Raw genomic sequence first — 72,089 nt, forward strand, 5'->3', positions numbered from 1 at the left:
ACTCTGCTGGTTGCCTTTTGGCAGTGGCCAGCTACCTGGTTTCTCAGCATCTTCTCTTGGCATGTTACAAGCCAGCAAATTTCTTGAAGAAAAATTGAAATGTACCATAACATTGCCCTCATGATAGTAAGTTTTGCATTTCTCCAAAATGTTGGCCCATCAAGTACTAGCTTTCTTGGAAGCACTTAATTCCTTCAAACAGAATATTTTTTGGAATTTCATATAGGTATACTAGTTGTTCTTAATGGGGGTGATGGTCTGCCTCAAGCTACACCATCATAGCTGGAAGCAGAAAATGGCAAAGCTTTCACATTTAAATTAAGGAATACTTCATCTTTACTTTTTTACCAGTTTCATCCCCGCCAATAAAATTTATGTACCATGAAATTTTTGTTTTTTAGATTACTCAAGGAACAAACATTTGATGGGACATATCAGTGAGGATAAAAAGGGCAATAATATGAATCAAGTTTTGCACATAAAAATGTCTTAAGCAAATATATATTGGTATTTTAAGTTCTACGTTTACTAGTTTCTTATATATTCAATAAAATTGCACACATTTTACACTAGTACCAAGAGAATTCAAGAAACAAAAACTAAAGTCATAAAAAAATGAATGGATTTCCCTTGGGGTTTTAGGAGTCCTCTCATTACATATAATGTTGTAACACACTGGCAGATTAGCTGATGAACTGTCATACATGACAGAATGACTTCAATTAAATTGATAACAAGATGACATGTTCATGTAACTGGTATCCTACTCAGTCTTGCCATTTTTTCTCAGAGTAACATTGACTTTAAGGGCCATGTTCCTAGTTATTTGGTTAGAATTTATTTCCTTCTGTATTCAGAGACAAAGCAAATATTCATAAGAATTGTTTCTGGCAGGGCATGGTGGCTCACGCCTGTAATCCCAGCACTTTGGGAGGCTGAGGTGGGTGGATCACAAGGTTAGGAGTTCGAGACTAGCCTGACCATCATGGTGAAATGCCACCTCTACTAAAAATACAAAAATTAGCCTGGCATGGTGGCGTGCACCTGTAATCTCTGCTACTCAGGAGGCTGAGGCAGGAGAATTGCTTGAACCCGGGAGGTGGAGGTTGCAGTGAGTCAAGATCATGTGGCAACAGAGCGAGACTCTGCCTCAAAAAAAAAAAAAGAAAAAAAAAAAAAAGAATTGTTTCCCATTGTATGCTTGGGAAACCCATTTTTGAAGAGGATTTTCCTGTAACCATGACTCAATGTAAGTGCCATATTATTTGCTAACAGCTTCTACTCTCCAGACATAGACATGTAGACACCCTTACTGCCCTCTTCTTTTTGCCCTTTCCCTCTCCCTTTCTCTTCCTCTTTCCAAAATGGTTACTTCAGGTGAAAGAATGACCAAATGTATATATTTTTAAATTCCAGTTGCATGTTGTTTGTTGTCAGTCAAAATTTTTTCTGTTTTATTTCTAGTCACAAAACTTACCCCTTATTAAGTCTACCCTGTGCTGACAGTTTCTTTATCCTGAAGTCCATTAGCACCTTCTTGAATTCTTACCTGGCTCTAAGTAGCCTCTGCAGAGATGATGGCCCTGGGATCATTCTTTCCTCTGTGGTTTGTTTTCCCTACATGAGCCATCTTAGGTTAGGCTCCTTAGATGCAAAGCCCGAGGAAGGGATTTGGACATATGTGGCTGATGTAGGGAGTGCTTTTTAGACAAATAAACAAAAGCTACAAGGTTTGTAGGAAAAAAAAAACTGCAAGGCATGAAGCAGGATGGAGAAAGGCAAAAACAAAACAAAACAGAACAAAACAAAGCAATGAGAATGTAGTCTCAGGTAAAGTCTTACCTTGCTGTAATCCTCTGGGATCTCAGAAGCACAAATTCCACTGCAGATTTGCACCCCTTAAGGGAAAGAGGCCAGAATTTTGTGCTGTTATTACTTTATCATTGTCTATGGAGTACTCCAGGAAGGGTTGCGAAACTTCCCTTCAGCCACTGAGGGAAATTCTGTGGAGGGGTGAACGAGGGCCCTGACAGTCAACACTCACAGTGGCTGGCAGGGCACCCTAACAAGGTCCATTCTGTGAGCCAGTTGGCTTTTAAAAAATAAATTAAATTGTGTCACTCTTCTGTTTAAGCCTTTTCTATTTAGAACAAAAGAGAAGCTCCTTACAACTCTTCCTCCTCTCAATGCCCTGTTTGATCTGGCTCCCGTTTACCTCCCAAGCCCCATCCTGCACCACCCTGGTCTCCATTCATTATATAGGTAATAAATCTTCATGGAGGATATCCCAGGTGCCATACACTTTTTTAGGCACAGAGGATACAGCTGTGAACAAGGCAAAAATGCCTGCAGTCTGGCACCTTCTCCAGTCTTCTCTCTCACCTAATTCAAGCCATACTTGTGCATTTTTTCCCCCAGAAAACATGAGGAATGGGAAATTCACTCTCCCTCATGGGTGTCATGGCACTCATTCTCATTTTCATTTCAAATGTTACCTCTTCAGACAGGACTTCCCTTCTGACCCTACCCAAGCCAGCAACTCTGCTTTTTTTTTATGATTTTGTATTGTTTGATTACTTTCATGACACTAATCACAACGTACAATTTTTATTCAATTATGAGTTTCACTATTTGATGAATTGTCTCTATGCTGTCTCCATTTTCTTTAAGGATAATCTCTAGCTCCTGGGAAATTCCTGGATGCTTAGAAATTGTTAAGAAATGTTTGAAAAGTAAGAAACTAAGTAAAGGAATGTAGTCTCATGCACAGTCTGGAGAGTTTTAAATTTTTGATTAGCTTTAAGTCTTGGTTTGAGCGTAAACCAAGATACAGCCTGTATCTGTACTGTCTTTTTCTCTCCCAAACCATTGCACACAAAGTTGACCCTAAGTAATACTGATTTTGCTTCATTAAATTTACCTTCTTGAGTTGGGTAACCCACATTGCAGCAATTAGTAACAAAAGTCCACAAATACTTTTTGATGTACTGTGATGTGCATCCCAAGTATAGGGAGTTATGTTTGCATTACTATTGTCAAGATTAATCACCTGTTCTTTCTTAGTAAGTTGTGCTGCCTTGATTAATGCCATTAGGGACCCTAAAAAATTGAAAATCTTGGATTTCCATAGCAGGCTTCTAGGATCAGCTACCACTTCATAGGACCATTGGTGATATTTACTTACGGTTAAAGAAACAGGAGCAAATTAGAGCCTTTTATGTATGGTTTATTCACTACAATGGCTGTTTATCTAAATTAATAATGAAAAGTTTCCTAACCTGGGCATTGCAAGAGGTTACAAAAGACAATGCCTGAAATGAATCTCTAGTCCTATCCCAAGGATGAACAGACAACTGGTAGCCAAGAACCCTTTATACCCATGTATGAAGAATTGTGCAGTCATTGTGATGGACTGGGACAAAGTCAGCTGCTGATGTGTTAGAGCTTATGTGTTAGTGACTTGGATGTTGGGCACATAGATACTTTGATGAGCATGAACGGGATGAAATCTCATATGACAGGTAAAAATAGGGAAACGAGGAATGGTTTTGTTATCTCTCAGTGACTCCTCCTGTCTCTGAAGCAGCTTCTTTTGGAAGAAAGCATTTCCTCAATATATATGTGAACCTACCTTTGAGGATGAACTGCTACTGAAGGTATAACCTATACTCAATGTCCTGGGGGATTCTAGGGGAAGGAAACTGGGGTCAGGGGAAAATCAAGCAAAGGGAGAGGGGAGAAAACCCTGCTGGGTTTAATCTGAACAGTGTATCCATCACCCAAAATGATACAAATCAGCCATTACTGGATCATGCAAAAGACACTCTCCTACCTGCGATCCCTTCTTTGCTTTCTAAACCTCTTTTCAGCTCAGCCTAATGAATTGTCAGAACTGTCAGACAGCTCTAAGGAATGACAAATGTCTATGATTTGCCGCTGCTGCTGCTATTTTGCTGGAAACACCTGATGTATGTAGTCTTGCATTCCTCAGTTTCGAATTAGAGACTTGGAAAACAAAATCAACCTTGATAAATATAGCAATTTTTCCCCTGTTCTGTAAGCTGAGCTGAATGGATATTTTTAAATATAAAGAACTCTCTTTTGTTCCTATAATGTGTATGTGGCACAGGGTAAATCTCAAACAAAGGGCTAATATCCCAGTGGTGGATTGTGTGTGTGTATGGTGGGGAGGGTGTGGGTAATCGCCAATTCATGAATTAGAGTTCTGTTTACATTTCTATTGTCAAGATTAATCATCTGTTCCTTTTAAGTAAGTTGTGCTGCCTTGATTAATGCCGTTAGGGACCCTACAGAATTGAAAATCTGGGATTTCCATACCAGGCATCCACGATTAGCTACCACTTCTGAGGACCATGGGTGATATTTACTTAATGTTAAAAAAATAGGAGCAAATTTGAAAAATTATTTAATGTTTTAGAAATGAAAAAACAAATTCTTTCTAATAAATAAGTTCCTCTAGTGGCATGATAATTAATCTGGATACTGTATATTGGATGTTTTTAACACAAAGGTAACAGCTGAGGTTTTCGTTGGGTTATAGATATATATTTTCTAAATCATCAAATAACTAAAAATTTAGTGCAAATTTAAATATGTTGGAATAAGCAAGATATTTGAATTGTGGAGATTATTTTCTAGATCTGTCATTACATTTATATGCATATGTATATTTGTTCTGGTTACATATGTTTAAAACTAAAATTTTAAAAAACTTTATCTATCCTAATAGCTCAACATTTCTTTTTTCCATGCAATGATTTCACATTAGCTCTAACGGGTAGAAAGGTTTACAATGCTTTTACAGATCATAATATCCCCAAATAAACAGTTCTTTTAGCTTATCAGTCATACCGGGGCCCTCATCCAAACCTATCCCAGGTATAAAATGTTATAGTCTTATTTAATAAAGTGATTTCTATTTCTGCCTGTAATGACCACAATAAGAAGAGCTACATCAGTTTCTCAATCATATACTCCCATTTAGAGTCATCTCTTGTTGGTTATCTGCCAAAAGACATTTCACAGAGCCAAAAATTATTAACATTTAGGAGGCCTAGGAGTCATACTTTTGAAAAATTTTAAGTAGGAATTTCTACTTTCAATTTTATATGTTGTCATATACTGGATGGCTATCTGAAGAGGGGTCTAACAAGTCAATGAGATGACACATGTCCCCAGAGTACAAAGTAGAAACCTGATCACTATGTAGATAATTTGGGTCACGTTAGTTAGCCTGGATTACTGAATGGTCAATAGAAAACAGAAAGGTGGTACGCCCTAGGAAACAGAGCTCAGGCTTTGAATTCAGAAAGTTTGACATTCTCGTCCCTTCACTGTAAAAATTTGGGAAGGTCCTTCATTTATGAAATGAAAATTTTAAGTCTTTAATGTTGTTGCCAAGAATAAAAATTCTATGTATTGAACCTAGCACATACTAGGTCCTCAACAAATGGTTAGTATTTATACTTTTGCCATAGGTGCTGATAACAACCGTCCCTCCTAGGCAGGTGTTTTTATTTTCTAAAAAATATATTTTTGGATCTTTAAAAATTCAACTTCTCACTTTAATACCCTATTTCTCTAGAAGATATTCAGATTCACATGTTGGTGCTGATTCTCTAGTTGAAAACTTTTTCATTTGGATCCACAAAAAATCTTTCTAAGAGCTTTCTCTCCTTCACCAAAGGCTGTCTCAAATCTTAGTCATGAGGAAAGGAGAGGAATTGTATTTCTCTATATCTTTATGTAAAAGTAGGTAGAAAAGGAAGAAAAGATAAATACCCAGAGAAATTGAAAGGCTCTAGCAATAATACTTGATAACTGCATAAAATTTTATCATTTCAAGAATTATTTAGCTCATATAAAGCACTTCATATTTACAAAATGCTTGATAATGGCTAACCAGATAGTTTTTTCCAATAAGCCTTTGAAATATGCTAGTATTATGACCTGCATCTTACAAGAAAGGAGGCTGTGGTAAAAGGAGATTAAATGATCTATTCAGGGGAAAAATGCTTTTGAGCTTCCATTGAGGCATCTAAGAAATAGTGAGTTAGGTTCTTTCCCCCAGGGCCTAATGGTAGATTAAGAGCTAGTGTGGGTAACAGGAAGTGGTGGTGGTAGATTAAATTCTTTGATTCAACAGCAGGATTTTTTAAAAAATGGAATGACTACAATAAGTATCTGATTCTTCACCTCTTTTCCCCATGGGGATTCCAGACTGGGTCAGTTAATTGAAGAGGATCAGTGAGGTCAAGGTTACAGAAATTCTCCAAATGGTTACAGGTGCATTCTTATCTCAGATACACATCAGTCCATGACCTCGTTTATAAATGTAAGTGGGGCAGAGTTTGGATACACACCTACATCATCATGATGGAAAAAAACTCTCAAATATATTTCTTTCTGTGTATTATTTTCATAGATAAAAGGAAGCCTGATTCCCAAATTTGGGGTATCTTTAAGTGTCATTTTTAGGCTAATAGTGTCGTTAGATTTTCTATAAAATTTTTGGCTACTCATTGAAAATATAGAAAACCATAGGAAAATTAATCTTTTATTTCATATGCGTTTTTGCTGTAACCTCTTCCTAACCTCACTATGGAGTCCTTTCATCGCCTTAGTTTTATGATTAAAATAATGAGTAACTGAGCTGAAAGTGGGAGAAAAGTATCTATGGGACGAACGAAATCCAACTTCCAAAACATTAGCTTTGGTCTCTACTGTAGCAAGGACAAAATAACAACGCTCAAAATTTGGGCAATGAGTTTCTAAGTATTGAACAAGAAAGAACCAAAAAGGATTTGTTCTTCTAGGGTGCACGATATGAGGTGGGTCATGTTTTAAATGCTGGGCCAGGTCCAGGCCACTTCATAACACAACTGCATTCTATGGGAATGAGGAAGATAGAAGTGAACACAAACAGAATGACAGAGGGACTTAGGGAGCTGAGTGTCTCATGAGGGATGGGCAAATTGTATGGATAAAATAAGAACCAAACTGAACTTTCACCCAAGCCAGAGTGAAATCAAGCTCTTTTAAGAAAAAACAAAATCTGAGCATTGTATCATTTCTTTTCTCATCATGTTATATTTCATTTTTGCCCCTTTTGACATCTAGAAAATCTCAGAAATATGAGGGGATGAGGAAATGACAAGACCTCTTCTAGTATTATTTCCAGACTAGAAAAAATAAATCTCAGTACTACTAGGGATACCACCCAAGCCAAAATATGAATGTGTGTATAGATGGGTGTATATGCACGGTACATGCACACCCATGCATGTACGCATGCACGTGCACACACACGCGCACGCACATATTCATGTAAATTCTAGCAGCCACCATTTAGGTTAAATGTGCTGAATTACCCTACATGCCCAGTCACCCTATTCAAACTCTCATCTCCCCCTCTTCTGGGCTTCAGGGATTTCTACACACAAACTTTGGCAGATGAAATACTCTGGTGCCTTCCTTTCCTATCTGTGGCAGCAGAGCCCTTGGTTTCTGAGACCACCCTAAAGCCATCTGTGTCAGGTGCCTGGTGAATTGGTGTTTCCCTTACTTACAACTATAGGACAGTCAGTCATTACACATTGACCAACCACTGATTCTCCTGCCCTTGGTTATTCCACAGCACAACCTTGTCTGTGTAAGAAGGGTGAGTAAGCACCAATGTTTCAGAAGTGATGGGCTCTGCACAGACAGTTCCTCCTCCTTTTCCTAGTTGTTATGCCATGCTGAGAAACTCATGTTGCTTTCCTCTTTGGGATCAACACCTACCACCCAAGAACTACAGGCACCAGGTGCGGGGCTATGCAGGGCTATAGGGAGGCAGATTTGACTCACTCACACTCCTCCTCTTGTCCCATCTTTGAGGAAACACCATCACTAGTGCTTTCAAAGGCACAGTTCTAAGGCTCTGAGTTTTCATTCTACTTTGTAGCTTTCCCATGGTTCCTGCCACTCAGTTTACCTCTAACTTAAAACCAGAAGTTTGAGATAAAATAGAAAGGCAGTTTCAAGGGCATCAGTTACAATAAGTCCTCACTTAATATCGTGGATATATTCCTTGAAGTGGTGACTTTAAATGAAATGACATATAGGAAACCAGCATTCCCATGGGCTAATTGACATAAACAAGAGTTAAATACCTATGGCTTATTTCTGGTCACAAAAACATCACCGAACTTCTACATAAAGACCCCAAACACTTTTAAAATTCAACATTGAAGTAAATGTCAGCTATTCATACTTCAGGAAAGATGAAAAACAAGATAATTCTCCAATTTGTTCCAGTTCAGGTTGCGAGTGGCTGGAGCTCATCTGGGCAGGTTCAGGGTGCAAGGCGAGAACGAGGCCTGGCCAGGACATTATCCCATCACAGAGCACATGCACACACAACCATACTCACTCACGTTGGTGCCATGTACACATGCCAGATAACCTAACATGCACAGCTTTGGGATGTGGGAGGAAAGTGAAGTACTTGCAGAACCTCCATGCACACATGGGGAGACCGTGCAAACTCCACACAGACTGTGGCCTCAGCAGAAATGAAGTTTTTTTTCTCGTGCACATTATAGTGAAATGACATTGAAGAAAATGACGTTATTTGAGTACCTACTGGACTCTGAGGCCCTGCTCCTTCTCAGCTGTAAATATGAAAACAATACTAAGATGATAACTGCAAGTTCCACCCTGTGTGAGGACTTCACATATTGTTTCTTCGCAAGGACCATATGGAGATTAGGAGAATAAAGTAGAAAAAAAGAGTGTCTGAGGTCCCCCTATTGGCTAAGTGGGAAGGGACAGGGCAGGCAGACTCAGAGGACACCCCTCTGCCTTTCGGGTTTTTACTTGATGATTCACGAAGATGGGGAAGGAAGACCTTATGTAGTCTTTCAACATTATTTCTAAAATTGGTAAATAGCAGCATGCTGGTGAAGAGCTGATGTTCTGGAATTTAAATTCAAATAACCCTACCACTAGGAAGTTTTCTGGGTTTAGAAAAAATGTATGTGGATAGTTCGGTCTATTTTAAAACCAGCACAACAAGAGCTCTGATTTTCTTCTACATACTGCTTCTCTTTGGTCATCATTATAATCATTCAAGCAATGATCATTTTCACAAGGGGCTCCCACAGATTTGCTGGAAGCATGTGGTGGCTGAGGGTACTGGATTGCCCACCACCTGGATGCAGTGGCCTGTAATCACCTAGCACACCTGGGATTGGTTCATGTCAATTTGCAATAAGAAAAAAAAATCACAAATATTCTTGTCATTGTGCCAGAGTAAGTGGATGACCATAAGCAATATGAAAAGTTTGAGTGTCTTACCCAGATTCCCAAATTGGGTTAGAGATGGGGATGTGGTAACTTGAGAATAAACACTTTTTATCCTCCCAAGATCATTGATGATATTCTTTTATTGATTCATTCATCAAACACTTTGTTATATGTTAAATTATAACCCCCCAACTCAATTCATATGTTGAAATCCTAACCCCTAGTAGCTCAGACGGTTTAGAGACAGAGTCTCTAAAAAGATAATCTGGTGAAAATGAGGTCAGTAGGTGGGCCTTAATCTAGTACTGACTGGTGTCCCTGTAAGAAGAGAGGATAAGAACCCAGGGTGCAACTCTTCCCCAGAGGGAAGATGATGTGAAGACATCAGGAGAAGATGGCCATTGATAATCCCACGAGAAAGGGCTGGGACAGATCCTTTCCTCACAAGCTTCGGAAGGGACCAATCCTGTGAACGCCTTGATCTCTGACTTCTGGCCTCCAGGACGTTGAGACAGTATATTTCTGTTGTTTAAATCACCCAGTCTGTGCTACTTTGCTACAGCAGCCCTTAACGCAGGAATACAAGTTTAGTAAGATTGTATTGTGTACCAGGAATCTTGCATTAAATGACATTTAATCTTCCCAATGGCTTTATAAGCTTTTCATTATACAAATATGGGAACTGAAAGCTACCAGTTAAATAGCTTGCTCACATCACCAACTTGTGAGCATTCTGGCTGGGATGTAACTTTGGACTTGACTGACTTCAAAGCTTGTGTGGAGCTGTAAGTGACAGAAAATGCAATGCTTTATAACATGTATTGATATTCTTAGGGTTTGGGTTAGGTCTATAAATCACACGCATGTGTGCATGATTGTGTGTGTGTCTGTGTGGCACATGTGCCTGTGTGAGCATGTAGGCACACAAGCATGTCTGCACAGTTCTTCCTGAATCCACTGGGGTAGTAGTTTATAAGCACTGAAAATTCATAGACCCATTATATCTGTCAAACCGAGGACAATGTTAGAACTGATCAGAAGATACGAAGAAAGAAGGATGATTATCATTCAGTGGGATCTGCTTCCCCAGATGCATTTGGGCCAGTTATAAAACCCTAGAAAGTATGCCAGGAGCAGAGAGGAACTAGAATCACTTTCCAGTGATGACTGACTTCCATTATTCCATTAGCAGAGAGATAATAGCCAAGTCTTCCAGGACTGAACCGTAGGAAACCCTTTAAGTGGTGTGAAACTCACGCTATATCATCACTCGCTATTGTCATAGAAATAATCATGCAGATTCGGCAGTGGAGGAGCGACTCTGGTAGAACAGAGTTCATGCATGACATATGATGTATCTGTTCAAAGGGACAGATACATCTTTCTTACTGCCGCCACGCTACAGCTCTCATCCACCGTCCCTCCCGTCCAAATCACCTCAAATAAATGTGAGTACTGCAGTGCTCACAGTAATTCCTTCATTTTTAAACACATAATGGAAATGTATAACTAGTCCTCATAAAAATTTATATCTCAATCCGTCCCTTTAATTTATAACAGGCCCTCTAGGCGGTTATTATTCAAACATTAATAAAATGCCTATGGATCTCAAAAAGCAACTGTCTCCAAGTGCACTTCTCTTCATATTTGTACGTATATAAAACTAGATTAGCTTTAACGCCACTTCTGGTTCTAACAACAATTATGCCTTTAATAAGAGAGGGCCAAGTGATGTATTATCTTAATCATGTTAGAAATCCAGGCCCCTATCATGAAACCAAAGTTGAATTTTTCATGCCCTTTGCAACAATTGTTACTCTTAATGTCCTATGTGTTTGGATTCTGCAGTTTATGCAAATGCTCCCTTTCTATAAATTTTAGATTTATCTCAATTTGTCACTGTATGTACTCTAATACAAGGTGATTGGTTTTCCCCCCAAAAAATATGATTAAAACACACTTCAATTATTTATACTCGTCAAGGAAATAAAATAAAAGTAGATGGGGTTTTCCGATACTGCAGGGTTAATTACATTACTTTCAAAATGTTAATAAATTTAACACAAGTCCAAACCTCTCCTCCATTTTTAAAAATTTTTGTCTTCAAAAAGACCATTGAACTAACCAAAGAAAATTATAAGCATACAGCTATTATTTTCTTTACACAGCGGAAATTTTGGATTCAGAATGTTGTTCATTTGGAGGGCAGTTTTTCACTCTCCCGATTCGCCGTTCAGTTCTTGTTCTTATGTTTGCCCAGAAGCTTTACAAGCTTGTAGCATGTGTTTTCCTGAATTAAAGAATAAATAAATAAATAGCTGACCTGTTTTCTCCTCTAAACTTGAGTGTTGCCTTTCAAACGTTGCCCGATGCTTTCTAGCAAAGTGGTTTTGTACAAGGCAGGACTATCGCCACAGAGCAACATGACTACAGATGGAAGTCTTGTTCTACATCATATTTTTAGAACAAATATTTTCTAATATTAGCAGCAGGTCTTAGTCAAGGCTTAAAAATAACTGGCCTAGAGAGAGAACCTTTTATGCTGGAAGAAATCCAGGGCTTCTGTGTGATACGTGTTCATCAGAAAAGTTTCTTTTCTCCTAAGTTACATTTCTTCCTGTCCATCTCTCACCCCAGCCATTTAAAAATACCAGTGGGAGAAATAGATGAGAGGTTTCCAGTGGACCAAGAAAAATGTTTAACAAGGCCCTTGTCTTCAATATATTAGCCAATTTCTCACAGATTTTATCATGACTATTGATTTTTCACCTCTGTGATCCCCTTTCAATACATTTACGGCAACAAAGCTAAAATCACAGGTTGATTCCAGTTAAATGTTAGTCGTTATTGCTAATGAGATCCTGTACCTTTAAAAACCTAAGTCGGCTTCAGCCCCTTTCTTTCCTGCCACTCTAATGGTCTTTCCACTAATTGGTTCTGTGTAAATGAAACAAGCTGAAAAACACCGTGCCACCAATAAATATTAATAAGTTATTGTTTGTTTTCTTTACCTTGCTTATGAATTCATACAAAGACGGTGCTAAGACATTAACTCCAGTCTATTAATTGCCACCTGATAATTGCCACCTGATACTTTTCTCCTGGATAATTAGGTACCCATTAGTTCTAATCAAGTAGTTACTTAATTATTGCAGTAATTAGTCTAATGGACTAGCAAATTGAAGCTTTATCACTTTTGGATACTTAATGTTCCTGACAGAGTACTTCACAAGTGTCAGGGTTCCGGATTCAGCAACCTGTCATCCAGGAACCCCTTCCTCCCCTTCCACCCTCGCCCATTATCACTGCATCCACTTTCCTCTTATTGTTGTGGAGTTTTCCAAGAGGCAACCTAAACCTGAACTGCCTCCCTGCATGGTCCCTTCCCGGTGACACTTTAGAGAGATATGATGCTATGTCCTTCTATGCATAACCATGTATTGAGTGGCCCAACTTCTAGACTATGTGAATATCATTTACACAGTCTCTTTAGATGATCTCTGTGCAGACAAAATCTGTAGATGAAGGAAAGAGAAGACTTATTTAGGAATGCTAGGAAGCTGATTCATAATAGACTAATAATCCTCCCCAGTGAACAAAAAGATGATGTATAACAACTACAGAGATTTAAAAAAATACAATTTGTTTATACAGGAACTGAATAATAAATCATAAGTCCAGTGAAAATTCAGATGGTCAACTCAAACAGAGCCTGAAAAGTGATAAAATTACTTTCCAGTACAATTTTAGCACCTCCTTTGTCATGGAATTTTCTTGGACATTGAGTTGACTGATTACCTTCTTCTTGGTAAAATACACTCTGCACTGCTGAGACACTCTAGAACATTCCTTCAGGGAGTGTGCCTCCCCGTTTCCAAAGCTGATTATTTCTTGTCTTCTCCAGGGTCCTCTCCTAGACAGTCCTTGCATCTCCGTCTTGGGTGTCCTTTCTTCCCTGGCCAATACTTCCCAGTCTTCTTTGCTGGTCTCACTTTCTCTGCTAATTTCTACATTTTGGCGGATCCCTAGAGCTGGGCCCTGGCTTCCTTTATTTAACAAGTTAGTCCGTTTTCTTTCTCTCTCTTTCTCTTGCTGTCTCTCTCTCTCTCTGACAGATTCTTGCTCTGTCACCCAGGCCAGAGTGCAGTGGTACAATCTCAGCTCACTGCATCCTCCGCCTCCCGGGTTCAAGGAGTTCTCCTGCCTCAGCCTCCCAAGCAGTTCAGGTTACAGGCACATGCCCCCATGCCCAGCTAATTTTTGTATTTTTAGTAGAGACGGGATTTTGCTAAGTTTCCTAGTCTGGTCTCGAACTCTTGACCTCAGGTGATCCACCTGCCTCGGCCTCTCAAAGTGCTAGAATTACAAGTGTGAGCCACTGTCCCCAGCCAGTTATTTCTTTATGTTCATCTATATTCTTTCATACAGTGATCACATTTCTGTCTGTAGCTTACGATCCAGATCCCGTCAGTTTCTTGCTTAAAATCTTTCAAAGGTTTTCCAGCACCCTTAGAATACTCAGCAAACATAATGCTCCCGACCCATTTGGTCCCACCTGACTTGGTCCTGCTTCTGCTATGATTCTGTGGAATTATGTCCTTTGTCACTTGGGACATGCAAGTCATTTGACCTCTTTTCTAGTCTTTTCTCACACCCAGGTCATTTCTGCTTTAGGGCCTTGGCACTTGCTGTTTTTTATATTTATATTTTTTAGTTTTTAGTTTTTAGTTTTCCATTTGGAAAGCTTTTCCTGCTCTTCTCAAATCTGATTCTTTTAGTTTTTTTGGTCATACCTCAGGTGTCACCTCAAAGAGGCCATCCTTGAAAATCCTACCTAAATCACCTCCCTGAGACCTTCTCTATTTCAAAACTCTGCTTAAACCTTCTACACTTAGTACTACCTGCGTCATCCTCGCTGCTATTGAACTATATGAAAACAAGAAACTTGCCTGTCTCATTCACCACCGAATCTAACACCAGGTAGGCACCAAATACATTTTGTTGAATTCATCAGCGAATGAATGGATGCAACAGGAAAATTATTCTTTAATTCTCAAATGCTTGGATCAAAAACGTAAAATGCCTCAGAAGTCCTTCGTGCTGAGAATCTTGTTAGATTCTGGTGACAGTCAAAACTTTTACATTTTATTTAATTCCACCCAATCGAATCCTTTAATTACTCTGCGTCAAGTGCTGTGGAGGATACAGAGATGGATAAAAGTTATGCTATGGTTAAAGGCTGGGCACAGTGGCTCACACCTGTAATCTCAGCACTTTGGGAAGCCAAGGCAGGTAGATCACTGGAGGTCAGGAGTTCAAGGCCAGCCTGGCCAACATGGTGAAACCCTGTCTCTACTAAAAATACAAAAATTAATTGGGCATGGTGGCACGCCTATAATCGTAGTCAATCAGGAAGCTGAGGTGGGAAGATTGCTTGAACCTGGGAGGCAGAGGTTGTAGTGAGCTGAGATCTCACCACTGCCTGGGTGACAAGGTGAGACTTTGTCTCAAAAAAAAAAAAAAAAAAAAAAGTTATGCCATGGTTAAAGTGTGGAGTCACACAAAGCTGCGTTCTCATCTTAGCTTTCCTGGCTATGTGACCTGAGGCCTCAGTTTCTCCATCGACAAGGTGAAAATAATGACACCACCTATCTGAGAGAGCTCATGTGAGTATTCTTTCACATAATGAATCTAAAGGTCTTATTGGGTGGCATCCTAGTAAATGCTCCCTAAAGATAATTACTATCAATAGAAAATGTAACTCTTGTGTTCCAGGAGCTGACACTATTTTAACAAACTCTCCTTTCATGACTGAAGATGTCAACTTTCAGTGACTAGGGGTTCAGCAGAGTTGCTTCCCTGCATCTGCATCCGGATCAGTTTCTCTGTAGAGAGGCCTGAAACCTGCTTCTGTCGGTTACTAACTGCTTGGTCTCCACTGACATTGCCTTAAATCATTTCCAGACCTTCACACTCACCATCCTCATACAGACTTTTTGTTTTAATTACATGGAGATAGTCCCATTTAAATTACTTTTTTTCTGTGAACATTGCCTAATTTTTGACATCTCTTCATGTGAAAAAAATGGCATCATAAGGCAAAAGTTGCAGAAATGTGAAGGAGGCAGTGTATATTGGCTGTATCATATTTTTGTTGTTGTTGTTGTTGTTGCTGTTTGTTTTCCCTGCCCAGCTGCCTAATTGCTAGCCCAGTGAACATGGTGGTAGGAAGACAGAGTGATCCAACTGCAGGCTCTGGGAGAAGTGACAAGGCCTGGGACCGCCAATGTCAGGGGAGGCCCTGCTGCATTATCCAATGAAAAGTGCTGCTAACTATGTCACTGTGCTAAACCTGGACTTTATATCTTACATCGATTTGATTTGGGTTCTTTCAGTCCTCAAGTCAGATTTGTATCTGAATTGATCACTGAACCTTTGACAAGTGTCATCTGCCGTATATATTGCAATTCATGGCATTTAAGGGGCTGTTGACCTAGCAATTCGGTTCTGTTCTCATGTGGGAAACAAGATACCAATTTCATTTAAAAATACGGTACAAATGACAAATACTCATATTAACTGAAATACAAAACAGGACGCAAGAAAGTATTCTAAGATTTATTTAATGATGCTATCTATTTAGTTTTACCCCATCTTTATTCTTTCATTAAACAAGAATATGTTTCTGTAATGTCAAACGTATATTGGGAACTACTACTAGTCTTCCATTGCTGCTGTGGAATTGTTTCAATTTTTGATTGAAAGTGTAAGAGATTAGGAAAGAAATCTGGATATATCAGATTCTTTGGAAAATAACAGATAAGTAAACATGTAATACATTATGGCAATTATTTTAATGCAAAAATATATTCCTACTACTAATATATTTGCCAAGGTATGTTAAGCATTGTATAAAGTAATGACTACTCAATAGAATATCTATTTAATAGATTTATCTTCCTGAAGAAAATATGCAAAGATAATGTTAAAATGTAAACAATGCTATAGAATCAAACTCATGAAATAGCTGTTGTATTAATCTGTTCTCTTGTTGCCAATAAAGACATACCAGATACTGGGTATTCATAAAGGAAAGAGGTTTAATGGACTCACAGTTCCACATGGCTGGGGAAGCCTCACAATCATGGCGGAAGGCAAGGAGAAGCAAAGCCACATCTTACATGGTGGCAAGCAAGGGGGCTTGTACAGTGGAAATCCCCTTTATAAAACCATTAGTTCTTATGAGACTTACGATCATGAGAACAGCAGGGGAAAGACCCACCCCCATGATTCAATTACCTCCCACTGGATTCCTTCCATGGCACGTGGGAATTAGGGGAGCTACAACGTAAGATAAGATTTGTATGGGGACACAGTCAAACCATATCGGTTGTTAAACCCATGTTTTGCCAAGTCTTAGTTTTATTATCTGTGAAATGAAAAATACTAATACCTATCTGCCCTACCTACTTCACAAAGAAGCTGTGACAATCAGGTGGATTAATATATAGAAAATGATTTGGAAAATTAAAAACATGACAGGAAAGCAAGGAATTGTAAAGAACCTAGTATTTATTACCCTTTTCAAAAGCGAAATTATTTGAACTCATATGTCATCTTTCTTAAATTTCAAACAACTCAATATACTATATTTTTGTTGTATATAGATTTACAAAGTGAGGTTACCTGAGCCACAGGTCCTTCTAACCCAGTTCTTTGGGCATGGCACATTTATTGACATAAAGTGAGGGAATTCTAAGACTTCAGATCAATTAAGACCAAAAATAAAAATAAAAACAAAAAACAATCCCCAAACAAAAATAAACTCCAGTGAAAGTCCCTGGACACACTTAAGTTTTTTTATTCTTGATTTCAATGTGATAAAGTTTCATCAATGTGCCATCTGCCCCCTTTTAGGGGCATTGAATGAAAATAATAACAAGAAGCTTACCATCAATTAAATTGCTGCTATGTGACTGATACATTCAGTTTTCTAGGCCTTTATAGAGGAAGTTTTTTGCTTAGCAAGCGGTGAGTATCTAGGAAATGTTGACTATCCTGAGTTGATCAATTACACCTAGCTGCACCCTGTTATACGGCCTGAGAACAAGCTTCTCTTTTCTCTTACCTGCGATCCCAAGTATCACACTACTTGTATTCCATGTTCACCCAAACTTTGTCCTTCTCAAATAAGACAGTCAACAAGACCCGATGAAAAGCCTGTATAGACAAGCTAATTTTACAAAATGCCTTGTTTTAACTACTGGCAGCAGAACTGTCATCAGTCTGCTTTGGGTGCATGAGAAGTTGATAGTTCATTGGCTTCTATCCTTACACTAAGTTGCTTTACTGGCATTTATTTTTTCCATTTCCCTTTCTAAATTTTTTTTATTATACCTTAAGTTCTGGGATACATGAGCAGAACATGCGGGTTTGCTATATAGGTATACACGTGCCATGGTGGCTTGCTGCACCCATCAACCCATCATCTACCGGTGGGGAATGATTTTTCCCTAAAGAAGATCACCACTGAGGTAAAGATGAGTGCTGGCTTTGGAATGTGAAGGTGACAGTATTGGCTCATATGTTGAAGTCTTCAGTGGATATCGCTACTGGGTTTGTCCCATCATGTTTATTTAGCTTCTGTCATACTCTTGTACTACAACTGAGGACATGCATTGGTCTTAGGGGGGTATTTACTGACTGTGTGTGGCAAATAACAATAACTAGAAGAATATCAAGCTAATCTCATTATAATGCTCTATTTAAATGAATTACGCTAGGTTTTCAAAGTAGGCGCTTGTAACCTATCTTGGGTTTTTGAGCCTGTGTATTATAGTGAAGGGCGTCGTCTTTGAAATTTGGTCCTGCCCCTTACAAACCGTAAGATATTGGAAGAGGTGTTTATCCTCAGTAAGCTTAGTTACTCCATCCTCAAAATGCCTTTTTCATGGAGTTCTTGTAAGGATAACAATAAGTAGAGTACAGAGAAAATACATTGTTAAACATAAAACCCTCTACAAATGTTAGATATTGTGCATGGGGAGAGAGAGGGTCAGGTATCCTTACTTAGTCATTAAAGGGCTCTTCTATGATTGTATGTTCTGTCCCAACATACCACATGCTGGAGCTGGCTCACCTGGCATAGGAAGCTGTCTGCATCTCTTTCCTGTACTGAGGGTGCCATGGTGGACATTGAAACAGGCAATGTTGGGTGTATTTAGACACAGAAATTGTCAAGTGCTACAAATCAGGGATCCCCCTATCTGCAAGAGCTAGTGGTTGAACACTTACCAGAACACCTCTGACCCTTTCTCTCACCTTGGTCCCTCCCCACCTACATAGAGGCTATAAGTTTCAAGAATGTTGAATTTGTAGACTTTGGAGGGCACAGAACTTTTTCGTGCAGGCTTTTGTTTATTACCTAGCACAGAGCCTGACATGTACTAAGTGCCCAACAAAAATTTGTTTATAAATGAATGAATAAATGAATGAATCACTTTAAGGATGCCATGGGAAGACATGCTACGCTGTGTACCATATGAGAAGTTGAGCATTCCCGCTAACTGCTCTGATTTTAGATTTCTGCGTCTGTAGAATGGGAAAGTTAATACATACTTCCTACAGGATTGATGTGAAGATTGATTAAGATCCCATGAGCTGCACACATTGGGCAGTTAATAAATGCTAGGTTCTTTTCTTCCTTTTGTCTGGAGGCTAATGAGTAATTCTGCTCTTTCTCCTATTCATCCCCTGCTTGACTACGCCCCCTACTACCTCCCACTGTGTTTATGTACATATTTATGTTTACACACAAACACATATGTTTAACAACTAGCTACATAACTATTATTTCACACCAGGATGCCAAGCTCAGCCAACACATTCAGATGCTAACACCTGTGATAGAGTCAGGAAGAATGACTTCCATAAACCAATGTTTAATTTTTGAAATTGGAGTGGGTAATTCAAAAGGGTAATTAGAGAATTTTCTAATTGTTTATCTTTGCAGGCTATAAGCTGGTAGGGTTCCTTTTTTCATTTTGCCTACCTGTTAGAGTGACTGTAAGGTCTAAGTGAGATGATGTACAAAAGACACTCTCTACATGCTAATTGTTGCTACTATTATAATAGAATAGGAAAATAACACCAATAAATCCTAGATTTAGAGCTGGCAGGAAGATAAGATTATCATTTAGCCAAATCCTGTTAATTCACCGATGAGCACCTTCAGGCACAAATAAAGTGACTTTTCTTAGGTCACCCAGTTTAATTAATGACAGAAATTAATCTAGAGCCTATTGATTGCAAATTCAGACCCTTGTTTGTGCCAGTGCACACCTATATCCTCAATTAAACAATGATTAAAATGGCACCTGCTGGGAGGAAAGTGGGATCTGAACCTACTACGTGATAATTAAAAGAACACGACAAACATGCTAACATGTATTTGAGAAAGTACGCATACATTTTGAGTCACATTAGCTCATTTTTGTCAGATCATTTTAAAAGCATTGTTTTGTCACCAGGAAAACACAATTAAAATTAGTTAGTGGAAAGGAAAGCCTCTTAGATTTCTTTTATAAAATGGCAAACAATATTTTTTTAACAGACTAAAAGAAGATAAGAAAAGGAATAGCTGGGGCCTGTACCACTTTGGATACAATAAATGATACTGAAACTGAAGGAACAAAGCAGTAATAACAACATAAAAACAGCAAACATAAATCTTCATCTATTGAACTCAACATTTTCTAGCTATGTTCAAGTGCTACGTTCATTCATTGCTAAATTTTCAGGCTCCAAGGTAATCAGTTTGAGCTTACAATAATCTAGCAGTTTAAGATCTCCATAATGGTTTAGCCCACTGCTGGTCAACTGCCTGTAACTTCTGGGAAGGAAGATGTCCCAGGAAGGTACGTGCTGAGAAGTAGGTGACAAGAGACACTCAAGGGTAGGAGAGAGGAAGCAGAGAGAATCAACCAAACCCAGTTAATGCTCCAGGTCACAGGTGATTTTATTAGCTTTTCCTCATGGATGATATGAAGAATATTTTATAATAGCAGGGCACAGGCAGCACCCAATCTGAACGGATGCAGGTATGAGTGGAGGCAGGGCAGGGATTCCCAGAGCTTGAAGCAGCAACTCTTTGTGAGCTGAAGTGGAAATAATCCAGTATTTTCACAACTGGAATGGCCATAATGCTAAACTATCAATGTGCCCTCTCCACATTTCCCCTTCTTTCTTAATCCCTACTCTTACCGTTTCATGGTTGCTTGAAAGAAGTCCTATCAGTGCCATGGTTCACAGCACGACACCACCCTCTAGCTCCAGGTAGAGGGTCCCCAGAGAGCAGGGGTGAGGCAGTGCACACCGATGAGCCCTGTGTGAACTTGGTTCCCCTACTTCCGGTGTGACAAAGCCAGGATCCCGTGGAAGCCCAGCCTGGGCTGTCTAGGAATGAGGCAAGTCCCATCAGGACAACAGTGAGCTGAAGAACTATTCCCACCCAGAACGCCTGGCCTCACTCAACGGCAGCCTCACAGGCATGCAGGCCTGGGTGACCTCACCTGGTTTCTAAAAAGAAGTCAGAAACTCTGAGTTTCTCTGTTTTTAATTTTTTTTTTATTTTTATTATTATACTTTAAGTTCTAGGGTACATGTGCACAACATGCAGGTTTGTTACATATGTATACATGTGCCATGTTGGTGTGCTGCACCCGTTAACTCATCATTTACGTTAGGTATATCTCCTAATGCTATCCCTCCCCACGTCCCCCTCCCCACAATAGGCCCCGGTGTGTGATGTTCCCCTTCCTGTGTCCAAGTGATCTCATTGTTCAATTCCCACCTATGAGTGAGAACATGCGGTGTTTGGTTTCTCACTTTTAACATCATGCAGACCCATGCTGGAAGGGTCATTCTGAGACTTCATAGGAGTTCAAAAAACTGCATAGGTGTACAAAGACTGGTGTTCCCCAAGGACAAGCTGGATTTTTTTTCTAAGTTGACTATTTTGCCTCTCTATTCGGGGACCAAAAATTCATGTGTATTGTGATGTTTACTGGTGATTCATCCTCCCTGGAGTTACTACACTGTTTCTTAATGAAAGGCTGGCTCATGGCTCTGAATACATGGGCGAAACTTTGTTTTGCTGTGGTCTCCTCTCCATTCCCCATCCTAAGAGACAGCTGCCTGGAGAAAGGCCCTTTGCCCTTTTTTTTTTAACTGCTTCTTGCGGCAAGAGGCTTCTCAGCTGCCTGCTTCACTGGGCCTGATGTAGCCAACATCTTGCAGATATAAAATGGAAAATGGGCTTCTCATCAGAAAAGCAGCAGCTGTTTAACACCATCAGAAAACAAAATCATCATACTTTAAAACCAGATTTAGCAGTTTAAAAGAGCTGCTAAGACAAAATTAGATGGAGACAAGAGTGTGGTTTTGTAACTGACATTGCATCTACCAAACCCTCTAATTCATGTAAAAACAACTTTAAAGAATTAAATGGTTGAAGTTTTTGAGGGGAAGAGCTTTCAGTCTCTCAACGCATGCTTGAAAAGAATGCACAGATTTATCGCATCCCCTTTTTATCAACCAATTTTGAGTAGCATTATGTCAAAACTGCTATGTCTTAAATTACAGGGATGATATTTTTTTTTCTTGATTCCATATTCACGAAAGTGGCTGGTGTGTTGCCTGTTTTGGCAGTTGCTCTATATCCTCTGCTATAGGCTGAATGTCTGTGTCTGCACAACATTTATATGTTGAAAAGCAACCCGCCAAGGTGATGGTGTTAGGAGGTGAGACCTTTCGGAAGGTGATTAGGTTATGAAGGTGGGGTGCTCATGATGGGATTAGCACCTTTATAAAAGGGGTCCCAGGCCAGGAGGGGTGGCTCACGCCTATAATCCCAGCACTTTGGGAGGCCGAGGCGGGTAGATTGCCTGAGGTCAGGAGTTCGAGATCAGCCTGACCAACATGGCAAGACCCCATCTCTACTAAAAGTGCAACAATTAGCCAGGTGCGGTGGCAGGTGCCTGTAGTTCCAGCTACTCAGGAGGCTGAGGCAGGAGAATCACTTGAACCCAGGCGGCGGAGGTTGCAGTGAGCTGAGATCGTACCACTGCACTCCAGCCTGTGTAACAGAGCGATACTCCTTCTCAAAAAAAAAAAATAAATAAAAAACCCATAAAATAAAGGGGTCCCAGGGAGTTCACTCATCACCTCTCTGCCACCATAAGAGGACACAGTGAGAACATGACCCACTAAACCAGAAAAGGAGCCCACACCAGACACTAAATCTGTAGATTCTTTGATTTTGTACGTCTCAACCTTTAGAACTGAAAAAGTAAATTCCTGTTGTTTATAAGTCACCCAGTTTATGGTATTTCTGTCATAGACGCTTGAACCAGCTAAGAGAATCTACCTTCTCTGCTGGGAAGGGACTAGGGTTCGTAAGGCAACATACTCAGTCGTGTTAACTAATGAGATAAAGCTTGCATCTGGCCGGGCGCGGTGGCTCAAGCCTGTAATCCCAGCACTTTGGGAGGCCGAGACGGGCGGATCACAAGGTCAGGAGATCGAGACCATCCTGGCTAACACGGTGAAACCCCGTCTCTACTAAAAAAATACAAAAAACTAGCCGGGCGAGGTGGCGGGCGCCTGTAGTCCCAGCTACTCAGGAGGCTGAGGCAGGAGAATGGCGTAAACCCGGGAGGCGGAGGTTGCAGAGAGAACAACCAAACACAAACCAGGGAAAAAAAAGAAAAAAAGCAAAAAAAAAAAAAAAAAAAAAAAAAAAAAAAAAAAAAAAAAAAACTTGCATCTGAGTTATCTTCAGTTATTAATATATTTTAAGGTTATTGTTTTCCCTTTTGAGCTAGCTGAGGTGGTTTCATAAAATCTATTGGCCAAATCACTGGTACAGAAGAATATTATTCCACTGACAAAATTGTTTTTTCTCCCAGCCAACAGAGGCCCTCCTGTGACTTCCTTTTTTTTGCCTTGTTTTGGATATAAAATATATCTGAAAAATAAATTTGTAAAGAATATTTTAAAAATTGCAATTATTACTGAATACCTGTTTCTTAGCCATGTCTGCTCTCATCCTGAAAAAAATTTTGATGAGTAAGTTACAATTTTTAAATGGTATAACTGGACTTCGTTTTTCTTAATATATAAAACTAAAGAATTGCATGTTAGCTTGCTATTTGCATCTATTACAGGTTGTTCTTTTCTTCTCCGACTCTTGGACTTTTTTTTCTGAAGAAGGAAATGAATTTCCCTGCATAAAACCTGTATTAAATTTGCTTTTAATTCAAGGCTTTTTATCAGAGTTTAATTGTGCTATTTAATAGTAAACATATAATGAAGGGTTAGGGCCAGTAGTATTTGGCAATTTTGATATCAGTGAGGTGAAAGTGAATGTACCAAGGTCAAAATATACCACCTAGAAATTCTGAGAAATTGGAAAGGAGATGTGGAAAATAATGAGTGTTGGAAATATGAGATGGCTGGTCCCAGCCAGGGCCCCTTGGAATGAGAAGGTTTGATGAGAAGGTTTAGGGGGCATTCTGGGTATGCGGCCGTTCTGCAAAGATTGTGTCCTAAAGGAATAGTAAGAAGCGATTACGTAAAAGGAATTGGAAATAAACCTCTCTTCTTTGGGTGCTTCTGCCAAGAAAGGAGAGATCAAATGTGAGAGAGCGAGACCTTGGAAACAGAGTCGGGAGGCCCAAGGACCGATCTGTTTGAGGTCAGTAAGACTGGAGTTGGGCCTGGCCCCCAGTGGGCTTGAGAGGACTCTCCACAAGAGAAGCAGAGGATGTCATCTCAAAGGCATTTAGGACAAGCCCATCAGCTGAGGAGGTCAGTGCCTGCCTTGACCCTTGCCAGTGGGGAGCCAGTCAATCATCCTGTCCAATATAAAGCCTCATTTTCTTTGAAAGAACGTTTGTGTACTTTGTTCCAGGCAAGGAACTCAAGTGACCCTGGACTAACTGCAAGGCGTCCCCTGACCCAAATCAAAGGAGCACCCCAGCACCTGCCATTCATCAGGTTCCTTTCAGCAAAATAGTCATGAAAGAGAAATAATTTCACTCACTTTTAAAGTACACTTCTTTGGGGAAGCAGATGTTGAACAGCAGCCCAGCAATGTGGCACAACTGTCTAGGACAGGAAGGAGAGGAAAATAGATTCAATAGAAACTGCAGAGGGAATTGAAGAAGGCAGAGCATAATTACCTGCATTGGAACACAGCCTGAGTACCGGCACTGACATCATTACTCTTACATTAAGAGGAAAAGGAATTTTCCCTAAATACGATCAGAGCTTTGCCCTTTGATAACAACAATTCTATAGAGGGCAGCAGAGGCAGGGAGACTTTTAAAAAGGTGAGAAGGCAGAAAGAAGAAATTAGACACAGACGTAAGGGCACCATTCTTTATCAATACTCTCGGTCCCTGTCTGCTTCTCCAATCCACTTACTTTTTGGCAGGCACCGTATCATATTAAAAATTCATCCTAAGATTCTAATATATTATCTGCATCTGCATTGGATGGCAGAGTGGTGCTTACAGACTCTCAAGATGGGGCTTACATGTGTCTCAGAGTTGCAGTAGCTTTGCCATAGAAATTTCATATATAAGTGTAACACTATTTCAGTTCATACGGTATTGATGATTGTTCCTTATCAGAGGAGAAATATTGGGTCATGACTGAGTGTGAGTTTCTGTGTCTAGGATAGGGTTCAGATTTCTGATCCCAGCTGAGTGGTAGCACTCTGCTACCACATCTGTAAAATGGACAACATATAGAACATATTCGTGTGTGTGTGTGTGTGTGTGTGTGCGCGCGCATTAAGCAATATAACAATTGCAAAGCAATATGCAATAACTGTAAACGGTACTATTGAGTTACACTCTAAAATAAAAATCAAGGTTAACCTCATCTACAAAGCCTACTTAAAAGTTCAAAACAAATTTTAAAAGCCCCTAATGTCAACAAGGCACAGGATGGGGCTCTCTAAAACCACAGTTCCAATAAGACCATAAACATCCCAAACGAAGACCATCTACAGTGTTTGTGTCAATTGACAGCCGGGTCATTTTTTTATTTGCTATGTCATGCATGCAGGGCTGGTTAAAAGACTTTTTAAATAAAAGCCCAATGAAAACGCAGAAGAGAAAAAAGAGAGAGAAAAAAAAAAAATCCTCACAGGCAAGTGACAGAATTCAGGATCCAAGCACGTGGTGATGCCCTAAGCTCAAAGTCTTTACAAGCTAAGTGGTCGATATGGCTGCCTAAGATCATCTCCCAATATGGCCCTGGGAGAACAAATAAAGGACCTGGCAGCGAGGGGAAGAGAGAGGGAAGCACTCGGCTGAAAGATTGACTGATCTTGCTACAGATCAGATGGATGGATCTAAATGACCTGTAAAGACATTTCTGGAGCCCTGGGCCACAGCATTAAGAGCCCAGACACCACTTGCACTTCTGAAGTAGTTATTAGTGACTGAAGTTGCAATTGACAACTGCGACTTCAGTTTCAAGTATGTAATGGTTTAACAGCATCAACTTGAGGGAAGGTTATATCTCCTTGTGTCTGGTGTACTGCTGACACTTAAAGAAAATAATTGGTAGATTTAGAGCAGGAAGAGAGGCCAGTGGGCAGAACAGGAGGGGCGGTCAGAAACTTAAGGTAGAACTTCAGTGTGATGGTGTAAAACAGCCACGATTTCTCCCCGGCTGCAGCCCTGAAACAGCATAAACACAAACATGACCCACCATCCCCAATCTCATCTTCTTCTTGTTCATAACATCCAAAGACAAAAGGGTCTCGTGTTTCTCCCTCTCTCAAATACTGAGTCACAAGAATTCTTCACGTGCCTACCCTTGTCGGTTGGAATGCATTGCACTTTTAGAAGCGCATTGAACAATGAAAGAAGTGTGCTTCCCCAGCACCTATGGGTGTGGGAGGTCTGGGAACAGGGCAATTCGGCCTTTTTGTTCTGTCTGCTGCAGAGCAGCTTGACATGAACCATCAATAACACACGAGGCTCCTGCACCCACCTCACTGTCATCACCTTTCAATCAGCAGGATTTGATTTTAAGGAGGTGCTGAAGGATCATGTTGGTAGGAGGGAGGCAGGAAATAAACGTCAGGCAAGGAGGGAAATGTGTCTGTGTGTGTATGTGTGTGTTCATCCCCATATGTGATTAATTCCTCAACAGTTCTCAAATAGAGAACTACCTTTGCCTTCACAAAAGTCACACAGGTAAGCATAAAGTTTGTTGTCAAACTTATCCAGATTTTGCTTCCAAGGACTTTTAATTTAGCCACGTTGACAACAAGAGGCTTTTTAAAAAAGTTAATATTTCTATTAGGTTTATTAACAGATAAAAACTCAAGTAAATTTTTTTAGCATTTGCAAGTCTCATAAATAACCCTACTGAAGTTTACATATTGTAGGATTTGTGTCATTTTGCCTGCCTGTGTTTTTCCCTCCCTTCCTTCCTTCTTCCTTCCCTCCCTTCCTTCCTCCCTCCCTCCCTTCTGCTTCATCCTTCCCTTCCTACCTCCCTGCCTTCCTCCCTTCCCTTCTCCTTCCTTCCTTCCTTCCTCCCTCCCTCTCTCCCCACCCCCCTTCCTTTTCCCTGTTTTCCTCTGCTAATCTGTCGTTGGCGTGTGTCTATCAGTGTGGGAATAAGAATAAATATCTCAATGACACCATTTCTGACCTAGAATCATTAAACACATTAATAGGTTGACCTAAACTGCAAAGAAGGCTTGGGGAATTGCCCTAACTTCCCACAGAACGGATCAACCTTCCCTTTGGATGAAAGCAACTGCATTATAAATAATAGCAATATGGCAGATTCAAAGGATGTTCTCCTCAGTCTCTCCTAGTTGTCACTGTTTGAAAATATTTAGATGGGAATTTGACAAACCAAGTTAAGTGTGCTGTGAAAAGCGTGGGGAAACATTGTAATTCGCCATTGAGATGGGCTCAGAGGTTTATTTTTTCTAGGAAACCACCAAGGTAAGGTGAAAGGCATAACATAGAAAAAAGAAATAATACAACAAGTGAGAAATTTTTAAAAATCAGCTAACGGTTGACCTGCCTTGCAATCTGGCACCTCTTCAGTGAAAGATAACCCATGGCTGACAAGGGCATCCCCAGAGCAGAGCTGGTTTAATCAGGTGTACCTCGTGGGCCATTGTTATGTAGAACAGGCTCTGTGTTACATTGAGCCAACACAGCCCCCTCCTCACTCTAATGGCACAGTATTCACCTGGGAGATGTTAAATCTTCGGTCTATTCCTAGAGGGACTTCATGTTCCCCATAATTAATTCCTCCCCTGGATGTCTATATAACTCCATACTCTAGTGGTCATTATGAACTGGTGTGATGGCTCCTGGAGACAGCTCCGGGGCTTCCAGCTTGCTGTTTTAGGAGGCCCACGGAGACTTGCTCATTGCAGCCAAAAGGAGAATGTGACGTGAGTTTCACAGGCACACGTGCACACACACGCAGGGAGACTCACTCAGGAGAACTGCTGAGACGGTTTTTATTTTGGCATAGGAAATGCTTGTCAGACACATCAGCTGATAGCATCCAGAGAGCTGGAAGAAGGAAAATGAACTGCATTACAACGAACTCAGATTTCACAACCGAAAGCTGCATGCTGACATTTATATTAGCTTCGTTTGACATGTCCTGACGGTTCAGATTGGATGAAGAGGAACTCTCCCACGTTCGCCCACCCCATCCCATAAATGTGCACCTTTCATGCCAGGTCTGTAGAGGCAATAGATCATGTAAAATGTTGCAATTTCCTGCCGGCTGTTTTCTAGGAATGAAGAAAGCCCTGGATAGTCAAAAGCATCATGTTCTGTATAGAGTTCCAAAATATGGAGGTTGGGGGAGATTATCCATGCATCAAAGGCATAGAGAAACACTCTCACCAAAGCAGTGGTTCTCAAACTGCACTAAGCCAGAAAAGCAGGTAGAGTGCTGATTTAAAACGTAGATCTCTGAGCCTATACCCCACATCAGCAAAATCATGACAGCCCAAAGCGAGCCTGGAAATCTGCATATTTAACAAGCAGATTCTCTCATTATATTATCATTATGGGTATTAGGATATCACGGATATAAATAAGATATAATATATATTATTTTAAAATTATTATTTTAATAACTTATTGGGTTAGCAAGAATATTACATATATTCTTGTATATTTCAATCCTATTATTATGATGTAGTGGACTTGGACTATGCATCAGGCTATTATGTGTTCCAGTCATTTAGAAACCACCGACTAGTGAAACAGAGCAGATGGAGCTCAGCGGATGTCAAGCCACATTGCAGCTAATTCACTGACTTGAGAATTTTCCTCAGCAAGTTGAACAGTCTCCACGTTGCAGAGAAGGTCCCGAGAAGTGAATTCCTAAAGCCAATTGGGGCAAAGCTTTAGAACTTTGATCTTCTGACTCTCATTCTTGAGATCTTTCAGGCTAAGAAAATAATCATTCAACTCATTATGATCACAGATATTTAGCAAAGATTGTTTAATATATTCCTTACACTGACTCTATGAAGCAAGTAGTGTATTTTTAAAAATCATGTTGCCGGCCGAGTGCGGTGCCTCACACCTGTAATCTCAGCAATTTGGGAGGCTGAAGCGGGCAGATCATGAGGTCAGGAGTTCGAGACCAGGCTGGCCGACATGGTGAAACCCCATCTCTACTAAAAATACAAGAAGTAGTCAGGCACGGTGGCATGCGCCTATAGTCTCAGCTACTTGGGAAGCTGAGGCGGGAGAATCGCTTGAACCCAGAAGGCGGAGTTTGCAGTGAGACGAGATTGCACTGCACTCCAACCTGGGCGACAGAGGGAGACTCCATCTCAAAACAACAACAACAACAAAAATCACGTTGCCAATGAAGAGTGTTAAGTTTAGCCAACTTAAGTAACTTGGCCCATTGAGGGGTGAAGCCAGCTGGACTTCTGGGTTGGGTGGGGACTTGGAGAAGTTTTCTGTCATACAAGAGGATTGTAAAATGCACCAATCAGCACTCTGTAGCTAGGATTATAAAATGCACCAATCAGTACTCTGTGGCTAGCTAGAGGTTTCTAAAATGCACTAATCAGTGCTCTGTAAAAACACACCAATCAGTGTTCTGTAGCTAGCTAGAGATTTGTAAAATGAACCAATCAGCACCCTGCAAAATGGGCCAATCAGCAGTACATGGGTGGGGACAAATAAGGCAATAAAAGCTGATCACCCCAGTCAGCAGCGGCAACTCGCTAGGGTCCCCTACCGTGCTGTGGAAGCTTTGTTCTTTTGCTGTCCACAATAAATCTTGCTGCTGCTCACTCTTTGGGTCCGCATCACCTTTAAGAGCTGTAACACTCACCACGAAGGTCTGCAGCTGCATTCCTGAAGTCAGCGAGACCACGAACCCACAGGAAAGAACCAACTCTGGACACACCATGATCACCTTCTTGGTAAATGAGGGAGCTGAATTGAAACCAGCTCTTAGTCTTCATGTGATATATTTATCTACTCATTCATTTTTCAAGGTTGCATTGAGTGTCCACCATCTGACAGGCTTTGGTCCAAGTGATGGAGATACAGTGATGGCCATGATACAGTCTCTACCTCTGGAGGCTAGCTGGGATAGAATGGCATCACCCCAGGCATAGTAGAACTAGTGCCATAGTGGGGGAGGAACAAAGACTTACTTCTTTTGGCACAGTTAGGGAAGATTTCCGGAGGAAAAGAACTTAGAGGGGGGATGAGGATGATGGAGACAGGGGAAAATGATCCAGCAGTGCAAAAGCTGGAAATGAGAACTCATGTGGAAGAGTGGCCAAGTGAACACATACTGGGGCTCTGCACTTACATGTGCCACTGTCCTGCAAATAAAATGGAAATCTGCCACTCATTTAATCAGTGAGGGCTGCTAAACCACACGGTTCACATCAGTTAAGTACATACGGACCTGGAGGATTTGCTCAGCCTCATGATATAGTGGAGAGGAGATTGTTCTCTAGAGAGGTGATATGGTATGTTGGAAAGAATGTTGACTTCTGAGTCAGATCTGTGCTCTTCTTCCCTCATTTGCTACCTGGGCAATATTGAGAAAGCCTTTCACCCTTTCTGATCTGCAGTTTACCCACCTGTACATGAGAATAATAAAACATAATTTCTGAGGATTAGTGATGTGTATGTAAATATTACACAACCGAAACAGCAAAAGGAAAGCCAAACTACAAACTGGAAAAAGTATTTGAGATGCATTTGGCAAAACAATGATTTCATTACTACAGAAAATATTCCTACAATCCTACAAACCAGTAAGAAAAAGACCATTAAGGATGTAGTAAAATGTATAAAGGATATAATCAGAGTTAACAGAAAAAGGAAATATAAAAGAATATTTTATGTTTAAATATATCACATTTTAAAAAGCTTTTCTCTCCCTCATATTAAAACAAATAAAAATGAAAATCACGAGATATAATTTTCCATCTTTTAGATGATCAAAGTCAAAAAATTTACCATCACTTCATGTTGAAGGTGGGGGTAGTTTTAGCAGTACCTATTCAAAATTTTAAAATACATGGTCTATAACCCAACAATTTCACTTTTGGAAATGTATCATGCTCACTGACATGTGTGTGCAAAGAAGTATGTATAAGAATGTTCACTGCCACATATTTTGATATAGCAAATTACTTGAAACAACTTAAATGCCTATCAAAAGAGATCTGGTTCAATAAGTCAAGGTAGAGGGAAACAGTGTAATACAAAGCAGCTGCTAAAATGAATGCGGCAGCTCATTCATGCATTGTTATGAAATGATCTCCAAGCAAGCCACCCGGGCTATGACACACTATATTTACACATTGCTGCTTGCATATGCATACAATATCTCTGGAATAATACACAATAACCTGGTGGCACTGGTTCCCTCTAGAAAGGAAAACTGAGTGACTTGAGGACAGAATGCGTGGCAGTGTTGACATTTTGAATTTTATATTAATAACACATAAATATATTTTAAAGGAGCAGAAATGCTAAAAATATAACAAATGGTGCCGGGAGTGGTGGCTCACGCCTGTAATCCTAGCACTTTGGGAGGCCGAGGCAGGTGGATCACGAGGTCAGGAGATGCAGACCATCCTGGCTAACACGGTGAAACCCCATCTCTACTAAAAACACAAAAAATTAGCTGGGTGTGGTAGCGGGTGCCTGTAGTCCCAGCTACTCGGGAGGCTGAGGCAGGAGAATGGCGTGAACCTCTGAGGCAGAGCTTACAGTGAGCCAAGATCGTGCCACTGCACTCCAGCCTGGGCGACAGAGCAAGACTCCATCTCTCTCTCTCTCTCTCTCTCTCTCTCTCTATATATATATATATATATATATATATAGTATAAAACAAATGGAATATAAAGAGCAAATTTATGATATTTTCTGATTTGTACAGCTTAATCTTGGATGTGTTATTCAGAAGGGTGTTATTCAGTAGGCTTGAACATCTACTTTTTCGTCCAGTGTGCCTTGGGATGAATGTCTCTTTTTACACCTTGGGGCAGCCTATCTGTGACAAAGACGTGTCATAATTAATATTAGAACAGAATGAATGGATGAGGTTAGTCCATCCCATAGCCTATTGAACTACACTTAGAGTTTTGTGTATCTATATTCCATAGCAACAGCCTAGAGCAAAAGATAAGCTAACTGTAAATTGCAGCTTCATCCACAACTTGCTTACTGTGTGACCTTTGGTGACTTCTTTACATCTCTGAACTTACTGCATTCACAAATTAGAGGGAAATACTTCTTTTACTTATAATGAGAGGTCTAAATGAGATTATGAATTTACAGTACAGCAATGGATATACAATAGTTGCTCAGTTTTGCTACTACACTCAGGAAACAAAGAATTATCTGCTTTTGGTATGCCTTCTATTTACCAAAGTAAGTAGGAAAGATAGCATTCAGATATTGCTGAGCCATTTTCCTCCTTTAGATTATAATTTTTCAAAAGTCATAATGAAAGCATAGATCATTGTTCTTGGACTCTAGCTTTGACGCAGGCAGTCACTTTCAACATAATGTTGGAAAAGTCACTAATTATCTCTGCTTCAGTTTTATCATCTGCAAAAAGGTGATAGTCATAACAGCATCATCTATCTCTAGAAACTGCACATTTCAGGTGCATGTGGAAAAAGTATATTTACATATGGCTATTTAAGTCAAAGACCCGTTAGTAAATAAACCAATGTAACTGATTCACACCACACAAAATGTTAATCCCTGCGATGAGTAACAGACTGGGTCATTTTTCAGGGCAGGTCAAACCATACACACATCCCAGTCCCCATCTCTGCAGTAAGGCTTTTGCGGTAAGCAGGCTATGCATGTAAAGTCTCAACATTGTAAATTCATATTTTAATGGGTAATTGACAAGCAATTGTGAGAGAGATATCGTCTGAATAATAGTTGAAAGAGGTTCTGATTGGATCTGGAGCTAATAAAGGACAAGAAAAAGGGGGATAAAAGATCACAATTATTATGTGGGATTTAAAGCTCAGGGATTCATAAAAAACCCTGGGGGTGGGCAGTCCTGGACTTTCCTGCTGCAAAGTGGTTAGGCTAGTTTAGGGGGAACTTGAAGAAGGATGATGCTGGTACAACTGGGCAGAAAGGGCCCAATATCCCTGATCATTCGGCCAAGGACAGAATGAAGGCAAGGGTACAGTTGATCTCAGGGACTGAGAAGAGACTTAAGGAACTAAGGAAAGATTGCTACTAGATTTTCTTTCTCAGCTGACCCAACTAGATCCTGAACTCAGCCTATAAACATGGCATTTTTCTACCTAATAAAGATAATGATCTGCTAAATAATCCACATATACTCTGCACTCAAAAAGCTAGTCTGACTTTTTTTTTTTTTTTTTTTTTTTTTTGAGACGGAGTCTCTCTCTGTCACCCAAGCTGGAGTGCAATGGCGCAGTCTCAGCTCACTGCAACCTCCACCTCCCAAGCTCAAGAAATTCTCCTCCCTCAGCCTCTCAAGTAGCTGGGACTACAGGCACATGCCACCACAGCCGGCTAATTTTTTTTTATTTTTAGTAAAGACGGGGTTTCACTCTATTGGCCAGGCTGATCTTAAACTCCTGGCCACGTGATCCACCCACCTCGGCCTCCCAAAGTGCTGGGATTACAGGCGTGAGCCACTGCTCCTGGCCGACATTATTTTCATATTAATATTTTGCTGTTAAAAGTCATTATATTGCATGGATTTTTAAGGATAATCCTAATTTCAAATATGGTATTATTTTGGTCCCATCAAGATAACTTGGGGATTTGATATTTGCACAACTTCTGACTAGATAAATCGATTCAGAAAGCACTACATTAAAAAGCATGTATTTGTGGCAAAAGATTCTCATGAAATAATCAATATTTGGAAAATACCTCAGTACTCAAAAGACCATCAACACTTGCATTTTAGCTTCAAATGTCAGTGGTATGACCATGTCTTAGGACATTACTTGCCTTAGAGTGGAATTATTTGGACTATCTCCCACTATAGAAACCCACATGACTGAGCCTGCAAAACTGAGCTAGATGAGTACAATATAAAAAGAAAGTAAAGTTTTCCCAGTTGCTTCTTAAACACAGTCATTTTGCCTGTCAATCAAATCATTTAAAGTGTTCCAGTCCATTTAATTATTATGTTTTATTTTAACTTCAAAATGAGTACAAGGGGCAGCGAAAGAAATACATGTTACAACAGGAACACTTCGGGAAAATTATACATTAGAAAAGAAATACTCATATACCTATATTTTGGTTCAGAAAATGTTCCAGACATTAGCCTAAACGAAAGTGCCCCAGGTTTCTAAGTTACGGCAGTGGCCACAGAAGCACGCTGACAATGTCAGCAGGGCCTGGAAGGACTGTGAAGGCAGGATAAGCAGCAGGCCTTTTGGATGACAGCTCAATGTGAAACCAGAAACCAGCCTCCATCCAGCTTGCCCTGCATGGGTGTCAACATCAGAAAATGCTCCATCACACAGCTCGTAGAAGCACAGCCTGATGGACCCCGAGCCTGACCTTGCTTCCCCAGGAGACAGTTCCTCCAGGTCATGAGTGAGGGAGACTGGCAAGGGTCACTGAGGGAGGTGTGCAAGTACAGCTGCTTGCTCAGAGGCCATCCCCTAATCAACAAGACTCAGCCTCAAGGGGTTGTCATGCCAGCCCTTCCACCGGCACTCACTGAACAGGCAAAAAGCAAGGCCTAGAAAATATACTCATTCTTAAAGACCCAAAGCTGTCCGGAAAGGAAGTGAGGGTCCAGGGTGGATGGGTGGGCCAAGCTAGCTGGTTGTGATGAGCCACACCTGAGACTAAAAAGATCTTTGCTTCACAGTGATGCAAAGAAAGAGGAAGAGAAATGATAGATGGATGGATGAACAAGCAGGCAGGCAAACTAGGATAGCTAGCTAGCTAGCTAGCTAGCTAATATATTGATGTCTGTCTCTATATCTTTATGTCTGTAATTCTGTCTGTACCAAAGGCTTTGTCTCTTCTTCCACATGTAGTCCACTTGAGGCACACAAGCTCAGGCAGTAGGCATTAAACACACCAATTCCCCCCTTTACATGATCAGAGATGTTTAACTTTCCCAGTTGATTGCTTCAGAATGAAATCTTGCCTTCTGACCTCCCGCGACATGCAGAATCCCGCAGGGCCCTAGAGGTACACGTGGGACTTTCTAGTTTATTGGGTAGCTGGAGACTGCTTGGATTCAGGGCAGGGGAAATGACACTTCCTGCCTCTGGAAGGGGAGCCATCAGCTGCACATGCCCTGTGCCTTTAGCAGGTGCTTCAATGCCAAAGGAATTAAGGTTTATTATTCTCTTTGCTTCCCTCTGCCTATCTTTTCCTTCTCACCGTGCACATAGGCTCCTCCCTCCGCGCTCCACCTTTTCCTCTCATTACATTTATGGTCAGTGACTACTAGCTGGCCTGGAAGTGGAGATGTCAAGTTGAGCCTGCAAAGCTAGCAGTTTGTGAGCCCTTCCAGCTGGAAAGAAGTAGGACTTGATGGTGGTCCTTCCATGTGGAAAAAAAGAAGAGATATGTTTCTCATACGTTTGTCTAAACAGATTACACACATTTAGGTAAATTATTTCTGACACCTACTACATTTGTCCTGATTTGTTGCCCATCATGGAAAAAAAGAAAAGAAAAAAATGGTAGGACATAGTCACATGAAATTCTATAGGCTCACATAGGATTCAAAATTAGAGGCTGAATTAATGAATTCACTTATTGAGTCAATAGAAACTTAGGTTAGAGCAGACACCGTGTTTCACTTGTACATCTGTGTTCTCCGTTTAGTGTTAACAACAGCACAAATGTTTTCATACTCTAGGGGCTACTTACCTATTTCTACGTGTTTTGATTTCACAAACTTCTAGTAGAACAAATAGGTGAAATTTATCAGTAAAAATGATAATGGTAATAGCTAATATTATTGACTCTTTAAGTGTTCCTAATGAGTATTACTAATCCATGTAACAATAATTACATAGATTATCTTTACACCTTACAATAACCTTGAGAGTTAAGAATTATGATGACAACCTCATTTTATAAGTAAGAAAACAGAGGCACAGAGAGGTTAATGGCATGTGTAAAATCTCATGAGGGCACAGCATGGACCCAGTCAATCAGACTCCTGGGTCTACTCCACTTACATACCATGTTATACAGTATCCTGTTGTTTTTACTGATGATTGGCCTGAGCAAAGCATCAGTTCAAAGCCTCCATTGGTTTGGCAGAACACTTAAAGGCAATTTTAAATTAAAGTATATATTTTGCTCATTTATTTTCATTTTGTCCATATTGTAGGTAACAGGCATTAGTACCATTTTACAAATGAAAAAAAAAACTGCAATAAGAAACCACTGAGAGACTATCCTATAATCAAGACAGGGACATTTTGAATTAGGATCTTTGAACTTATAGTTGTAATTTCATGTAACAGGATTAATTCCATCTTCCTGCACTGGGACAGAAAAGAAGGAAAAGGCCAGCTCCCTGTATTCAAAGCAATAATTTTGTAGGAGGAGAATCAAAATGGAAGCAAAGAGAAGACTGAACTTGACATCCAGTAATGCAGCTTAACTACCTCTAAATGATAGACTGTCAGCAAACTTCATTCACCCCGGATCCTAAATTTGAAAACAGGCTTAAGAAAGAATGCTATCATGAGAACTTTAATGAGTAGAAAGCCTCTTTGATTCTATAAAGTCAAAAGAATCTCTATCACATTCTAACCATGTTTCTATCATTGGACCAGTGAAATCTGCCCTGGGTATAAATGTGAACAGGAAACAGAAACACTCTAGGATAACTCTAAGTAGGTAAATACATCTGCTTTTTGTTTAAGACATGATTCCCTCACTGCCCTGCTTTTGCTGTCATTGTGAAACTACCTGCATTTCACAGTGAAACAATGAAACAAGGGGTTAAATGACCTACAGGCTAGTGAAGGTAATGACAAAATTAGTTAAAAGGAAAAAAATTAAATAGTGTTACTTCATTTCCTGTATACAGAACAGTTGTCTAAATCAATGTAACAGGTTAGCTAGAGCAATGAATACAAATCGTATGCTGTGGAACACTACTCCATAAAAATATTCCAAAAAATATATATTCCTTATTGAAGTGCATTTAGGAAATACCAATACTCTGCTTGGAATCCTTTGTGAACTACTTTTCAAAATTCAAAGAACATGTTTATTGCCCACGATTATTATTAAACACTATTAAAAGCCCTGATAAGTCCTGCAGTACAGAAACTTTACAACTTTCTTTAAAAGAATGTTTTCCCAAATGATTTGTCTCTTTGAAGTTATGCCCATAGATACCACATCCATTCTGGGAACTCTTCATTTGCATGAAGACATTGAGTTAGAGGAGTCTGTCTTTGCTTCTTCCCTTTCTGTAGCTGTATTACTATAAGACATTCTACAGGCTTATAATAGACTCCCTTTCTTTATGGAAGAACCTATGGTGAAGTATAATTTGTATAGCTACCTTTGTATCTTTGGATCAGCCTGGGCCACTTATTAAATAAAGATCTCATTGTAACCCCAGACTTCATATTTGGGCATCTCAAAGCTATTGATATAGAAAGTTCTGGATTTTCTGGCTTTTGATCTTGCTTATACTCTCTGCCTCCCTATCAAGAAATGTCTTTTCCCAGATGCTAGGGTTTTGCGTTTATTTGCCATTCCTAGTCCAAGTTTGTCCTTAAACTTAGGTTTTCTATTGATTTCATTTTCTGGACCTAGATTTGTTTTTACCCTATTTGTTTTCTTTGACCACGTCAAGCCATTCCTGGTAACTTGCCTGCTAAGACCTCAGCCCAAGACCCAACCACAGCATTGCGCTCAGAAACCAGTTTCCCTCTTGAAGGAAAATCAAATGTTACTGCATCACTCTAGAAATAAAATTAGTGTACCAATCACTCAGAGATCTTGGGTCTGTTATAATTCCACACATAGACAATGCTGTCTGTGATGCTGGGCACAACACAGCTTTCCCAGCCCTCAATGTATTGGTCAATAAAATGGTGACATTCTTGTCTTCCTTTATTATAGCTCAGGGAGGACAAAAGATTACCACATAAAAAGCATTTTCTTTGGTTTTTAATGCATCTTTATCCTTTTCTTCTCTCTCTCTCCATGATTAACTGTGTGTGTGTATATATACACACACACATACATACAGTTAATCAAAGTATTTTGTTTGCATGGCTCTTGATAGTTTACAAAATAGTGTCATATACACCATTTGCATTTCATTCTAATGAATCTGGGCAAGGAGGTGAGGTAGGGATTATGATGATGAATTTTCAGATGAGACAACTGAGACGCAAATAGGGCCAGTGAGTTTCTCATAGTTGCACACCAAAGGGGAACCAGACCATACACCAATAAACACACATATAAAGGGGATGCATTTTTTTAATACTAAGAAGTCTAAGAAGGTGTGACAGAGTCGTGGAGAGAGTGACGGTTGGAGCAGGGGAGTTCAGCACACATCTCTGATGAGCACCATCAGTGACATCCTCTCTGGGGAGAACAATGCTGCTATCTTGGAGCCAGGATAGCAGCCCAGTAGCAAGGAAGAGCTGGACCTGGTATTAGCTGGTATAAGCCCAAGTGCACCAAGCTGAGCTCCTACTCTTCTGGGTCAGAAAGTGATTCTCTAGGTTCTTCTGAAAACAAAATCAGCACAAATCTATTAGAAGTCAACATTTGTAGATGTCAAGGATCAAAGGGCTAAGATAAAGGGTGTTTTGGAGGAAAGAGGAAAAATAAAGGACGACCTTATGCTCTACATTTGAAAGTCTTCCACTTTCACTTTGAAAGGAGAAAGAGCAAAAGAAAGTGATGATTATCTTCATGGGGACAGGTCGGGGATAGTGTGCTCTCCAAGCAGAGACAGGGTCAGTGGTTGCTGTCTTTGGGCACCATTAAGCATGCTCTTGTTTATGCAATTTGAATGCTGACTGCTGAGGAGTTTTAAGCTATTCAATGAACGTCTTCTGTCATGTTCATTTTCAAAAGGATATAATTTCCTATCCAAACTGTAACATACTAACTTTCAAAGAAAGTCGCTGTGGGTAGGTGGAGATGGCACTCTGTTTCCTAACTGGTGATTAGCAAATTTATTGCATGATAAACCATTTTCAGTACAGTTTTGAAAAATAAAAACATGCTTCTTCCTGAGTAATTAGTTGCTCTTTACCGCCAACAAACTGTAATTTTTATTCTTTTTACACAAGCCCATTTATTAGGAGAGAGAGCTAGCAAGCATTTATGCTTTTGTGTTTATACTGCAAAGAAGGCATGGCATGGAAAACCTGCTATGAGAATTGTGAATGCCGTTATATTTTAAAATCCACATTAATTATAGATCCACTTATTCTTAGAAAAGACAGGAATTGCAGCAGGATGGTGGTAGGAGGAGGGATTCATGTATAAATTGCCTCCCAAGGACCCCACTGAAATTTCCATAACATTCACCACATGACATTGATGTGTGAAAATTGACATGAAGATTTGAAAATTGGGACCGAGGGAGCCCAAGCATAAAATAACTTCAATTTTGCGCTCTCTCTGTCTCTCAGAGGAATAGCATGTAGAACTGACCAACACAACACAAACAAGTGAAGGGGAAAAAAAAAATCCAGGGAGAAGGATAGGAGTTATTAAGGAGAAAACACACTTCTCACTCACAGAGAGAAAGGATGATCAATGGATTTAGTCACAGAGAAATTCAAGCAGAAAATTGCTGCTGTTTTTTATCTGAACAGCAGAAAGTTTAACCAAACCAGAATTTTCAAGTCTGAGGAAGGCATCTACAACTACCTGTGGACAAAAGACTGGGAGATGGGTCTTTGAACCAGAGGAAAATGGTCAAGTCCTGTTACTCTTCAGTCACGTAAAGAGAAGATTTTTGATAAAGGAGGCTTTGCATCTGAAATCTTCTAGGTCAAGGCTAACAACCCTTACAGCCCAAAATAGTTTAAAGTGTATAAAATAAATAATCTGCTCAGTTCCAATGCTTGCCCTTGAGTAAAAATAATACCCCAAATAGTATCCAAAATGAATGTGAAAATGGTACAAAACACATGGACAGTCTACTTGCTAAGAATGACAAATGTAAAATCATTACTGAAAATATGGGATGTTCCAGCAATTCCTTACCTGGTAAAAATATTTAAAAGAGGAGCTCATATCACACTATGTCAGATACTACACTTTGAAGCTTGAGAAAAACAGAAGAAATAAAGAAAAATTAAAAAAGCAAATCCCTAATCCACCCAAGACTTTGACTGTCCTGGGTTAATTTTTCTTTTCTTTCTTTTTTTTTTTTGACAGAGTCTCGCTCTGTCACCCAGGCTAAAGGGCAGTGGCGTGATCTCGGCTCACTGCAATCTCTACCTTCCTAGTTCAAGCAATTCCCCTGCCTCAGTCTCCCGAGTAACTGAGATTGCAGGCACTTGCCATCATGCCCTGCTAATTTTTTTGTATTTTTAGTAGAGACGGGGTTTCACCATGTTGGCCAGACTGTTCTCCAACTCCAGACCTCAGGCAATCCACTCACCTTGGCCTGCCAAAGTGCTGGGATTACAGGAGTGAGCCACCGCACCCGGCCCCTGGGTTACTTTTTTTTTTTTTTTTTTTTTGAGACGGAGTCTTGCTCTGTCGCCCAGGCTGGGGTGCGGTGGCTGGATCTCAGCTCACTGCAAGCTCCGCCTCCCGGGTTTACGCCATTCTCCTGTCTCAGCCTCCTGAGTAGCTGGGACTACAGGCGCCCCCCACCTCGCCCGGCTAGTTTTTTGTATTTTTTAGTAGAGACGGGGTTTCACCGTGTTAGCCAGGATGGTCTCGATCTCCTGACCTCGTGATCTGCCCGTCTCGGCCTCCCAAAGTGCTGGGATTACCTGCGTTACTTTTGATGCAAGAAAATTGAGAACTCAATGACCTGAATTGCATAGTTTTGAGAGAAAAATAGCTGCTCACAATTGGAGGATGACTTCAAAGAAGGTCATGTCCAGCATCAGGATTGTAAGGGTTGGAATGAACAGAGTGTTCTGTGGAAATGTCTACCTTCTATTTCTCTGAGACTGAGAACATGAAGTAAACAGTTTGTCCTTCCTCCACAAAACATTTTATAATTTCCAGTGGTATAATAGAGTGTAAAAGCAATCTGGGGAAGAAAAAAAAAAACTAATGAAATAACCCAGACCTGCGAGTTGTATGACTTAAGATAAAAATGTCTTTATTTTCCCTGTTGTAAACATCCAACGCAGGTGTTCTTGGTTGTGACACAACTTTCTTCATGAGGATTCAGGGACCCACACTCGTTACGTATGACTGTTCTCTTTGGGGGCCTTGAACACCTTTGCATTCAACCAGTGTTTGGGGAAACAGAATGGCGGGTCAGTCATGGGAGATTTTTAAGTTTCTTTGTTTATTTTCCTCTTTGTTTTTGTTTTCACAAATCAAATATATTCTGACTCTGTGCTTGAACTCTCCAGAAATTGAGAAATTAGATCTCAGTCTTGTCTGGGAGTTCCCTACACTTCTGTGCAGGTACCCAAGGATCAAGGGAGTGGGGATGGCAGAAGGCTGTCTGGACTGTAGACCATCATTATAACAGCTAATATTCTCATTGTTTAAGCTTATGTGGGGCAGTGGCTCACACCTGTAATCCTAACACTTTGGAAGGCTGAGGCGTGTGGATCACTTGAGCTCAGGAGTTCAAAACCAGACTAGCCAACATGGGGAAATTCCATCTCTACAAAAAAAATGCAAAAATTAGCTGGTTGTGATAGTGTACACATGTAATCCCAGCTACTTGGGAGGCTGAGGTGGGAGGACTGCATGAGCCTGGGAGTTCACGGCTGCAGTGAACCAAGATTGCGCCACTGCACTCCAGCCTAGGTGACAGAGTAAGACTCTGTCTCAAAACAAAACAAAACAAAAAGCTTATGTGGTCCTTTTAAAGGTGGGTGGCTTTACTGCTGTCCTGTCAAACGTTGGTATGACATCTTTGGAGACTGTTCCCAAGCCACCCCTCTGAATGTTCAGTCTATTCACGAGAGGTTTGTAACTGCCACGTTCTTCCACTTACGTTCCATTGGCTAGAAGTCATGCGTCCCGATCAAACCAAAGGGAAGACTAGGAAATGCTGAGTCTCTCTGGGCCCAGGAGCAGCAAAACAATCTCTATCTAAATCTTCCTCCCGACAAACCCAAGACTTACACAGAGTTAATTTATTTCCCATTTTGTGTATACAAGTGGAACTCAGAATGGTAAGATGACTTCTCTGAAATCATAAAGACTCGAACTGGTTTCTTGAATCGTAGTTCTTTGATTTTCCTCTGATACCCCTCAGCTTCACAGAGAGTATCAAAATGGCCTGAGAGAGCAAGGGTGGTATGGTGAAGGTTATCAGAGATAATTTTGTTATCTCTGCAATCCCTGTTACCCTGCTCAAGGGAAAGAGCATCATGAGTTTTCTAGAGGATTAAAGATCTATTAGGTAAAGTTTTTAAAATTGACTAGAAAGTCACAAGCTTTTGGCAAGACTAATTCATCATCTCAGATGGCGTTAAGGCCAACAAAAAGTGGGCAAAGAAATCTCACACACATGACTTCAGAGTCATGCCCTTTTCTCACCTGGAATGAATCAGAATAAGTATTCAGATGGCATAAGATGAAAGCGGCACAAATTTACTGCTAAAGAGTCTACATTCTTTTGCCCAAAAGACACTTATTTTCTTTCACCTCAAACAACTTCAGGATATTGCCCCGGGGCCGTGGGAGTATTTTGCTATTTTCTGTGTGAAATATTATATTCCCTGGTGGACACGGACAGATTGTATTACTGTCCATTGATTCCCTTAGTTGACACAGTGAACAGTGCTGGTGACCTCAACACTTGCGGTTGCATCCAAATATGGAACTTTTCTGCCAGAGGACCAAGAAAAAGCACAGAGACTGGAAGAGAGCAGTGGAAGCCAAGGCACCATGGCATCCCTGAGCTCTGCAGTCCGGGGATAGGTAGGTCACATGTTCACCTGCTCGAGTTCTGTTACAGTCTTGAAATATAGTCTGGTATGCTGCTGGGCAAAGGTAGCTGATGAAATCCTCGTAATTCATGCCACTTACCCAGGGATCATCAGAGACTGAATCCCATGAAACATGACTTGGTCTCAACTGAATTCCTCTCTACTATCACATACAAATCTCTTTCTAGAGGTGAAAATAAGCTGGCGTAAGGACAGAGGAGAATCTAGCATTTGTTTTATTTTATTTTTGCACTATCATTAGAGCCCTTATACTTTTCTGAGGTGTAAAAACTTCTAGAGGGGAATAGAATGCTATGATAAGAGAGCTATAGTCTCAAATATCACCAGAATGACTCTCCTCTGGGTTCGTTTATTTTTTACTTTGTGCTGCGTTAGGTCTGTGATTTTCCCTAAGATGATGATCTACAAGAATGGCTGTTTGCATGCTCTGGATCTCATTTATTAGGAAGTGAAGTATGTAATGGTGAAAAATAGCTCAACGGGTTTCCTCTTTCTCTGGGATATCTCTGCTGAAGCACGGCTCGTTGACCACACAGTCAGTGCCACAGAAATAAATGGAAGGGAAACAGAGGTCTCCGGATGCAAAGAGTGTAAGAGCCTCCTCCGCACCTGCTGGAAGCCTGAGACAGACTCAGCACCTCCTCTTTTTCGCATGGGACTTGGAAGTGAGAGGAATCTGGGATCACTATGGTGGTGTCTGCATAGACACGTGTGAGACCGATGCTCAGTCATTTATTTTATTGAAGGAGTGTGTGTGTATGTGTGTGTGTGGGTGTGTGTGTAGTCTCAGCTCACAGGGCTGATGGGGCAAAGCAGTCTTCTCCACCTCCCACTCTGCAAGCTGCCTTTCTCAGATCACCTTGAGGACTTGCCATCAGTGAGCAGAAAATCCCTGAGTGCTGTGGAAAAGGGATTTAAAAGACTTAGTAGAAAGGGAAGACTTGGAGTTTTATCTTGCGAAAAATCTTTATAAGATGCATTAATAATTTATACTTCTGCATTTCCAGCTATGTATGAGACACTGTTCTTTATTGACGGGACTCCTCAAAACACTTGTCACTCCTATTTTAACACTGATATTCTAGAATACTGACATAGTTAAATGACTCCTCAAAGTCATGTGGTAGGCGCAGAGCAGAATTCCCACATGACTCTGTCTAGCTCCTATTCTCTGAAGGCAGAAATGTTTATTCTTCTGGCCATATCATTGCTGTTGATCAATATCAAGGTACTCTGTTTGTGTGTCTTGATTTCTACTGGGCAGTAGGAAAGATGGACGAAGCGTTATGACATAGATAACGAGTACGTGCTGATGCAATCTATAAAGTTAGAAACACACACACACAAACATACACATATGCAGAATACATTTTGAGAGCATGAGAACTATGGGACACAAGACACAAATCACCTGTCTGCGCCCATCACTGGATGAGGCATTCCATATGCTTTGCTTCATTCAGCCTCATAGTCCCTTTAAGATGCTGTGGGGATGTTAGGATGCCCCTGTCACTGATGAGAAAACAGAAGCTCTGGGAAATTAATAAATTTGTTGAAATTTCCACTGCTCCTCAGTGAGAGAACCAGGATTTCTACCCAAGCTGTGATGCCACAATACCAGACTGACTCAAAGACACCTATGTAAGATAATGTTCAGGAGTACTCCTCTGCAAGGCACTGAGGTTGCAATTCCTACACTCACCTGCTCTTAATTTCTAAAAGCCAGTAGAAACTCACAGGGTCATGTACTCCACCCTTTGTGTGGCAGTTGAGGAAACCAAAGGTCAAATAAGTGAAGTGCATTTTTTACAGGGTTGTATAGATAGTGAGGAAGATGGTGCTAATATCTAGGTCTCCTTGATGTCTTGCTGTTCCTGGCTCTGAAGAGTCTTAACAGTGGATTCTGCCATCTCTTTAGTTGCCAGACTGGAATCCACTTTTCTGGAAGATAGTGTAGGGATCGGGGGATGATCAGTCTTCTTTCTTCACCACTCATGCAAGGCCTTCAGTGAAGAAAACAGTGGCTGTGAAGAAGGAGTCTCATTGGAGAGTCAAGGTTATGGGGCATGTTGAGCTTCAGGGAGAGACACACTGAAAGTCCAAGGGTTTTTGTTTCTTTCTTTCTTTCTTTCTTTCTTTCTTTCTTTCTTTCTTTCTCTTTCTTTCTTTCTTTCTTTCTTTCTTTCTTTCTTTCTTTCTTTTGCTTTTTTTTTTTTTAGACAGAGTCTCTCTGTCACCAGGCACTGGGGTGCAGTGGCGCGATCTCAGCTCACTGTAAGCTCCGCCTCCTGGGTTCATGCCATTCTCCTGCCTCAGCCTCCCGAGTAGCTGGGACTACAGGCGCCCACCACCATGCCCGGCTATATATATATATATATATATATATATATAGATATTTAGTAGAGATGAGGGGTTTCACCATGTTAGCCAGGATGGTCTCAATCTCCTAACCTCATGATCCACCTACCTTGGCCTCCCAAAGTGCTGGGACTACAGGCGTGAGCCACCAAGCCTGGCCTATTTTCCAAGTTTCTTATAAAGTTCTTACAAAATAACTCATATCTTTATTGTAAGATTAAATAAATACCATATACCCTCCAGATGTGGCCTCTCTGTGAAGTCTTCTTTGACCACATCTGGCCTGGTTGATCTTCCCTTCCTTGAAGGCTTATAGAACTCAGCATATATGGGGCACGTCCTTTGACTTTTATTATATTTCTCATCCAATATTCATTCCCCTTCCTGCAACAGCTGCACCCTGATTGTTCAAGGGACCTGCCATTTTCTCACTCTAGAGGAGTAGATGTCACAATCTGATCCAAGAATTGTAGCAGGCAATTGATGTGGGCTAAGCCAGTTACACTGTTTTATCCATTTTATCAGCAGGGCCACAGAAATGGGTCCATCACAAAATTTGTGTCAAGGCTTCTCAATCCTAGGGGTTTTCTTTTGAGTTCTCAGCGGAGTAGACCTTTTGTGTATCACTGACCATGAAACTGAACACATGTAATCCCAGGAGTTGCTGGCGCCATGTGCCCACCAACAATCAAGAGCTAAGAATTGGGCAAGATCATGGAAGGAAGACTGGGGAAAAAGAAATTGAGTCCCTGCTGAGGCTTGTTGCTTACCTGAGGCCAACAATGCCCTTGAATTCTTCTCTTTTGTGAATCAATACATTCTCTTTACTTTTAAAAACTCATTTTGTTGAGTCTTCTCTTCCTTGCAACCTGTAAATATATTCATACTACAAAGTCCCCAATTGTTTCATGCATGTGATTTTTATATTTACAACCAAGCTGACTTTCATTTAACAAACATTTCCTAAGCATCTTCTCATAGTAGTCAAGATCTCAAGACCTGCAAGAATAAACTAAGTTAGCCACCTTCTTATCCTCATAGGCCTTGAGGTTCTGCTACATGCTACTGGTCTGCGCTCTCTGACAGAACAGAGCTAAATACATAATACTTCATTAGAACTGCATAAATACATGACAGTTCAAGGATTGAACTTGCAAATTCATTTAATAGGGGTTGAATGGCATATATCTTCAATTTCAAAGTTTGCATTTCAAATCTCACTAATATATTTTTGTTTTATTACCTCCATATGTCATCTAGCTTTATAGATTATCTCCACAAAAATATTAATATTTTCTACCCCAAACATATATATTTCAGTGAATGCTGGCATAGCTTTTTTGGGTCAACTTTTAAGATAATTATACTATAGATTTTTCACAAGCATTGGCTCTTAAGTCTTCATATAATTCAGTTCAGCTTGATTTTAGGAAAGAAAAAAGAGAAAGAGAGAAAAAACAAAAATGATATTCTGCAACAGACTCCAGAAATACACTAAGAGAGAGAAGAAAGATGAAGTTAAGCTAGCAAATTCTGAAACTGATCTATAGCAACAACAAACATTTTAAAATTTACTTGTAACCTCAGAGAAGTCACAGCAAAAATAACTTTAGGTTTGCAATCCAAACCAGTGATTGTACCTCAAATTTACTAATCTTGGCAACTGAAAACAAAATTATAGGGTAGGAGCAACCACATAGAGTACCCCTTATTTGTAATTACTGTAAGTGTGGGACAGGAAAAAAACATCCATGCCAGCTTTCTAAGAACTCATTCTCAGCCAAGAGCACCTGGGGCTAAATTGTGGCTCTTTCACAACATGCTGCTGAATGAAAGGCAGACACAGAGCAGAAAATCCACCTTAGGAAATGTGCTGAACACAATCATCAGTCTGGCTCATGAAAACATTTCCCTCCTTCTCCAGCTATGTCCCAAAACACCCTTCAAGTTTTATAGCGGACAGTGCGGTGTTGGGGAAGGAGTAGGGACTTCACCTTCAAGCCAACTTGACTTTTATCTCTATGAGGCCATTTGCTAGCTCTGTGACATTGAGAAAGTCCCCTAGCCACTCCCAGCCTCATTTTCCCCACTCATACATTGGAGAAGATATAAGTATCTCACAGAATTTTTTTGAAGATGAAATAAATGAAGCTGTGTTAGTCTCCTATGAGAGAGAGTAGAGTTGGACATCGTTTCTGGAAGTTTTAAGTTCAAAATTAAGTGAGCCATTTTATAACTTGGAGCTAAATGGGCAAGAGGTCTAAAGGTTAGACTAATATTTCTACCCAGCAGTGTTACCTCTGGGAAATATTATCTAAAATAAACATGATGGTGCCCATAATCTTTCTCTGCCTAGTCATTTCAAGAGCATTCAGGAAGTAGTGGGACAGAATTTAGTCTAGATACATTGCTGTGGTGTTAGGACAAGGAAAAGATTTCACATTTCCTAATGAATAGCAACTCATGCCAGGTGCTAGGCTAGATGTACAAAACACAACTTTTAAAAATTATCACCACCAATCTTAAGAAGGCATATTTGTATTTGCACAGGTAGAGAAATTTTACCTCTGATAAATTAAGTACCTTGCCAAAATTCACACATCTTTTAATTACAAGAACAAGGATTTTTATCTGGACCTTTTCCAGCTTAATTCTAAAATGTATACACTATTGTTTAACTAGTTCTATAGAAGTGAGACTCCTAAAGAATTTCTCTGGGGTTGTATCAGTCTGTGAAGGCTGCCATAACAAAACACCACAGACTGTGTGGTTTAAACAACAGAAACTGATTTTCTCTTAGCTCTGTAGGCTAGAAAGTTCTATATCAGGATGCTCTACTGATTCAGTCTCTGGTGTGGGCTCTCTTCCTGGCTTCCAGACAACTGCCTTCTCGTTACGTCCTCGTGTGGTGGAGAGAAAGCAAGTGTCTCTTACAAGGACACTGATCCTATCCTATCAGCGTCTCACCTTATGACTTCATTTAGCATTAATTACTTCTCTTCTTTTAGACTATCCATATATAGTGACATTGGGGTTTAGGGCTTCAACAGATGAATTTTGGGGGCACAGTTCATTCATTAGTAAGTGTCTTGCATGAACTGATTTGTATACATTTGTTTTAAAACTCTTTGCTGTATTCTATCTCAGATATTCTCCTTCCTCTTCCAATTCAATGAGTTTCTCAATTCTACAGATAATTCCACTATGCCATCTATAACATTATTATATTTTCTTAGATCCAACTTTCATCACCTCTCCCTTTGAGTATCAAAAACTTGCTACAGTTTCTCAGCTTGCAAGCTTTATCTTCTCAAATGCTTCCATCAGACAGCCTTAGCACAGACAGTCCAACTCAGCCTGTCTTAAGACCATTCATTCGCTTAACAAATAAAACCCCAGCCCATCTCCATGAACTGGCTTTCAGTGCCTCCCACAGTCAGATCCCAGGCTGGCTTTCTACGTTCATCTCCTCCTCCTCCTAAAGCTCTTTTGCTTCTCATTAATATAAGTTGCATTGGGTGCTTGCAAATCATTTGTTTACTTATTCACTTAATCATTTATTGAATAAGTATTGAATTTCACTAATGTGTCAGACACTGTGCTAGGCTTTGAATACCCAGCAGTGCATAATGCAGACTCTGACTCTACCCACATGGAGCATGTTTGACCAGGGAAACAGACATTAAGTGATCTCACAGGAATTGCTTTCATGCGTATTGAAGAACCATTATTCTCTAAGTCCCACCTTAAGGCATGCTGCTATGAATGCTGTTACCAAGGAAAATATTTGAAAAACATATATTTGATAATGGTCTTGTTTCCAGAATATATAAAACTAAACAATACAAAAATAAAAAACCCAATTTTAATAATGAAGAAGATAATTGAACAGACGCTCCATCAAAGAATACATGCAGGTGTTACAAATCATTTACTAGAAACATGATTAAAACTACCGTGAGATGCTGGTATACATGTAATGGAATGGCTAAAATAAAAGACTGACAATATGAAATGTTGCTGATGACAAGGAGGAGCAGAAAAATGCTCAGACCTTGCTGGTGAAAATATAAAATGGTACAACCACTTTGTGAAACAGTTTGGCAGTTTCTCAAACAGTTAAACATGGCTGGGTGCGGTGGCTCATGCGTGTAATCCCAGCACTTTGGGAGGCTGAGGCGGGTGGATCACCTGAGGTCGAGAGTTCAAGACCAGCCTGACCAACACGGAGAAACCCCCGTCTCTACTAAAAATACAAAATTAGCAACACCGTAATTTTGACAAGTTACTTAATTTATCAGAGCGTGGTGGCCCATGTCTGTAATCCCAGCTACTCAGGAGGCTGAGGCAAGAGAATCGCTTGAACCCAGGAGGCAGAGGTTGTGGTGATGGTGCTATTGCACTCCAGCCTGGGCAACGAGAGCAAAATTCCATCTCAAAAAAAAAAAAAAAAAAGAAAAAACAAAGAAAGAGTTAAACATGACCTTGCCATATGACCTATCAATCTTAGTCCTAGGCATATACCCAAGAGAAATAGAAACATATGACCACACAAAGTTATGCATATGAATTAAATATTTATAACAACTTATTCTCAATAGCCTAAAACTGGAAGGTAACCAAATCTTTACCATCTGGTGACTGGACTAACTAATCTTGTATCTATACACCAGAATACTACTCATCAATAAAATAATCCAAACTACTGACATTTGCTTATGGATAAAACTCAGAAGCATTATGTTAAGTGAAAAAAGCCAAAAATAAAACACTACATATAATTCCATTTACTTGAAATTCTGGAAAAGGCAAAATGATAGTGTGAGAAAGCAGTTGTCAAGAGCCAGGGGATGGAGAAAGGGTGTTGACTGCAAACAGGTACATGGAAACATTTTGAGGTGATGCAACATTCTGTATCATGTGAGTGGTGGTGACTACACAGCCAAATATCAAGATTTATCACTTTTTTCTCATGTTCTTGACTAAACATATAAGGAATGAAGCCCATTTTAGAGAAAGCATATGCGGAAGGTAGAAATAGGAGACACACTCTAATACTTACCTACCTGTGAATATGTACATTAGTTTGTGCTAAATGTAACCTCTTCTTTCCCAGCTCTCCCAGTAACTGAACCATGTTATAGCCATATTTACTAGCACCTTTAGGACATCCTTAGAAATCATGTCCTACATCCACAAGTTAATGAACCTCCAAGCTGGAATGGCAGGTCCTAGTCACTTTCACGCCCACAACATCAATACAGTCTTGCACAGAATAGGCTGCAATCAATGCCTGATAAATTGAATTGGCTGTGTTGTGAGATCATCACCTTTCACTTTGAAACCAAACCTTACCCTTTCAAGTAGGAAGAAAAGTCTTATATAACTCTCCAGTCTTAATGAGTCACTATATTTAAATTTCTGAAATGCTAGCTTTCTTTTTGGCAGTTCTCTTAATAGGAGTTTTGGCTGAACAACATTCTAGAAAAGACCGAGTCTACACAATAGATAGGGAAGACTGAAGCCAACATTGAAGGAAGAGATATATGCTTTAATCAGAGTGTTTGAGAGAGACACAATAGGTGTGCTTATATAAGAAAAAACTAAAACACAAGTTACTATTGTTCTACTTTGATACCAGTATGTTGACACACTGCATCTTCCTTTTAGAATGCTGTTGATGTATTTCAACTGAGAAAATATAGAGTTATTATATAAACTGATTCATTTAATAAGAGATTTTTAAGGATAAGACTGTCTTATTTTTCCTCACATCCTCAGAGTCTAGCATGACATAAAGTAAGCACTTAAAAATGTTTGTCCAATAAGTAAGTAATTGAATGAATGATTATTTCAATTGAACACATAACCTACCGATGAGACACGTGAAGCCCAACATGGTGCATGCACACCCTTAGCCATTGAGGTGATGAGTTTTACCTTTTCCTATGTATTTGCAATGATATCTTTTCATCTGGATGTGGGGGAGTGTGTATGGGGCAGAGATTGCAGTGGTGGAAAGAGATAGCAAGAAGGTACAAGAAGAAGGAGGAGGAGGAGATGCGATACTTATTTAGATGAGAATCTAGATGAGAACATAAAAACTTATTTTTGTTTGATTCAAAAGAACACTCTGTTTGATTTTGATACCTGGATGACGTCCAATTTATTTTCCTTAACATTTTCTGGAATAGGCAAAAAATCATGCTAATCTCAATTTTGATAGCTGATACTCACAGAGCACTAATGATGAGCTGTGCTGTGTGCCAAGAATCCAGTCCTCACAAGCAACCCTAGGAGGCAAAGCCACTTGGCTTCTCCTTTCCTTACCTTCTATTCCCCCAAATAATCAAATATTCTCTAAGAATAGAATCAAAACAGTGATCTTTCTTCAGGGCAAAGGTCATATTAAAAATTTAAAGCAACTTTCTATTCTAGGTGAAATGTTAAGATTCGTAGCCCCTTCGTTGGCACAAAACCCTTAGTCATACCTACAGCCACAAACTAGTTTTCAGTGCTCTCTGGTGGTTCAATGAGCCTATATACTTTTCTATGTTCTTAATCCGAGTAGATGATGGCCTGCCATGATGCACACCTCCAGGGGGTGCCATTCAAGTCCTGGTTTATATGGATGGTGCAGTGTGAAGTTGTATGTAGGTAGTGTTCAACATGGTGGCCCTGGATAATAGATCTGGATAATTTGTTGTGTTTTCTTTTTAAATTTGCAGGAATTTATTGATCCATTTCCTGACCTGGTAAGGTAATAATGATAATACATAAACTAATGAGTGAACATCCTGTGTAGGTACTTGCCTTGCATTATCTTATTTAGTACTTATGATAACACTAGAAGTAAAAATAATTATCATTCTGATTTTACAGGAAATGAAAGGTAAGCAATGAGCTAAGAATAGTTAACAAAATCCAGAGTAGAACTTGAGCGTTTTTATTCTAAGGCCCAATATGCTAATTTCAAGTAATCAGGCATCAGTTAATATGCGTCTTATAATTCTTGCTTCTGATATTCATTTCTCTTTAAGCATTTTATTGGATCATTTGAGTCTTTCACTTGGGCTGCATTGGTGGAGTTGCTAGGAACAACCTCTTTTCTTTGTGCTGAACTCTTTTTTTTAAAAAAAATCTCATCTCAAAGTGAATGATGATGATGAGGCTTCCAGGACTTTAAAGGCTGTTCTACTAGAAGAGGTCATCAGGAGCCAAAACCAATAAAGCACAAGGAGTAAGTTTGGTACCTATGAACCAAGCCCTCAGCAATGATGGGAAATCGTCAGGTCACACAAGGATTTCGCTCAGCTAAAGAAGATCACCTTCAGATCCCTGGAAAATTTCTCTACCTGGCTTCTGTTTGACAGAACTTCCAGTCTTTGCCATGATTTGCATCTCTTATTTATTTTGCAAATATTTCAACTCAAGTTACAAATATCACTAAGAGAGTATCTTCTCTCTCTATTCTCCTAGACATCTTTCTGAAGTCAGGTGTTCTTTTGCCCACTTCATGCTAAATTTAGCTTGTTAGTTAATTCACGTTACATTTATAAGGGGTGGAACCATAGCTTCTAGGGTGTTATTTTTTCTTTTGTTCCTCTACAACTTTAGAGCTCAAGGATATGGACCTTGTCAAAATACTTGACCTAGAAAAATAGTCAAGACAATGATCTATCCTGCTGGTTGGATTAAGGTGATAAATTACACAAAACGTTTTTCTTTTGCTTCTCAGACTTGGTGTTTCAGGTAGAAACTGGCTTCCTTCCCACATGCTACTGGCATTCGAAATTAAAAACAGGATGATACAGCTCAAGGCATATTAGTACTTCTTAAATGCATCTTCTAAACTACTTTATATAATCAAAGACATGGAAGTATTTTTCTATGCCAAACAAATTAAAGTTAAGCAGAGCTGTACAATAACTGAAATTATAACTTGCAAATGCAGCAACACAACTTAGAAATTTTATTCTACCCAATCATGCTCTCTGCATGGAGTTTTTAATTGTATCCAGAGTTTTTTTCAAATGCTAAATCTAATTCTATAAGAATGCCTGAATCAACATACCATCTTTCTAAGTGTCTACTATTCACACATAGTAAATGGCTTTTTACTACAGGAGTAGGGTCTCAAATTAGCTGTCCAAGGGCCAAATCTTCCCCACTGGTCAAACCCAGCTTATAGGCATGTTATTACTCACGCACATAGCTTTTTTGAAAAATGAACTAACATATGAATCTGAAAATTGCATACAAATTTTGGATATCCAGCTTTTCTTTTAAAAACAAAATATTGAGATCCTGGCTATGCTTGGTTAACATTCTTACAGTCTGCATTTATTTATTCAACAAATATTTCTTGAACACATGCTGTTTTCCAGGAACTGTGTTCTAGGTGCTAGGCATTAATCAGCGGGGGAGTGGGGAAAAATCACTGAAAGCAAAAATTTCCTCTTTATGGGGCTTTCATTCTAGTAGACATCTACCTAGAGAAGAGCAGCAGCTTTCCACATAGATGGGTCGTTTTTTAAAAATTTCAGTATAGTGTTTACTCTCCCTGCCTTTTTTGGAATTTTCTTCACTAATTTGTGTTATCTTTCTACACTCTTATCTCCTACCTTCTGAAGTTTTAAGGGCTCATCTAAAGAGACCAGGAAAATACGAGTTCCTACATTGAAGATCCCAGCAGAATAGAGAAAGACAGCCTAAGATGGAAGGGTTCAGATATTGGAGCTGACAGTAAAGGTTCACACTTTGACTGTGTTTGTTATATGCTTTATAATCTTGGGCAAATCACTTCAGGTCTGTGCCTCAGTTTCCCAATCTATTACATGTGGGTGATAATGATTTCCAACTCATGAAGATTAAAAGAACTAATTATTGAACATACATAGAAAATGGCCTAGCTCATAAAGAGTTTTTTTTTGTTATTAAATATAGACTTTTAAAATTATGGAGCATTCTTTCTATCTTTTGCTAGGTAAGGTCACGGGAAGCAGAAACAAGATGTGAAGCCAAGATTTTCCCTGTAGAATTATCAACTGAACAAGTACCATTCCTCAGAAACCTAAGGCATAAATTCTGATTCAAATATTTCACCACTATGAAACATCAAGAATGATTTCAAATATCTTTTAAACACATAATGTGTGTCTTCTCACTGATACATTTATAATATTTGAGAGCTATTATGTATGATGAACTAGAGAATTTTGTCATTATTTATGAAATTATTAGCTGTTTTCATGACCCAATTTCCACTTAGGACTTAAATGCAGCATTAACTTGCAAATACACTCCTATGCTCTCCAGCTGGCAAATACCACGCGAAAGGAGGCCACGGATTTAACGAACAAACAAAACAACCTCGCATGAAATGTCTCCCTTTTCTCTTAAATATATCTCTTCCTTTCCATTTTTTATATAGTCCAAATTTTCATCATTTCAGATTCAACTCAAATAAAAGCATTTATTCTGTCAGACACACTCTACTACATGTCTTAAATACATTATTTCAGTTTAACTCCACAGAAATCTTCGGATACAGTTAGTATCATTTCCATTTACTGATGAGAACGCTGAAGCTCAGGGAAGTGAGGTGACTTGCCCAGGTCTACACAGCTTCTTGTAGCAATGCCAGGCTCCGAAGCCTGGTCTCCTAACCCTGCATCCTCTCTCTTCCACTGGTCTCTGCTGTTTCTTGCCAGGGTTGCTAAGGGCAGTGGTCCTCAAAGTGTAGCGCTCACACCAGCTGCATCAGCATTCTCCAGTAACTTGTTAGAAATGCACATTCTCAGGCCCCGCCTCATATCTACTGACTCAGAAGTTCTTGGGACAACAGCCAGCACTCTGTGAATTTTAACAAGTCTTTCTAGGGGTTTGTATATCCACTCAAATTCAAGATCACTGACTCAGGCTCATCTTTGCTGACCCACCTGACTTCAGTCTCCCACCCTCTCTGTTGCACCTGTTCTGCCAGCTGAGCTCTTCCTGCATTAATAGCAGTTTTATCACATACCCTTCTGCTCATGAACCTCGAGTCAGTCTCATGCCCTGCTTTGTGAGGCCACATTGCTGTCAGTTTTGAATTCCCCTTACTTCTACCCTAATCTATGTCTATGTTTTATCTCTCTGCCCTTCAGGCCAGTCAAATCCACGGCTCACTTTGCCATGAAGTGGCCACAGTTTTACTATTTCTGTGTCTTTGGATATATTGCTCCTCCTTCTCCACTATTTTTTCCTCAAACAAACTCAGACCCCACATCTTCCTTAAAGGTCCGATTGAGTGCTCACTGGGAACCCCTACTGAAGCTACAGGACTGTGGCTATAGGACTGGGTCCTGACCTAGCTCTGTGACCTCAACTCCTATCACTCCCCCTTCATTATTTTGCTCCAACCAAACTGGCTTTCATTCCACCTCACTTTGTCTCGCTGTGGGCTCTTTGAATACCTTTCCCTTGGTTTGGAGCACCCTTCCCCCAAATCGTTCCATGGCAAGTTCTTTCTCATCATTCAGGCTTTGACTCATAAGTCATTTCTAGGAGAGGCTGTGCCTGATCTCCCACTCTCCTCCTTAAGCCCCAAGTCACTCTCTTTCTCAATGCTCTATTTTATCTTCTTCGTAACACTTATCACGGCCCGCACTTATGTATATATTTATGTGCTTGTTGCATGTCGTTCCACAGCTGGAAAAGAACACTGTGAGGGCAGGCACTGTAACTGCTTCATTCTTAGCTTCATTTCCAGCACTTACGAGAGTGCCTGACACATAGTACATGCTAAATAACCATGTGTGAATGATTGAACAAATCATTAAACATCTGCATCACACCATTTCACCATTAACGTTGAACCTGTCTTGCAAGCCGAGTTGGTTCCATTATCAGTGTTTATCCTTGTGGCCCTCCTCTAGAGTCTGAACTTTTGAGTAAAGTACACCTGCCTTCCAATGACAGAAGGTTGAAATAAAATAGGTGGAAGTCTAAGGCAGATCTGGGATTCCAATCTCAGCCTCAACATGATTTGCTATGAGATATTGATGTTGAGTTTCACACATACCTTCTTTAAGGTTATGTGTGAAAATATGCCATATATTATTATACATAATTGGTGTTTATCTGATATGCCATATATTTTATATATATATATGCCATATATTATTGTTATGCCATATATTATTATATATAATTGGTGTTTATCTGATAATTGTAAGTCAAATGATATTTGAAGTGCTATAGAAAAGCTATACATTAGAACGAGCCATCAAACAATGAATTCCTATGGAAAATAAAAATGCATTTCATAAAGTGACTAATTCCCTCATAATTTAATTTGGAAGGATAATCCTGTTTTCTTACACCCAGTATATAAACACTCATTTGTAAATTGAATAATACTGATATTACTAATTTTTAATGCCTATTTATTTTTTGCACAGAATCATACTTGGCAAATTACATATATTTTGATGAGCCTATTTAATCTTCATAAAATCCTTTGAGGTTAGCTTTGTTATGACCTCTTTTAGAAGCAAAGAAACCAGGGATCATTTAGGTAGAAAACTTACTTGCTCAGGCTCTCACAGCTAATAATGTCGGAGCTGAGATCGGAATCCCAGATCTGCCTCATTCTTCCATCTATTTTATTCAATTTGCAGTACATCTTGCAGTATATTTACCCTTGTGACAAAATAGAAATATTTTAATTAAATCAAAAGAACTGGCAAAAGAATAGTCAACGAAAAAAAAACAAAACAAAAACCTAGCCCTGTGGTTTGGAAGCATTAAGTGTATGTTTAACTAGTTCTGAAATGGCAATGATCAAGTTCACAGTAACATCAGTACTTTTAAAAATAATTTGGAATCTTCTCATTGCCAGCTTGTACTCCATCTTAGTTTACATTTTCCATACCGGGCAGGCAATGCTATTTGAAGTGAATTGCAAAATGAAGGGTCCAGCACCAAATCTTTGCAAACAATAGTAAAAGCTTACATCTATTTACTGCATCCAAAGTGCATTTTTCATACATTTTTACATAAGTTGTCCTGTTTATTCCTAGGACTTCTGCTGAAGGAAGATGAGGACATGGCATTTCACCATTGGGAGTGGGGAGAAGCGGTGAGATTAGGAGTCTCATCGGGAAATCTGTTTGAGATCTTGGCAATGCCGGACCGTGGAACCCATGCCACTCAGTTCTGCTGCCTCTTTATCAAATGTTATTTCTATATCAAGACAAAGAACTGGTCCTACAGACAGGCTCTTTAGGATACTTCTGAGACACCAGCACTCTATTTGAAGTGGTGAGGGTCAGACTTGCACCGTCTTACGGATTTGGATAAAGCCATTGAGTGTCTGCACTTTGCATATCTCTCTCTTCTCCCTCCCTTGCTTGGCCCAGGGCCTGATTTTGGCTATTTCTCAAGTACATTTCAGAAACTTCCACTGCTTATTTGATGAGGGCATCTAGTATTTGGTAGTGACTTCACCGTACTCACCTCTCATCTCATGGAATGAATCTTAAACTTGCTTCTTTGACCGATGCCCTCCAGCCTTCCTGGTTGCCTGCTTCATCTTGCTCAGCACTACTCACCACACTATATATCTCCAGAACAGAAATGCCCTGTCCCAGCCTTTGTCCACCCTGGATTTCTAGAGTCACAGTCTTCCATGCCAGTCATTCTAACAGTTACAGCAGAATCCACCTTCTAGTCACTTGGCTGTCCTTTTACTGAACAATAGCAGCCTTTTTGTCTATGGAATTATGGCTGGTAGATGGTCAGTGAAAAATTTAAAAATCCAATCACAATAAAGACTCATAAAAAAGAAATGTCATATATTAAACTTTTTAACTTGAAACATATAAAATTTGATCTCTAACTTGTCAGTCCTTTGACAGAGGGCCAAGGCTTTCTGTCTGCATACGGGCCTGCTGATCAGAGTTCTGCATCGTCATTCTGCATAAATCACATCCATTAAGCAGCATCCACGATTTTCAGTTTCTACAAAGTGGAGCAGGAACTTAAAGACTTGCAGAGCAATCTTAAAAGAGAATCCATCTAAATTTTAATGATCTTTCCCAATCTTATACATTTGTCTAACTCACACCTAATTTAACAGCAATTACTTTTTAGCAAATCGCTTTCATCAAATCTTTCCAAAGCATTCAACTTAGTTTTCATAGACACAACATCTTGCTTTCTTCTAACACTAATATTTCACCAGTTTACATAATGTTTAATGAAACTAAGCAATTACAGTAACAGATGCAACCAGTTTAAGTAGAAATGGGGACAAATACACCTGGTTCTTGGCAAGCGTCCAGCTCAATGGAAAGAAGCGGAAGTCCATGGGTATCCTGGTGATCAGCATACTGACTGGTGGGGGTAACTCTGTTCTCACAGAAATCAGAAGGCACGGAGACTACCGGTTTAATACGGTGCGTCTGCTGTAAAAGTGTAGGCTGGTTACCGGATGCAGGTGGCTACGGAAAGGTTTATATTTTTTATTTATTTATTTATTTTTATTTTTATTTATTTATTTATTTATTTTTTTGGAGACAGAGTCTCACTCTGTTGCCCAGGCTGGAGTGCAGTGGTGTGATCTCAGCTCACTGCAACCTCCATCTCCCGGGTTCAAGCAATTCTCCTGCCTCAGCCTCCAGAGTAGCTGAGATTACAGGCGTGTACCACCATGCCTGGCTAATTTTTTGTATTTTCAGTAGAGACAGGGTTTCACTGTGTTGGCCAGGCTGGTCTTGAACTCCGGACCTCAAATGATCCACTTGCCTCAGCCTCCATGTTTATCTCTTTTTGTCATAGAATCAGAAAATATCAGGGGTGGTGAGTCGGTTCAAACAGTTTATGCAATTCAGGTTTTCATCAACAATCTTGGCAAAATCTATGGGGCAAGTTCTGTTTCAACTTCTTCAAGTATAGTCTCAGAGATAGGGGCTCGAGAGCATCTAGAACACCCTGTTTCATAGCTGGACAGCTGTAGTGGGTAAAACACACTCTTCAACAGTGAGTCAAGATTTTTCTTTTCGCCATGTCTCTAAATTCAACCTCCCTGTGTTCATCAAGTACTCCTTAAATGGGGCAGCTGCCAGACCTTTTATCCTCTTGCTCTCTCTCCTCTGGACATTCTCATTTAAGGTTATTAATTTCGTACTCAGAGTACTGTGCCCAGAAATGAAACCATCTGAAGCTCAAGGCTGATCAACAGGAGCAGAAGACAGAAGACTCACAAGGCTCTCTGCTTCTATCCATGTGCCTTCTTATTGTCATCACTACTTGTTAAAATAATTACATCAGACTTTTGGCTCATATTTAGCTAATGGCCAACTCAAACTTGCAGATCTTTACTTAAATTGCAGTTGAATCAATTATTTTTTTTCCTGCCCTGATTTCTCGGGTTTTTTTTTTTCCTGTCCCTGATTTTTTAGCCAAAAGTTTATTTTTATGCCTTAGTTTGAGTCTTCATTTTTACTACTGCTATGATGATAAAAACAGCTGATATGTATAGAGTGGTTGCTATGTATCAGGCACAGTTCTAAGCCTTGCGTGTGTATCATTTAATCCTCATAACACTTTTATGAGATAAGAACTGTCAAAAGACAAAATCATAACAAATTTAGTTTAGAGATCTTCATTGGCTGTTATTTGTGATTCTAGAATAAGGCAACACCTTAATCTATAAAATAGAATGAGTGTCCTGATGAACTGAGCAGAGACAGTTGGTTTTATAGCCAGAAAAGGGCTGAAGAGAGCAGAAACAGAGAACAAAAAGCAGATTGGTCTTTTCAAGGTTACGTTTCATGTAAAGGATATATCAGAGGGGATTTTTTTACTATGCCGGCTAAAACTGGTCTGGGGATTTGGCTACCACCTCTTTCTCTCCTGATGTCATGTGGAATCAGATAAACAACTTCATTTTGGCTTGGTGACATGGGTCTTCAGCGTGAGTAACTGCATTTCGGTTTGGTCTGTTGGTCTTGAGGCAGGACATCAGTCCAAAATGATGGTCTCCTATCAGTTTTATTTAACAGTATTATTTAACATACCCATTTCCCAGCTGAGAAAACTGAAGGAAACAGTATTTCAATCTATTTCTCAGGGCTTCTCACATAGCAACTGTTAGACCTGGGACTGCAAACCCAGGCAAGGTGTTTTCAAGAACAAGGCTCTTAACTACTACACTCTTATCATATCTTAATTGATCTGTCTTCTTAAATGACCCTTTAGGGGCTGGATGTGGTGGCTCACATCTGTAATCCCAGCCCGTTGGGAGGCCTAGGTGGACACATCACTTGAACCCAGGAGTTCGAGACCAGCCTGTGAAACATAATGAAATCCTGTCACTACAAAAAAATTAGCTAGGCATGGTGGTGCACGCCTATAGTTCCCGCTACTTAGGAAGCTGAGGTGGGAAGGTCTCCTGAGCCCAGGAGTTGGAAGTTGCAGCGGGCTCTGATAGTACCGATGCACTCCAGCCTGAGCCAAAGAATGAGACCTTGTCTCAGAAAAAAAAAAAAAAGCCTTTATGGATTATGTAATGGAAACAACTACCAAGAACCTTCGATTTCTTCTATCAAAAAATTGATAAATATTTTCCAAACACACCTTTGTGCTCATTCTACCTCTTTTGATTCTCCATTGTTTTTTCTGGGAAAAGATCATGTGTGTCGACTTCATTATAAGGCACTTCTGTGTTGAAATGTGATTTAATTAGGGAGGGGACCTCATAGAATGCAATGGTGATGTGTTCTGGGGTCAGGGAGACGTAAGTTCTGGCCTCACTTCCTCCTAGTTGTACGAGCTCAGATTTTTTTTTTTTTTATAGACGGAGTCTTGCGCTGTCGTTCAGGCTAGAGTGCAATGGCACGATCTGGGCTCACTGCAACCTGCCTCCCCAGTTCAAGCAATTATCCCACTTCAGCCTCCCTAGTAGCTGGGATTACAGGCGCCCACCACCACGCCCAGCTAATTTTTGTATTTTTAGTAGAGATGAAGTTTCACTATGCTGGTCAGGCTGGTCTCGAATTCCTGACTTCAGGTGATCCAGCTGCTTTGGCCTCCCACAGTGTGAGTGCAGATTCTTACTTTGCTAACCTTGGCTCCTTTTATTTGTAGAATGTGGAAAGTTAAACCAATTTGACAGGGCATTGGTGAGAATCCCATCCAGTTACATTGATAAACCCTTAATTCAAAGCAAGTACTATGGTTAAGGCTCATGCCCTCCCTGCCTCTCTTTCCTAATAGCAAAAGACCCATCCTGAATGCAAATATTCTCACAAAGATCTTGGACGTATGGAGGAATTACTCTCTTAGAAAATGTTTCTTTTAGAAACATTAATCTCTTAGAAAAAGATGGTCCGAGTTGTGGCAAGATGACATGGCAAGCATTTCTCCGGAGGCAAGAGAAAGTCTCACATCCCCAGGCCACTGCTCTGCAGGGGAAAACGAGGCTGTGTGAGCAACTGAGCCTGGGCAGCTGGACCAACCAGTGTGGGCAAGTTCCTCTTCTGAAGTCAGCCTGCCAGTGAGCAGGTGAGAAAGGAACACTTGTGTACAACTCAAAGGAATAATTAATCATCTTGGCAATTACTTCAGTCTCAAATCAGCTTCCTACTGAGCTCCCTGACACCGCCTCTCTTAATTTCCTGGGAGCAGCAGTTCCACTTTCGTTCCTCAGGCGGCCACCAACCAGGGAAGCAAATTAAGGATATCTTCCTATAGCCCATTTGAGCAGATTTTATTCAAAGAAAATGACAATATTAATAGGTAACTGATTTTTCACTAATGACAAAAGACTCCTACCAGGAACCTGGTTTGTGTTCAATAATGTAATTCAATTTTTTCTTCTTTTTTTGATATAGGTATTTCTCCAGTAGAGGTTCCGAGGGTGGATTTCTGTCCTTTTCTCCTTGTATAGGAATTGAATGCCAGCATAAAAAAGCAACTAATTTCTTCAGTTTATACAAATACTTCATTTAGATATCATGGAAGCCCCTGGAAGCTTATGAGTTTCTGCGGATTGGGCTATATAAGTATCAGAAATTTGCATGATTTATAATTTTGAATTTGGGCATCTCTCCCATAGGCCATGTGCTTTGAGCCCAGGACGAGGAAGTGGTGGGCATCTTAGTCTTTCATGAGGGGACAATCCTGCTCCCATCCTGACTCTTCATTTTCCACGCAGTTTGTAGGGTTCCGCCATATTTAGTCCTTGGACTTGAGGCCATAGGTGACACATAGCATGTTTTTACTCATAGCTTTATTTCTCGAACACTGCTTAGTACACCCTCTGTGCCTTCTAGACTACACAAGTCAGCTCTAGCCTCCATATTTTAATCTAGACATTTACCTGCAGCTGGGGAACACCCTTGGCTCTCCTAAAGTACTTATTCCTGGTAATGTATTATTTGTTTGCTTAGTTTGTTTTTCCATATGTATTTGAAACATTGCTGTTGTTTCACTTAAATTGACTAACCGACAAATATACTGCATAAAAGTTTCTTTGTCAGCCTGTGCTTTTGTAATTGTTTTACTCCAGCTTTGGCATTTTTCTTTCATTTCATTTATATGTCATAGCAGGAAGAAAAAGTTATTGGTCTTTAGGTTAACATCAGTAAACTCCACTCTTCTGTGTTACCTTAGAGACAATAAAATTTTACAAAATGTGTTTTGGGAATATGACAAGAGCATCACTATTCTGGCAGAATTCACAAAAGCATTAATAGTAGATTACTCTCTGCTGAGATTCCCAGTACAGGTTTGAGTCATGAGTAGCATGCTTTTGTAGGCCTACTTGTATTGTTTACACATGAAATATTGGAGCTTATGTATTTAGCATTCAACATTTATCAAAGCACCTGCCTTCATCATTAACAGCTTATATTATTTTATGCCCAAAGTTGACATATGTCTGGATAAGAAAGGCCTAGTGTGGCTGGGGGCAGTGGCTTACACCTGCAATCCCAGCACTTTGGGAGGCCGAGGCAGGCAGATCACAAGGTCAAGTGTTCAAGACTAGCCTGACCAACACGGTGAAACCCCGTCTCTACTAAAAATACAAAAACTAGTAGGGTGTGGTGGCACTTGCCTATAATCCCAGCTACTCAGGAGGCTGAAGCAGGAGTATCGTTTGAACCTGGGAGGAGGAGGTTGCTGTGAGCCGAGATTGCTCCACTGCACTCCAGCCTGGGTGACAGAGTGAGAGTCTGTCTCAATAAATAAATAAATAAATACATAAATAAAAGAAAAAGAAAGACCTAGTGTGACAGATGAGATAGAAAGAATGATGGACTCAAGAGCGAGAGTCTGTCTCAATAAATAAATAAATAAATAAATAAATAAATAAAAGAAAAAGAAAGGCCTAGTGTGACAGATGAGATAGAAAGAATGATGGACTCAAGATTAGAAGTCCTGAGTTCAAACCATGGTGTGGTGACAGTGGGTGAGAAACTCCACCTGCCTGGGCTTGGATGTCATGTACAAACTGAGAGAGTTCAAGTTCTCTCAATTGCATTCAGCTCTAACATTCTGTTAATACTTTTGCTGATGTCAATTAAGCAAGGATTGGCAGGGTCTGCCTTAGAACTCTGGTGTCATTCTTAGCACCCCCCTTGCATCATGGGACCATATTATTCATATCAAAGTGGAGTCTATGGGCACCATATGTGGAGGTGCTGAAGGTGTTTAGGGATTAAAAGCATTGGATGATGTCAGGGAAAAGGAGGGAATGAGGAGAAATGAGGAGAGCAGAGAAGTGGTTTGTAGATCAGTAACTATGAGACAAGGTTATACCTGCTACATAGGGTGTTATGAGGACAGAGAGAAGGGAGAAGTAATTCTGCCTGAGAGTCAGAGAGGGGAAAACAGAAAACGCTACAAAGGGGAGGGAATAGTTAGCAGAATCTTGTTTCTAGATAGAAGTGAAAGGATGAATGGAAGTGAAGCAATGCAATGATTGATACACCAACAACACCTATGAACTTCTTTTATTCTTCAGTTCACATTAAGAAGAGTCACCTCTGATGGGGGAAATACTTTAGATATATGCACATGAAAACAAAAATCAGAAATATCCCCTAATGTTCTACGTAGTCTATGTTGAAAATAATAAATATCAAAAAAAAGGCATATTCATAAAATGGACCCTGGGGAACTGTAAGACTCTTATCATCAAATGAAAGATCAGTCAAGTTCAGTTTACTTTAATTGCAGAGGTGGCAAAATGGATTTATCCATCTAAGAAAAATTTTTATAATAATGGCAGCAGACAAAAAGAAGACTTTTTGATAATCAATTAACAACAACAACAAAATCTCAATTTACTTAGAGAGCCCCATGTCCTAAAAATTTTGGTTAACTGACATTTTCTCTCTGTGTAAGATGTCTTAGTTTGGGCTGCTACAACAAAACTAGCATAGATTGGGTGGCTTAAACAACAGACATGTATTTCTCATGGTTCTGGAAGCTGGAAGTCCAAAGTTGAGGTGCCAGCAGTGTCAGGTGTTGGGTGAGGCCCACTTCCTGGCTTGCAGATGGCCCCTCTTCTTATTGGAACTTCGCATGGCAGAGAGCAGGAAGATCTCTGGGATCTGTTTAATAAAGGCAGTAATCCCGTTTATAAGGGTTCCATCCTTGTGACTTAATTCCTTCCCAAAGGCTCCACTGCCTAATACCATCACCACTGGGGGTTAGGATTTCAACATATGAATTTTGGGGGTATGGTGGAATACAAACATTCAGTCCATTACATAAGGATACAAAATGATTTCCAGTAAGAAAATACACTGAGCTGTAAAATTATGTCTATCACTTAATTATATGTGAATTTTATGAGATCGATTTTCCTACTGTTTTCTACCTTAGAGTGAAACACTCTCTTGTTCTCGAAGACTTTGACAGAGTTATTTTTTCCTGGAAGTTGTAGGGATATGTGATTTTATAATAGAAACAGAAACTGGGAGCATCATGGTCAGTCAGGCTGGGATGCTGGCTGGGCCAGGTGCCACTGGATTCAAGTTCAAGGGCCCAAAGCCAGGGTAGGAACTGGAGGATATCGGGGGAGTGGGGATTAAGCAAGACCTGAGTCCATGAGGAACACAGAGGGTGATGATGAGATGCACACGTCAATCACCGAGTCTAGCCATGATAATGAGGATGGAAATTGGAACAGAACTGGCTGCTGGTGAGAACTCTGGCCCTGGCATTATCCTCCCTGGAATTAAATCCCAAGTTAGCTCAAACGAGTGGTACAACTTTGTGCAAATTCATTAATCTTCATAAAGCTCAGTGTATTAGTCCGTTCTTGCATTGCTATAAAGTAATACCTGAGACTGAGTAATTTATAAAGAAAAGAGGTTTAATTAGCTAACAGTTCTACAGGAAGTAGAGGAAACATGGCTGCGAGGCCTCAGGAAACTTACAATCATGCCAGAAGGTAAAGGGGAAGCAGACACTTCTTACTTACATGGCCAGAGCAGGAGGGAGAGAGAGAAGGTGGGGGTGGGGGAGTGAAACACACTTTAAACAACCAGATCTCAGATAATTCACTATCATGAGAATAGCACCAAAGGGGAAATCTGCCCCCATGATCCAATCACCTCCCACTAGATCTCACCTCCAGCACTGGGGATTGCAATTCTACATGAGATTAGGGTAGGGACACAGACCCAAACTGTATCACTCAATTTCCTCACACATAAAACGAGAAAAACAATGGTGCCTACCTTACAAGTTTTGGGGGAGATTAAATAAGAAGTATGTCATATATTTAGTTCGGCGTCCAGCACATAGAGAGCGTGTAATAAATGTTAGTGGTCGTCACTAATAAAAGGGACAGAGAGTCAAGGGTCTAAAGGAAGATTAGCCTAGAAAGGAAGAGGGGATGGGTGTAAGGGTAGGATTGTGCAAGGAAAACTTAAGGCAATTGCATCAAGGAGCATGGAGACACACATAGCAATCCCATTTATCTATCAACTCCCTTGTTATAACAACGATGATAACAACAGCTAACATGTTGTAACCTCTACTATGTGCCAAGTACTGTTCTCAGTACTCTATATTTATTAATCCATTTAATCCTCACAACAACTTATGAAGTAAGTACAGTATTGTTATTCATTAAACTGCAGTTCAAGTTTGGTTCATACAGTCAGAAGGCTTCTGGGATAATATTGTTCAATTATTACCTTCATTTACACGTGTTTTTTAATCTGGTACATTGAAGAAAATCACCTTGGGATGGAGACTGTGAAGAGGTCAATTCAAAGTTCACTTAAACCACTTGATATTTAAAGAAGAAAAGTAAAATACTAGAAACTTTCCAAAAATAAGCCTCTCCTTGATAAGTGGTCTCAAGCTGAGAGGCAATGAGGCTTCTGGCTTAGTAGTCGAGCTGGACAAAACATAGATATCACAGCTGAATCTGGATACATCAAGTTCTGTTCCTTGGACCCTGTGATGTTTGCCAGCCTGGGCGTTTTATTTCATCTGATGTAGCTGCCAGAGTTGCCCAGGAATCAATGCCAAGGCAAAGAGAAAGCTTTTAACTGAGATTTGTTGAAATTCTGTCACAAGGTCCCATAAACAATTCCTGTCTCCTTCCTGTATCCTGTTATAAATTGTAATCTATATTTTACCTACTGTACAAATATCATTATTCTTTTGTGCAATATTCTCAACATCTTCACTTGATTGCTTTTAAATACTTTCCAGCTTATTATTATGCCTTATCTATTTTCTGATTTTACTTGTTTGTTCTGGTGTCACCTTCCCCTTTCAGGAATCAGATGACCTCTTGAGTCTTTGAGTCACCTCCCTCTCAATACCCAGGAGTTGATATCTCAGCCAGGTTCCTTTTTCAATAAGAGAAGAATGTGAAATTGTTCTAGGTTATTTTTAAGATTCCAATGAAAATCAAGTAACAACAAATGTAACCAAAAAACACCTACTTGATAATGGTGATATATTTGACTTAAAGATTCTATTGTCTTTTATCAATTTTGAAAATAACCCCATTGTTTGGGGAGGCAAATCATAATTCTGACATTGCACTCTTTTATAATAGTAAGAATAATAATTATACTTTCGCAGACTTGAAACTGGCTAAATATGTGACAGAATAAAAAGGGATTCAGGTCTTTTTGACTTATATGTTCAGATTTTATACTTGAACTCCTTTCTCCAGTCTTTCCAATGCATGCCTTTGTCATTCAGCAATATGCTAAAGCATTGGTCTCCAATTAAATGACAATTAGGATGTATCTTTCAGGACACTAAGCTATCTGGCTGAAAAATGAATCATCTCAGTGTATTGTCTAAGTGATTCCTAACACAAAAATGGTTGGAAACAACCCTGATGTTTGGCGTCATAGAAACAAAACAACCAGTTGATGATTGAATTGTTCACTTTCAGATGGGATGTTTTGGCATTGCAGGGACTCTCAAGAATTGTACCTATTGCCACGATGATATAAATCTCACTCACTAGCTATTGTATCTGTTTCTCTCTTTCTCTCCTCCTGAGATAGATACACACACAAATCGTCACATTCAATTTTTACCTAAGTTAAGAGAAGCAGTCATTCATTATTAGTTGGTTTCAGGGATGCATTGTGGTGATGATCCCTTAGACAATTCTGATATAGAAGCTATGGGAGACTCTTATCTGCTGTTGAGGGTTGGGTAATCCCAGTCCACTTAATATTTATGCCTGGAAAGATCCCAAAGCACATGAAATGGTGCCTTCAGTCCTGCAAAAGATGCAATTGAAATGAGGCAAAGACTGATCACTGTGCACTAGCACACCCCCAGGCCTTTATCCAGGCAGTACCCTCCTCCGGGGACATCCTTCACCCTTATCCACCTCATTGGTGCTTCACTTCTTCCCTAAAGACTCAGCCTCAGTGGGCCTGTGAAACCTCCAGGAAGTTTGTCACTGTGTCAGTGGGCTATCTCTACTTGCCCATAACTCCCTGGTGAGACCCCTGTGTTGTTTTGAAATTCACTATTGCCTCTCCTAGACTTGAGCAAATCGATTTGTGACCAGAGGTTGTGTCTTATCATCTGTGTAGTCCCCGAAATTTGCCCAATGCTTGACTACTTGTCTGTCTTCATGCTCCCTAAACGATTGCTCCCCTATCCTCAAGCTGGCACACTTCCTTCCTGGTAAATCCCAGCAGTGAAACACAAATTTTGTGTATATGTGTTTCTGTAAACTATACACACTCCAGCAAGACCCCTTGGTGTTCTCGCCAAGTCCGTGGTTCTGTAATAAGTGCTTCAATTCTTAGAGGTAAGAGTTCACTAAAATGACTGAAGGTGGTATGACTGGGGGAAGTTGGGGCCATAGCTGCTGAAATAGTTAAGAAGTAAGGAAAGTCCTGGTTGAATTGCAGATCTACAACTCCCTTTCAGTAACCCCAAGGAAGGGTTTTCACAACATTTTTTATTCACTCAGTCAACAAATAATTTGAGGGAGGGCCCACCGTGTGCTAGGCAACTGGGCCAGGCATGGAGAGGCCAATGGTGAGCAAAATTGAAAGAAGATCACAGTCTTTATTTTGTAATAAAGCACAAAAATGAATATCACAACTGGGGCAAGTTCTGCAGAGAAAAGGGGGCAGTGCATGGGGAACAGTGAGGGGAACATGCTTCGGGCTGAAAAGGTGGTGTTGGAGCACAGCACTTAAGATGGGAAGGAGCTCACTGGGGAAAAGAGTGACCTGCCATCTTGCTGCAGGGACAAAGGGAGGGACATAGGGGAAGGTCCAATGTGAACTCAAAAAGAAGGACTCAGGAGAATGAGTGGGAAATCTGTTTGAAAACCATAACAAGCCTGACCCTCTGTTCTTCAGCAGAAGGAAACCTACAGTGGGGAGTCCTGGCTTTAAAATACCTTAGGACAAAACTGGCCACACGGGAGACACCCTATAAATATTTATTAATAGTTAGCCTCCACTTAAAACTGTTCCAAACAATTCCTTCAGCCCAAGTTTCCATGGAAGGTTGGAAAGAGGGTGAGTCTTTGGTAGGGGAGGCTGCTGAAGCCTTCTACTGGTAGCACAAAGTCCTGCACCTTTTACTTCAGTACTTGAACTTGCATAAAAGGAGCTCTCAGGGTAAAGTTCAAATCCAAGCTGGCTCAGAAGATAGCATGAAACAAGGACCATACTTTGGAAGGAGCATACTATGAAGAAAGGATGTGGGTAGCTTCTATTAGTGTGACTGGGAGCTGGTCAGGGTTCCAAAATGTTCCCATCCTGCACAGACCGCTGTCTGCTTGGAAACAAAGCCAGGTTGTTGCTTTAATGGCCTTTTCCGTTTCTCTCTCCACAAAGATTAAAGTTTATTAGAGGTGCATTCCAATCTTATTAAACACCAAGTGGTCCCCATCAGAAATCTCAGGAAATGAGGGACATAGCATCCAACACAATACAAATTCTTTTGTGTTTCTTCTTCTGCGAAGGGGTGTGTTAGGCCTTCAAAAAGGGACTGAGACAGCTTTAATAAGAAGAAGAAAAAAAATGAAAGGAGAAGGCAAGAAAGGTGCCTCAGTTGTCTCGGCAGCTGATCAACAAAGGAGCAGTCGTGAGCTGTAACCTCTTGGAGCCACAGTCTGAAGCATGACACATGTCAGCCTATGATAAATGGTGCAGAGTGTGTGCAATTTCAAGCGCAATGCCCTTGAGATGCGCGGGACCCCAATCGCAAATGTTATTGTTAAATTAAACCTTAAAGGAAGGATTGGAAAGGGGTGGGGGCTGGGGGGTGGCATACACACATGCGCGCGTGCGCACACACACGCAAAGAGGAAAAGAGGAAATAAAAGGCAAGGTGAAGAAATAAAACTTTATATTTTTCACCTAAAAAAATTTAAAAATACCATGAAAAATGTTCATGATATGAGCATTCTGTTTGTTTTTGCCTCAGTCAGTATTCTCAATTACCCTGATTGGCATAGCTAAGTTACACCCTCTGGTGTATGTGCTTGTTCTGTTCTTTTTTCCAATCTTTGGTCATCTTGCAGAACTAGCCATCATCCTGTTTTAGAGTTCTGTATGTGTAGCTACATATGGCATGTGTGAGTGTGTGTGTTAGGGAGTGTGTTTATCTCACACTAAAGTCTGAAAATCTCCCTCTCCCACCCACCCCCTATTGACACAGCTCCAATGCCCAAGCTAACTAATTTAATTCAGGAACCATTAGATGGAATGGTATAAGGCAAAGGAGGAGAAAAGATGTTCTGAAAAGGGGCCATGAGTCTGAGAACTATTTAGCTACAAAGGCTCAAAGTAACCAGGGATATGAGTGACATGAAAAATTAGCTAGAGGGATAACAATGGAAAAATCCACAGAAGGAAATTAACATTGGAATAGCAGACATTGAGTTAAGTTGTTTTCATGGAGAATGAGGAGTAAAAAGTTATGGAGACTAATTGTCTGAGCATCTTTAGCATGTGACCATACCTGCCAATCACAATCCAGGATTTCCCTCCCAGACTGAAGTATCGTTATTGGTCTAGAAGTGATGGAAGCAAAGGCATTGACCAGTGAAGAGAGGCACGCAATTGTGTCCTGGATGGAGTCCATGCTCAAAGAATTTATTTACTTTTCCTCTCCTCATAACACATTTAGATGAAAGAATGTTTAATAGAGGGGAAAAACCCAAATTACGAAAGCAAGGGCACCCAAGGCTTGTTTTGTGCATTTTGGCCGGGGTTGCTTAGCATCTTGGAAAACTAGACTCCTTTTTTGGGCTTTTGGAAAAGTTCACCCAGGTTTCTTGTTATTAAAGAAAATAAACATCAGACGAAACAGGACTTTATCAAAACTATAAATAATTCAATGCAGATGGATTTAAAAATCAAGCAGATTTTCAGAGTGTGGAGCGCCGTAGGGTTTGGGTGGAAACAGAGAGGAATATAAACAGAAAAAAAAAAGAAATGAAATTATGAACTTGTTGAAGAAAATAAATAGACACATAAAACTAATTGGAAAGAAAATAAAGAAGGAACATTCTAAACCAAGGCACACATCCCAGAGTTCTATGTAGTGGCAGTTTCCTGCATCCACTGACTAACGGCATCTCCTCTGTTGCTGTTGAAGGCAACACCAGAGCAAAAAGAAACAGGCCCCTCATTTTATGTCAGAGATAATGAAGTCCAGTGAGGTTGGCCCTGGCTCAAGTTAGTGTCGAAACTGCAGTTAGAACCCAGTGGTCCAGGCTCCTGGTCTAGTCGTTTTCTCCACCACAAGGTGCCATGAGAGGTGGTAACCTCTACGCAACACCTCACTGAAACACAAAACTCAGCTCACTCTGAACCCAGTACTCTGCATAGTTTCAATGTTGCAACTCCTTTACTCCCCAAAAACAACAGTATGGGAAATTCCAGAAGCCAAAGGAAACTGAATCATGCATTTCATCAAAACCTCTGGAAAGAATCAAAGGGGCACCTGGTCATCTGATGATCTCAGAAAATGTTATAATTCTTCGAGTTGAGAGGAGAGGTCGCACACTTTGATTTATACAAAACAAAATCTTCAGCAGCCACAAGGGTGAGAATTTCCTCATCAAACCACCTCAATTCTCTTTTGCAGGAAGGAAGAGAATAAGGAAAGGTGACCAGCTGAAGCTCCCAGGTGAAACAGGAGGTAGCCTCCAATTGCTTCCTCATTAGTTGATGTCTCAAATGTGTTT

The sequence above is a fragment of the Papio anubis genome, chromosome 7 (genome assembly GCF_008728515.1).
Source record: "Papio anubis isolate 15944 chromosome 7, Panubis1.0, whole genome shotgun sequence".
In the NCBI taxonomy this organism is placed as follows: domain Eukaryota; kingdom Metazoa; phylum Chordata; class Mammalia; order Primates; family Cercopithecidae; genus Papio; species Papio anubis.